General features: G+C 44.0%; 5 gene segments (V, D, J or C); 2 read left to right on the forward strand and 3 right to left on the reverse strand.

The window, feature by feature from the left end:
* Positions 1–4,660: 4,660 nt before the first annotated feature.
* LOC139379598 (immunoglobulin kappa variable 4-1-like) lies at positions 4,661–5,171 on the reverse strand. The segment is given in 2 exon segments: positions 4,661–4,995; positions 5,123–5,171. Coding segments are annotated over 2 exon segments (384 nt in total).
* Positions 5,172–10,479: 5,308 nt separating this feature from the next.
* Positions 10,480–36,855, reverse strand: LOC139379599 (immunoglobulin kappa variable 4-1-like). The segment is given in 4 exon segments: positions 10,480–10,814; positions 10,942–11,025; positions 36,529–36,669; positions 36,807–36,855. Coding segments are annotated over 4 exon segments (609 nt in total).
* A 3,830-nt stretch (positions 36,856–40,685) lies between these two features.
* LOC139378579 (Ig kappa chain V region 3547-like) lies at positions 40,686–48,595 on the reverse strand. The segment is given in 2 exon segments: positions 40,686–41,023; positions 48,523–48,595. Coding segments are annotated over 2 exon segments (411 nt in total).
* Positions 45,006–46,183, forward strand: LOC139378577 (Ig kappa-b4 chain C region-like). The segment is given in 2 exon segments: positions 45,006–45,037; positions 45,595–46,183. A coding segment is annotated over 1 exon segment (243 nt).
* Positions 48,596–49,300: 705 nt separating the features above from the next.
* Positions 49,301–50,969, forward strand: LOC139378575 (Ig kappa chain C region, B allele-like). The segment is given in 2 exon segments: positions 49,301–49,509; positions 50,467–50,969. Coding segments are annotated over 2 exon segments (402 nt in total).
* Positions 50,970–72,089: the final 21,120 nt, after the last annotated feature.

A 72,089-nucleotide genomic window follows, 5' to 3' on the forward strand; every position in this document is an offset into this window, starting at 1 on the left:
ACAGGACACTGGATAAGACAGGAGAAGTATTCCAGATATAAAAGACTGACCCCAACCCCCCGACACAAACTACTGCAGCATAAATACAGGAGGCTGAGACAGGAGGAGTCAGGCGACACTGTGGCCCCATCCGATGATACCCCCGGACAGGGCCAAACAGGAAGGATATAACGCCACCCACTTTGCCAAAGCACAGCGCCCACACCACTAGAGGGATGTCTTCAACCACCAACTTACCATCCTGAGACAAGGCCGAGTATAGCCCACAAATATCTCCGCCACGGCGGGGGGGTGCCAGCCCAGACAGGAGATCACGTCAGTGACTCAACCCACTCAAGTGACACACCCCTCCTAGGGACGGCATGGAAGAGCACCAGTAAGCCAGTGACTCAGCCCCCTGTAATAGGGTTAGAGGCAGAGAATCCCACTGGAGAGAAGGGAACCGGCCAGGCAGAAACAGTAAGGGCGGTTCGTTGCTCCAGAGCCTTTCCGTTCACCTTCAGACTCCTGGGCACTCAATCATATGACCTACTGAAGAGATGAGTCTTCAGTAAAGACTTAAAGGTTGAGACCGAGTCTGCGTCTCTCACATGGGTAGGCAGACCATTCCATAAAAATGGAGCTCTTTCGGAGAAAGCCCTGCCTCCATCTATTTGCTTAGAAATTCTAGGGACAATTAGGAGGCCTGTGTCTTGTGACCGTAGCGTACGTGTAGGTATGTACGGCAGGACCAAATCGGAAAGATAGGTAGGCGCAAGCCCATGTAATGCTTTGTAGGTTAGCAGTAAAACCTTGAAATCAGCCCTTGCCTTAACAGGAAGCCAGTGTAGAGAGGCTAGCACTGGAGTAATATCACATTTTTCCCACAACTCCAACTGATAACACAGCCACAAAGTAAAAATTCCATAGACAAATTAGCTTTTTGGTCTTAAATTTAAGGTGAGGTTTGTCAGAATAATGACTTTATTTCTGTGTTAAGTAGTGACGACCCAGTTTCACTCTCTGAAATACCATAGACTGGGACAGATGTGGAGAGAGAGGTTGGTTTTAACTTCTATAGTTGATTGGCTTTGATATTTTTTCTATGATAACTCCTACCCTAACTCATGGAATTGTTCTAAAATAGTAATAACATGGTCCAAAAAGCAATTTCATTCTCTATTTTAGGCCACCTGGGGCATCAGTGTAAAAATTGTGTGGCGCAATCATTGGATTAAGACAGATCGATTGGAATTAGGATGACGTTTTTCTAATGTCTGAGCCCCACATCTTGTTCCTGATTGACAGATCCGGCAGTCTGTAACCTGCTCATAACAATTAATAATTCTAAATGATCAGATTAATTTTTATCACACCATTTGAGGAATTTTAGTGGGCTGAAATGTTTGTAATGTTGATTTAAAATGTGATGATTTAATATTTTGACTTCCGTGGGGTTACTTATGTACGTACACCGAACAAAAATATAAATGCAACATGTAAAGTGTGGGTCCCATGATTCATGAGCTGAAATAAAAGATTCCAAAAGTGTCCATAATTATGCACAAAAGCTAATTTATCTTAAATTTTGTGCACAAATGTATTTACATCCCTTTTAGTGAGCATTTCTCATTTACCAAGATAATCCATCCACCTGACAGGTGTGGCATATCAAGAAGATAACTAAACAGCATGATTATTATACAGGTGCACCTTGTGCTGGGGAAAATAAAAGGCCACTCTAAAATGTGTAGTTTGTCACACAATACAATGCCACAGATGTATCAAGTTGTGAGGGAGCGTGCAACTGGCATGCTGACTGCAGGAATGTCCACCAGAGCTGTTGCCAGAGAATGTAATGTTCAACGTCGTTTCAGAGAATTTGGCAGTACATCCAACCAGCCTCACAACCGCAGACCACGTGTATGGCATTGTGTGGGCGAGCAGTTTGCTGATGTCAACTTTGGTAATGGAGTGCCCCATGGTGGCCGTGGGGTGATGGTATGGGCAGGCATAAGCTCTGGAATGGCCTGCATTCTCGCCAGACATGTCACGCATTGAGAATGTTTGGGATGCTCTGGATCAACATGTACAACAGCGTGTTCCAGTTCCCGTTTCATCTCCATCTCAACATTCAAAGACTAATTCATGGACACTTTTTCTGACGCTTGTGGCTGATTCGTGTGACATATTGTTGTATCTACCTTTTTGCTCTTTGTGCTGTTGTCTGTGCCTAACAATGTTTGTACCATGCTTGTGCTGCTACCATGTGTTGCTACTGTGTTGTTGTCATGTTGTGTTGCTACCATGCTGTTTTGTCATTTGTTAGTGCCATGCTGTATTGTCTTAGGTCTCTCTTTATGTAGTGTTGTGGTGTCTCTCCTGTCATGGTGTGTTTTGTCTTATATTTTTATTTTTAATTCCAGCCCCTGCAGGAGGCCTTTTGCTTCTTGGTAGCCCGTCATTTTAAATAAGAATTTGCTGTTAACTGACTTGCCTAGTTAAATAAAAATATCCAGCAAATTCGCACAGCATTTGAAGAGGATTGGGACAACATTCCACAGGCCACAATCAACAGCCTGATCAACTCTATGCGAAGGGGATGTCGCACTGCATGAGGCATCTTTTCTGCTACTCTCATGTTTTCAAACATGATTAAAAGGGCATCTGATCCAACAAATACTCTGCAATCATTTCTACAACTGAATGAGCCTGTTATAATGTAGCTCCAATACCAGTGAGAATAATTAGTGATATTAGATAATGAACCTCTAAGATCTGCTCTCAGAACTCACACTGCTAAACAACTACTTTCCATAACATATGTATTTATGTTTCATTCCCAATATGGCGACAGTGCTGCTCTATTCTGGGACAAGCAGAACCATCCTGCCCTGTCTATGTAAATCTCAGTTTCACTCACACAGCTACCAATCAAGCAGTTGAACAGTTTCGCTGAGTGAAAAACTCTGGACTGGGCCAGATGTGAGGGAGTGGACTGGTTTAACATCTATGGTGGATTCACCATGTAATTAATGACAGATTAAACAGATATTATACTTTATGATAACAGTGTGTAGTGTATGTCTCTACATAAATGTGTCATGTTTGAGCCCAGCATCATGTCTCATTCACAGATCTAACAGCTCATGAAAAGAGTTAATACATGCTAGATGATCACATCAATAACTGGTTGTGAAGTGCATGTAGGGAAATGGTTTGGGGGGCTGATACTTTTCCTCTTACTTCTGTACATCTTACTCTACTATGGACTGGTATTGTCTTCCAAAACTACAAATAACTTTTATATACACTTTCAGTTCATGTCCAATATAACAAGTTGTAACCATGATGATGATAATAATGACGATGATGATGATGACGACGTTGGAGAACACTGCTGGTTTGACAGTTCAGAGCGACTGTCTGTCCAACATGAACAGATTTCACTGTAGGAGTCTGAGTCACAGTGTACTGTCCACTGGATTCTGAAACAAAGAGAGAAAAAAAATTGTACATCACCAGGAATAAATAGCACATTCTCAACACAATTTCAGTTTACTCATTGCTTACTTTTTAGCATAAAAACATATGACTATCAATTTTTTTACCCTTCATGTAGAATACAAAAATCCAGATGAATATGGTGATAGAAGTCATGGTTGTTGTGGGTTCTGTTGTCTTGAAGGACAGGGGGCGGGGGTACTGTCACGAATCCCGCCGAAGATGGTGCCTCTTCCTGTTCGGGCGGCGCTCGGCGGTCGTCGTCGCCGGCCTACTAGCTGCCACCGATCCCCTTTTCTGTTTCATTTAGTGTTGTCTGATTAGTTGCACCTGGTTCTTGTTTAGGTTGTGGTTTTGGGCTATTTAAACCCGGTAGGCCCACCGCCTTTTGTGCGGGCTTGTTTTTTGTTAATTGGTGTGTGTGATTTCTGTGGACGTTATTTTTTCCCGAACCGTTTCGTCCTGTTGTTTTGGACTGGGTCTTTTAGTGCCCGAGTGTGTGGCGTTGACCGACACTGTTGCTTTGGGAATAAACTATCCACGTATCTACTACCCTGCTCTCTGCGCCTGACTCCTCCACCCACTACTTCTAGAAGTACTGACAAAGATGTCCTCATAGACAAACGTACCAGTGAGTCTGTGATCTCACATCCTGATAACTGATATAAAGGTACAGTGATGTGTTAGAGGGCTTGAGTTTGGTTACCAATCTAACACCATCATGGTAGAGTGACTAGTGTATGCAGGTAAGATCCTGGGGCATTCCAGAATATCACCATGGTCCAACAGAGGCTAGAAACTGGCTGCAACAAGGCATTTTCTAACTCTAAATGAAAATGTTTCTAAAGAAAAGGCCATCTTAAGTTTAGTGATCTGTTGAATGCACAAAATCATTTCTGGGATCATCTGTTTCAGAAGATACCATATTTGAACCCATTGAAGATAGATGGGTTCATTGTTCTCCATGAGATACTCAAGACAAATGTGTGAAAATGATATAATGATGCCACGAATGACTGAATATGATAAGTTATAAGAAAGATATTGTTGTTCAGCTCTACTACACACTGTCTTTGTACTGGATCATCTCCTCCCCTCAGCACCTGCAGAAGGTCCCAGCTGTATCAGTACAGTCACTGTACAGTCTGACTGAGGGAGGTTTTTGTACGGCTCTGTATCACTGTGTGAACACCCAGACACTGTTGGGGTAGTGACCACTCTGACAGTAGTAATCTCCTGCATCTTCAGCCTGGACTCCACTGATGGTCAGAGTGAAGTCACTCCCAGATCCACTGCCACTGAATCTAGATGGAGTCCCAGACTGAAGGGTTTTAGCCCAGTATATTAGGAGTTTAGGAGCTCCTCCAAGTTTCTGTTGATACCAGTGCAAATAGTGTCCATTGCTGTTACTGTATACAGCACTGCTGGTCTTACAGCTGAGACTGACTGAGTGACCCACTGAAACAGCTTTCACTGCAGGAGTCTGGGTCACTGTGACCTGGCCTCTGGACTCTGAAACAGATGGCATGTATGATTAGCATTACATTATTTGTTCATACAGCATATTCACTAAAACAGTAATAAGGTTATATAGCCTAATATTGCAATTTTCCAGAAAATGTTCTGTAAAATATATTACCTTGGAGACAGAGGGCAAATATCCAGATGAAGATGGTGATAAAAGTCATGGTTGTTGTGGGTTCTGTTGTGATGAAGGACAGCTCTCAGTCATGAAGTGTTAAACTCACAGGGATATAAACACTACCAGAGCACTGAAGCATGTGCTGGCTATGCAAAGTGTTCTATGTGGAAGTAGTCCAACATGTAAATAGTATTCTTGGACAGTCAGAATTATGTGATGTAGAAACATGATAGCTTTGTAATCACAGATTTTTTTTTTATGTCATAAGTGCTGAATGGGGACTAATACATGATTATTATTATAGACATCGACAAATGGAGCATATTGTTATTACTGTCATTCGACAAGATATAGCAGATTCTATGTCTCCCTCCATTGATCAGGGACAGGAACTGCAGTCTGTGTCTGGACTGTGTGATGCTGCTGACTGACTCTGATCTAAAGGGGAGATCTCCAGAGCTCTGACGTCTACAGACTCCTGTTTCACCTGCTGCTCTCTGGAACTACCACAGTGGTGTGAGGGAGGATGTCTGGGTAATGTTCAGGGGCTTTATTGTATCTGTTTGAATCATCTTGATTAAATTATAGCTATTCAAAACACAGGTCATCTTTAGGGGTTTGGATCAATGCACGTCATCTCTATTCAGATTGGTTGATAGTTTTCCTTGAGTTACTCAACAGAGTCAACATGTAGTTAATGGTCAGAAGAAACATTCAGTGATGAGTTATGATCTAAGGTCTTCTACAAATAGCTCTAGTTTGACTCTATTGTTGTTCAGCTCTACTACACACTGCGTCATTGTCAAATATGTGATCACTGTCTAATGAAGGCAGCACATTTCATCCACATTTTGATTAAAAGGGCACCTAACCTAAGATCTGATCTCAGAGATCACACTGATAAACAGTACATTTCCATAACTTATTTATTTCAAATGTTTATTTACTAATATGATTTTATTAAATCGTTTCTGCTATGGTTTTTAACCATGTGTGGTCTACACTGTAGCTTCCCTGGGTTTTCTCTACCTTCAACCCCTGGGGACAGAATGAACATCTGGTGCCAGTGCTGCTCTATTCTGGGACAAGCAGAACCACCCAACCCTGCCTATGCAAATCTCAGTTTCACTCCCACAACTCCAACTGATAACACAGCCATAAAGTCAAGTTCCACAGCCACAAAGTCAAAATTGCCTAGACAAATGAGCTCTTTGTTCTTAAATTTAAGGTTGGGTTAGGTGGGGTTTTTCAGAATTATGACTTTGTTGCTGTGTTAAGTAGTGACGACCCAGTTTCACTCTCTGAAATACCCTAGACTGGGACAGATGTGGAGAGAGGGGTTGGGCTGGTATAAACCTCTATGGTTGTTTGGCTTCTGATATTTTTTTATAAGATAACTACTACCCTAACTCATGGAATTGTTCTAAAATAGTAATAACATGGTCCAAAAAGCAATTTCATTCTCTATTTTAGGACACCTGGGGCATCAGTGTAAAAATTATGTGGCGCATTCATTGGATTAAGACAGAACGATTGCAATTAGGATGACTTTTTTCTAATGTCTGAGCCCCACATCTTGTTCCTGATTGACAGATCCGGCAGTCTGTAAACTGCTCATAACAATTAATCATTCAAATTTTTATCACACCATTTGAGGAATTTTAGTGGGCTGAAATGTTTGTAATGTTGATTTAAAATGTGATGATTTAATATTTTGACTTCCGTGGGGTTACTTATGTACGTACACTGAACAAAAATATAAATGCAACATGTAAAGTGTGGGTCCCATGTTTCATGAGCTGAAATAAAAGATCCCAGAAATTGTCCATAATTATGCACAACTAGCTAATATCTCTTAAATTTTGTGCACAAATGTATTTACATCCCTGTTAGTGAGCATTTCTCCTGTACCAAGATAATCCATCCACCTGACAGGTGTGGCATATCAAGAAGATAACTAAACAGCATGATTATTATACAGGTGCACCTTGTGCTGGGGAAAATAAAAGGCCACTCTAAAATGTGTAGTTTGTCACACAATACAATGCCACAGATGTATCAAGTTGTGAGGGAGCGTGCAACTGGCATGCTGACTGCAGGAATGTCCACCTGAGCTGTTGCCAGAGAATGTAATGTTCAACGTCGTTTCAGAGAATTTGGCAGTACATCCAACCAGCCTCACAATCCGCAGACCACGTGTATGGCATTGTGTGGGCGAGCAGTTTGCTGATGTCAACTTTGGTAATGGAGTGCCCCATGGTGGCCGTGGGGTGATGGTATGGGCAGGCATAAGCTCTGGAATGGCCTGCATTCTCGCCAGACATGTCACGCATTGAGAATGTTTGGGATGCTCTGGATCAACATGTACAACAGCGTGTTCCAGTTCCCGTTTCATCTCCATCTCTACATTCAAAGACTAAATCATGGACACTTTTTCTGACGCTTGTGGCTGATTCGTGTGACATATTGTTGTATCTACCTTTTTGCTCTTTGTGCTGTTGTCTGTGCCTAACAATGTTTGTACCATGCTTGTGCTGCTACCATGTTGTGCTGCTGCCATGTGTTGCTACAGTGTTGTCATGTTGTGTTGCTACCATGCTGTTTTGTCATTTGTTAGTGCCATGCTGTATTGTCTTAGGTCTCTCTTTATGTAGTGTTGTGGTGTCTCTCCTGTCATGGTGTGTTTTGTCTTATATTTTTCTTTTTAATTCCAGCCCCTGCAGGAGGCCTTTTGCTTCTTGGTAGCCTGTCATTTTAAATAAGAATTTGCTGTTAACTGACTTGCCGGGTTAAATAAAAATATCCAGCAACTTCGCACAGCATTTGAAGAGGATTGGGACAACATTCCACAGGCCACAATCAACAGCCTGATCAACTCTATGCGAAGGGGTTGTCACACTGCATGAGGCATCTTTTCTGCTACTCTCATGTTTTCAAACATGATTAAAAGGGCATCTGATCCAACAAATACTCTGCAATCATTTCTACAACTGAATGAGCCTGTTATAATGTAGCTCCAATACCAGTGAGAATAATTAGTGATATTAGATAATAAACCTCTAAGATCTGCTCTCAGAACTCACACTGCTAAACAACTACTTTCCATAACATATGTATTTATGTTTCATTCACAATATGTTAACAGTGCTGCTCTATTCTGGGACAAGCAGAACCATCCTGCCCTGTCTATGTAAATCTCAGTTTCACTCACACAGCTACCAATCAAGCAGTTGAACAGTTTCGCTGAGTGAAAAACTCTGGACTGGGCCAGATGTGAGGGCGTGGACTGGTTTAACATCTATGGTGGATTCACCATGTAATTAATGACAGATTAAACAGATATTATACTTTATGATAACAGTGTGTAGTGTATGTCTCTACATAAATGTGTCATGTTTGAGCCCAGCATCATGTCTCATTCACAGATCTAACAGCTCATGAAAAGAGTTAATACATGCTAGATGATCACATCAATAACTGGTTGTGAAGTGCATGTAGGGAATTGGTTTGGGGGGCTGATACTTTTCCTCTTACTTCTGTACATCTTACTCTACTATGGACTGGTATTGTCTTCCAAAACTACAAATAACTTTTACTGTATATACACTTTCAGTTCATGTCCAAAATAACAAGTTACAACCATGATGATGATAATAATGACGATGATGATGATGATGATGATGATGATGACGACGTTGGAGAACGTGTGTTCTGAATGATACTTTCTAACCATTTTCAAAGTTGACCTCCTCTACTGATCAGTGTTTCATGTCACTGTCTCTTCCCCCTCAGCACCTGCAGAAGGTCCCAGCTGTATCAGTACAGTCACTGTGCAGTCTGAATGAGGGAGGTGTTTGTACGACTCTGTATCACTGTGTGAACAATCCACTACTGTGGTAATTCTGACAGTAGTAATCTCCTGCATCTTCAGCCTGGACTCCACTGATGGTCAGAGTGAAGTCACTCCCAGATCCACTACCACTGAGTCCAGATGGGGTCTATGAAGTTTAGGAGCTCTTCCAGGTTTCTGTTGGTACCAGGCTAGGCAGGGATAAGAGCCATACACATCACTGCTGGTTTGACAGTTCAGAGCGACTGTCTGTCCAACATGAACAAATTTCACTGTAGGAGTCTGAGTCACAGTGTACTGTCCACTGGATTCTGAAACAAAGAGAGAGAAAAGAATGTACATCACCAGGAATAAATAGCACATTCTCAACAAAATTTCAGTTTACTCATTGCTTACTTTTTAGCATAAAAACATATGACTTTCAATGTTTTTACCCTTCATGTAGAATACAAAAATCCAGATGAATATGGTGATAGAAGTCATGGTTGTTGTGGGTTCTGTTGTCTTGAAGGACAGGGGGCGGGGGTACTGTCACGAATCCCGCCGAAGATGGTGCCTCTTCCTGTTCGGGCGGCGCTCGGCGGTCGTCGTCGCCGGCCTACTAGCTGCCACCGATCCCCTTTTCTGTTTAATTTAGTGTTGTCTGATTAGTTGCACCTGTTTTGTGTTTGGGTTGTGGTTTTGGGCTATTTAAACCTGGTAGGCCCGCCGGCTTTTGTGCGGGCTTGTTTTTTGTTAATTGGTGTGTGTGATTTCTGTGGACGTTATTTTTTCCTGAACCGTTTCGTCCTGTTGTTTTGGACTGGGTCTTTTAGCACCCGAGTGTGTGGCGTTGACCGACACTGTTGCTTTGGGAATAAACTATCCAGGTATCTACTACCCTGCTCTCTGCGCCTGACTCCTCCACCCACTACTTCTAGAAGTACTGACAAAGATGTCCTCATAGACAAACGTACCAGTGAGTCCTTGATCTCACATCCTGATAACTGATATAAAGGTACAGTGATGTGTTAGAGGGCTTGAGTTTGGTTACCAATCTAACACCATCATGGTAGAGTGACTAGTGTATGCAGGTAAGATCCTGGGGCATTCCAGAATATCACCATGGTCCAACAGAGGCTAGAAACTGGCTGCAACAAGGCATTTTCTAACTCTAAATGAAAATGTTCCTAAAGAAAAGGCCATCTTAAGTTTAGTGATCTGTTGAATGCACAAAATCATTTCTGGTATCATCTGTTTCAGAAGATACCAGATTTGAACCCATTGAAGATAGATGGGTTCATTGTTTTCCATGAGATACTAAAGACAAATGTGTGAAAATGATATAATGATGCCACGAATGACTGAATATGATAAGTTATAAGAAAGATATTGTTGTTCAGCTCTACTACACACTGTCTTTGTATTGGATCATCTCCTCCCCTCAGCACCTGCAGAAGGTCCCAGCTGTATCAGTACAGTCACTGTGCAGTCTGACTGAGGGAGGTTTTTGTACGGCTCTGTATCACTGTGTGAACACCCAGACACTGTTGGGGTAGTGAAAACTCTGACAGTAGTAATCTCCTGTATCTTCAGCCTGGACTCCACTGATGGTCAGAGTGAAGTCACTCCCTGATCCACTGCCACTGAATCTAGATGGAGTCCCAGACTGAAGGGTTTTAGCCCAGTATATTAGGAGTTTAGGAGCTCCTTCAGGTTTCTGTTGATACCAGTGCAAATAGTGTCCATTGCCGTCACTGTATACAGCACTGCTGGTCTTACAGCTGAGACTGACTGAGTGACCCACTGAAACAGCGTTCACTGCAGGAGTCTGGGTCACTGTGACCTGGCCTCTGGACTCTGAAACAGATGGCATTTATAATTAGCATTACATTATTTGTTCATATAGCATATTCACTAAAACAGTAATAAAGTTATATAGCCTAATATTGCAATTTTCCAGAAAATGTTCTGTCAAATATATTACCTTGGAGACAGAGGGCAAATATCCAGATGAAGATGGTGATAAAAGTCATGGTTGTTGTGGGTTCTGTTGTCATGAAGGACAGATCTCAGTCATGAAGTGTTAAACTCACAGGGATATAAACACTACCAGAGCACTGAAGCATGTGCTGGCTATGCAAAGTGTTCTATATGGAAATAGTCCAACATGTAAATAGTCTTCTTGGACAGTCAGAATGATGTGATGTAGAAACATGATAGCTTTGTAATCACAGAATTGTTTTTATGTCATAAGTGCTGAATGGGGACTAATACATGATTATTATTATAGACATCGACAAATGGAGCATATTGTTATTACTGTCATTCGACAAGATATAGCAGATTCTATGTCTCCCTCCATTGATCAGGGACAGGAACTTCAGTCTGTGTCTGGACTGTGTGATGCTGCTGACTGACTCTGATCTAAAGGGGAGATCTCCAGAGCTCTGACGTCTACAGACTCCTGTTTCACCTGCTGCTCTCTGGAACTACCACAGTGGTGTGAGGGAGGATGTCTGGGTAATGTTCAGGGGCTTTATTGTATCTGTTTGAATCATCTTGATTAAATTATAGCTATTCAAAACACAGGTCATCTTTAGGGGTTTGGATCAATGCACATCATCTCTATTCAGATTGGTTGATAGTTTTCCTTGAGTTACTCAACAGAGTCAACATGTAGTTAATGGTCAGAAGAAACATTCAGTGATGAGTTATGATCTAAGGTCTTCTACAAATAGCTCTAGTTTGACTCTATTGTTGTTCAGCTCTACTACACACTGCGTCATTGTCAAATATGTGATCACTGTCTAATGAAGGCAGCACATTTCATACACATTTTGATTAAAAGGGCACCTAACCTAAGATCTGCTCTCAGAGATCACACTGCTAAACAGTACATTTCCATAACTTATTTATTTCAAATGTTGATTTACTAATATGAATTTATTAAATCGTTTCTGCTTTGGTTTTTAACCATGTGTGGTCTACACTGTAGCTTCCCTGGGTTTTCTCTACCTTCAACCCCCTGGGGACAGAATGAACATCTGGTGCCAGTGCTGCTCTATTCTGGGACAAGCAGAACCACCCAACCCTGCCTATGCAAATCTCAGTTTCACTCCCACAACTCCAACTGATAACACAGCCATAAAGTCAAGTTCCACAGCCACAAAGTCAAAATTGCCTAGACAAATTAGCTTTTTGTTCTTAAATTTAAGGTTGGGTTAGGTGGGGTTTTTCAGAATTATGACTTTGTTGCTGTGTTAAGTAGTGACGACCCAGTTTCACTCTCTGAAATACCCTAGACTGGGACAGATGTGGAGAGAGGGGTTGGGCTGGTATAAACCTCTATGGTTGTTTGGCTTCTGATATTTTTGTATATGATAACTCCTACCCTAACTCATGGAATTGTTCTAAAATAGTAATAACATGGTCCAAAAAGCAATTTCATTCTCTATTTTAGGACACCTGGGGCATCAGTGTAAAAATTGTGTGGCGCAATCATTGGATTAAGACAGATCGATTGGAATTAGGATGACGTTTTTCTAATGTCTGAGCCCCACATCTTGTTCCTGATTGACAGATCCGGCAGTCTGTAACCTGCTCATAACAATTAATAATTCTAAATGATCAGATTAATTTTTATCACACCATTTGAGGAATTTTAGTGGGCTGAAATGTTTGTAATGTTGATTTAAAATGTGATGATTTAATATTTTGACTTCCGTGGGGTTACTTATGTACGTACACTGAAGAAAAATATAAATGCAACATGTAAAGTGTGGGTCCCATGTTTCATGAGCTGAAATAAAAGATCCCAGAAATTGTCCATAATTATGCACAAATAGCTAATTTCTCTTAAATTTTGTGCACAAATGTATTTACATCCCTGTTAGTGAGCATTTCTCCTGTACCAAGATAATCCATCCACCTGACAGGTGTGGCATATCAAGAAGATAACTAAACAGCATGATTATTATACAGGTGCACCTTGTGCTGGGGAAAATAAAAGGCCACTCTAAAATGTGTAGTTTGTCACACAATACAATGCCACAGATGTATCAAGTTGTGAGGGAGCGTGCAACTGGCATGCTGACTGCAGGAATGTCCACCTGAGCTGTTGCCAGAGAATGTAATGTTCAACGTCGTTTCAGAGAATTTGGCAGTACGTCCAACCAGCCTCACAATCCGCAGACCACGTGTGGGCGAGCAGTTTGCTGATGTCAACTTTGGTAATGGAGTGCCCCATGGTGGCCGTGGGGTGATGGTATGGGCAGGCATAAGCTCTGGAATGGCCTGCATTCTCGCCAGACATGTCACGCATTGGGATGCGTTTGGCATGCTCTGGATCGACATGTACAACAGCGTGTTCCAGTTCCCGTTTTATCTCCATCTCTACATTCAAAGACTAAATCATGGACACTTTTTCTGAAACTTGTGGCTGATTCGTGTGACATATTGTTGTATCTACCCTTTTGCTCTTTGTGCTGTTGTCTGTGCCTAACAATGTTTGTACCATGCTTGTGCTGCTACCATGTTGTGCTGCTGCCATGTGTTGCTACAGTGTTGTTATGTTGTGTTGCTACCATGCTGTTTTGTCATTTGTTGGTGTCGTGCTGTGTTGTCTTAGGTCTCTCTTTATGTAGTGTTGTGGTGTCTCTCCTGTCATGGTGTGTTTTGTCTTATATTTTTCTTTTTAATTCCAGCCCCTGCAGGATGCCTTTTGCTTCTTGGTAGCCCGTCATTTTAAATAAGAATTTGCTGTTAAGACTTGCCTAGTTAAATTAAAAAATATCCAGCAAATTCGCACAGCATTTGAAGAGGATTGGGACAACATTCCACAGGCCACAATCAACAGCCTGATCAACTCTATGCGAAGAGGATGTCGCACTGCATGAGGCATCTTTTCTGCTACTCTCATGTTTTCAAACATAATTGAAAGGGCATCTGATCCAACAAATACTCTGCAATCATTTCTACAACTGAATGAGCCTGTTATAATGTAGCTCCAATACCAGTGAGAATAATTAGTGATATTAGATAATGAACCTCTAAGATCTGCTCTCAGAACTCACACTGCTAAACAACTACTTTCCAAAACATATGTATTTATGTTTCATTCCCAATATGGTAACAGTGTTGCTCTATTCTGGGACAAGCAGAACCATCCTGCCCTGTCTATGTAAATCTCAGTTTCACTCACACAGCTACCAATCAAGCAGTTGAACAGTTTCGCTGAGTGAAAAACTCTGGACTGGGCCAGATGTGAGGGAGTGGACTGGTTTAACATCTATGGTGGATTCACCATGTAATTAATGACAGATTAAACAGATATTATACTTTATGATAACAGTGTGTAGTGTATGTCTCTACATAAATGTGTCATGTTTGAGCCCAGCATCATGTCTCATTCACAGATGTATCAGCTCATGAAAAGGGTTAATACATGCTAGATGATCACATCAATAACTGGTTGTGAAGTGCATGTAGGGAAATGGTTTGGGGGGCTGATACTTTTGCTCTTACTTCTGTACATCTTACTCTACTATGGACTGGTATTGTCTTCCAAAACTACAAATAACTTTTATATACATTTTCAGTTCATGACCAATATAACAAGTTGTAACCATGATGATGATAATAATGACGATGATGATGATGGCGACGTTGGAGAACACTGCTGGTTTGACAGTTCAGAGCGACTGTCTGTCCAACATGAACACATTTCACTGTAGGAGTCTGAGTCACAGTATACTGTCCACTGGATTCTGAAACAAAGAGAGAGAAAAAATGTACATCACCAGGAATAAATAGCACATTCTCAACAAAATTTCAGTTTACTCATTGCTTACTTTTTAGCATAAAAACATATGACTATCAATTTTTTTACCCTTCATGTAGAATACAAAAATCCAGATGAATATGGTGATAGAAGTCATGGTTGTTGTGGGTTCTGTTGTTGTCACGAATCCCGTTTCCTGAGTCTGTTTTTGCCTATGTTCTGTCCTGGAGAGTTTTTCCGGCGTCCTGGAACGCACCCTGTCTGGTTGCCGGGCAATGTAGCCAGTTGGGGTTTCTGATTACCCGCACCTGTATCCCTTGAAGGACAGGGGGCGGGGGTACTCATCATCATCCCGCCGAAGATGGGCCTCTTCCTGTTCCGGCGCTCGCGGTCGTCGTCGCCGGCCTACTGTGCCACCGATCCCCTTTTCTGTTTCATTTAGTGTTGTCTGATTAGTTGCACCTGGTTCTTGTTAACGTTGTGGTTTTGGACTATTTAAACCCGGTATGCCGCCGCCTTTTGTGCGGGCTCCCCATTTGTTAATTGGTGCCACCTGGTGATTTCTGTCACCTTTTTCCTACTCTCCTTGGACGTCTGCTTTTTTCGAACCGTTTCGTCCTGTCTTGTACTGCACCATCTGGTCCCCTCATCACCGGCGCTCAGAAGGTCCCAGCTGTATCAGTACTGTCACTGTGCAGTCTGACTGTTTCATTTAGTGTTGTCTGATTAGTTGCACCTGTTTCTTGTTTAGGTTGTGGTTTTGGGCTGTTTAAACCCGGTAGGCACGCCGCCTTTGATGCAGGCTTTTTTTTTGTTAATTAGTGTGTGATTTCTGTGGACGTTATTTTTTTCCCGAACCGTTTCGTCCTGTTGTTTTGGACTGGGTCTTTTAGCGCCCGAGTGTGTGGCGTTGACCGACACTGTTGCTTTGGGAATAAACTATCCACGTATCTACTACCCTGCTCTCTGCGCCTGACTCCTCCACCCACTACTTCTAGAAGTACTGACAAAGATGTCCTCATAGACAAACGTACCAGTGAGTCTGTGATCTCACATCCTGATAACTGATATAAAGGTACAGTGATGTGTTAGAGGGCTTGAGTTTGGTTACCAATCTAACACCATGGTAGAGTGACTAGTGTATGCAGGTAAGATCCTGGGGCATTCCAGAATATCACCATGGTCCAACAGAGGCTAGAAACTGGCTGCAACAAGGCATTTTCTAACTCTAAATGAAAATGTTTCTAAAGAAAAGGCCATCTTAAGTTTAGTGTTCTGTTGAATGCACAAAATCATTTCTGGTATCATCTGTTTCAGAAGATACCATATTTGAACCCATTGAAGATAGATGGGTTCATTGTTCTCCATGAGATACTCAAGACAAATGTGTGAAAATGATATAATGATGCCACGAATGACTGAATATGATAAGTTATAAGAAAGATATTGTTGTTCAGCTCTACTACACACTGTCTTTGTACTGGATCATCTCCTCCCCTCAGCACCTGCAGTAGGTCCCAGCTGTATCAGTACAGTCACTGTGCAGTCTGACTGAGGGAGGTTTTTGTACGGCTCTGTATCACTGTGTGAACACTGGACCACTGTGTAAACTCTGACAGTAGTAATCTCCTGCATCTTCAGCCTGGACTCCACTGATGGTCAGAGTGAAGTCACTCCCAGATCCACTGCCACTGAATCTAGATGGAGTCCCAGACTGAAGGGTTTTAGCATAGTAAATCAGGAGTTTAGGAGCTCCTCCAGGTTTCTGTTGATACCAGTGCAAATAGTGTCCATTGCTGTCACTGTATACAGCACTGCTGGTCTTACAGCTGAGACTGACTGAGTGACCCACTGAAACAGCTTTCACTGCAGGAGTCTGGGTCACTGTGACCTGCCCTCTGGACTCTGAAACAGATGGCATGTATAATTAGCATTACATTATTTGTTCATATAGCATATTCACTAAAACAGTAATAAGGTTATATAGCCTAATATTGCAATTTTCCAGAAAATGTTCTGTAAAATATATTACCTTGGAGACAGAGGGCAAATATCCAGATGAAGATGGTGATAAAAGTCATGGTTGTTGTGGGTTCTGTTGTCATGAAGGACAGCTCTCAGTCATGAAGTGTTAAACTCACAGGGATATAAACACTACTAGAGCACTGAAGCATGTGCTGGCTATGCAAAGTGTTCTATATGGAAGTAGTCCAACATGTAAATAGTCTTCATGGACAGTCAGAATGATGTGATGTAGAAACATGATAGCTTTGTAATCACAGAATTGTTTTTATGTCATAAGTGCTGAATGGGGACTAATACATGATTATTATTATAGACATCGACAAATGGAGCATATTGTTATTACTGTCATTCGACAAGATATAGCATATTCTATGTCTCCCTCCATTGATCAGGGACAGGAACTGCAGTCTGTGTCTGGACTGTGTGATGCTGCTGACTGACTCTGATCTAAAGGGGAGATCTCCAGAGCTCTGACGTCTACAGACTCCTGTTTCACCTGCTGCTCTCTGGAACTACCACAGTGGTGTGAGGGAGGATGTCTGGGTAATGTTCAGGGGCTTTATTGTATCTGTTTGAATCATCTTGATTAAATTATAGCTATTCAAAACACAGGTCATCTTTAGGGGTTTGGATCAATGCACATCATCTCTATTCAGATTGGTTGATAGTTTTCCTTGAGTTACTCAACAGAGTCAACATGTAGTTAATGGTCAGAAGAAACATTCAGTGATGAGTTATGATCTAAGGTCTTCTACAAATAGCTCTAGTTTGACTCTATTGTTGTTCAGCTCTACTACACACTGCGTCATTGTCAAATATATGATCACTGTCTAATGAAGGCAGCACATTTCATACACATTTTGATTAAAAGGGCACCTAACCTAAGATCTGATCTCAGAGATCACACTGCTAAACAGTACATTTCCATAACTTATTTATTTCAAATGTTTATTTACTAATATGATTTTATTAAATCGTTTCTGCTATGGTTTTTAACCATGTGTGGTCTACACTGTAGCTTCCCTGGGTTTTCTCTACCTTCAACCCCCTGGGGACAGAATGAACATCTGGTGCCAGTGCTGCTCTATTCTGGGACAAGCAGAACCACCCAACCCTGCCTATGCAAATCTCAGTTTCACTCCCACAACTCCAACTGATAGCACAGCCATAAAGTCAAGTTCCACAGCCACAAAGTCAAAATTGCCTAGACAAATGAGCTTTTTGTTCTTAAATTTAAGGTTGGGTTAGGTGGGGTTTTTCAGAATTATGACTTTGTTGCTGTGTTAAGTAGTGACGACCCAGTTTCACTCTCTGAAATACCCTAGACTGGGACAGATGTGGAGAGAGGGGTTGGGCTGGTATAAACCTTTATGGTTGTTTGGCTTCTGATATTTTTTATATGATAACTACTACCCTAACTCATGGAATTGTTCTAAAATAGTAATAACATGGTCCAAAAAGCAATTTCATTCTCTATTTTAGGACACCTGGGGCATCAGTGTAAAAATTGTGTGGCGCATTCATTGGATTAAGACAGAACGATTGCAATTAGGATGACTTTTTTCTAATGTCTGAGCCCCACATCTTGTTCCTGATTGACAGATCCGGCAGTCTGTAAACTGCTCATAACAATTAATAATTCTAAATGATCAGATTAATTTTTATCACACCATTTGAGGAATTTTAGTGGACTGAAATGTTTGTAATGTTGATTTAAAATGTGCTGATTTAATATTTTGACTTCCGTGGGTTTACTTATGTACGTACACTGAACAAAAATATAAATGCAACATGTAAAGTGTGGGTCCCATGTTTCATGAGCTGAAATAAAAGATCCCAGAAATTGTCCATAAATATGCACAACTAGCTAATTTCTCTTAAATTTTGTGCACAAATGTATTTACATTCCTGTTAGTGAGCATTTCTCCTGTACCAAGATAATCCATCCACCTGACAGGTGTGGCATATCAAGAAGATAACTAAACAGCATGATTATTATACAGGTGCACCTTGTGCTGGGGAAAATAAAAGGCCACTCTAAAATGTGTAGTTTGTCACACAATACAATGCCACAGATGTATCAAGTTGTGAGGGAGCGTGCAACTGGCATGCTGACTGCAGGAATGTCCACCAGAGCTGTTGCCAGAGAATGTAATGTTCAACGTTGTTTCAGAGAATTTGGCAGTACGTCCAACCAGCCTCACAACCGCAGACCACGTGTATGGCATTGTGTGGGCGAGCAGTTTGCTGATGTCAACTTTGGTAATGGAGTGCCCCATGGTGGCCGTGGGGTGATGGTATGGGCAGGCATAAGCTCTGGAATGGCCTGCATTCTCGCCAGACATGTCACGCATTGGGATGCGTTTGGCATGCTCTGGATCGACATGTACAACAGCGTGTTCCAGTTCCCGTTTTATCTCCATCTCTACATTTAAAGACTAAATCATGGACACTTTTTCTGAAACTTGTGGCTGATTCGTGTGACATATTGTTGTATCTACCTTTTTGCTCTTTGTGCTGTTGTCTGCTCATGAAAAGAGTTAATACATGCTAGATGATCACCTCATTAACTGGTTGTGAAGTGCATGTAGGGAAATGGTTTGGGGGGCTGATACGTTTCCTCTTTCTTCTGTACATCTTACTCTACTATGGACTGGTATTGTCTTCCAAAACTACAAATAACTTTTATATACACTTTCAGTTCATGACCAATATAACAAGTTGTAACCATGATGATGATAATAATGAAACTATCCACGTATCTACTACCTTGCTCTCTGCGCCTGACTCCTCCACCCACTACTTCTAGAAGTACTGACAAAGATGTCCTCATAGACAAACGTACCAGTGAGTCTGTGATCTCACATCCTGATAACTGATATAAAGGTACAGTGATGTGTTAGAGGGCTTGAGTTTGGTTACCAATCTAACACCATCATGGTAGAGTGACTAGTGTATGCAGGTAAGATCCTGGGGCTTTCCAGAATATCACCATGGTCCAACAGAGGCTAGAAACTGGCTGCAACAAGGCATTTTCTAACTCTAAATGAAAATGTTCCTAAAGAAAAGGCCATCTTAAGTTTAGTGATCTGTTGAATGCACAAAATCATTTCTGGTATCATCTGTTTCAGAAGATACCAGATTTGAACCCATTGAAGATAGATGGGTTGTCACGAGTCCGACCGAGGGTGGCTTCCCTTCTCGGTCGGGTGGCGCTCGGCGGTCGTCGTCACCGGCCTATTAGCTGCCACTGATTGTCTTTTCTCCCCCTCCTTGTATGTTTATTGGTAGCACCTGTTTATGAATGATTAGTTGGGCTTTATTAGACAGCCGGCCCGCCTGTTTGTTGTGCGGGATTAATTATTGTGACCTTCGGTTCGGTAGTAGAGGAACGTGTTTGTTCCTGGTCGTGTATTTCAGTTGTACATTTTTCGTCCCCCGTGTTTAGGGGCCGTTATTGTTGTGAGCACCCTGTGGTGTGTTTGTGCATTAAAGAGCACAGCATTGCACTCTCTGTTTCCTGCGTCTGACTCCACACCCACGACACCCGGAGCATTACAGAATCCCGCACCACAAACTGAATGGAGTCAGCAGGAGCAGCAGCCAACCCTCTCCCATCGATGGAGGAACGGGTTCTCCACCACACCACCGTCCTCCATCGGATCGGATCGGCGATGGATCAAGTGATGGAGAGAATGGACTGATGGGAGAGGAGCGGTCTCCTCTCTCCACCTTCGGCACCCCCGGCTCCGGACTCCCCATCTCCCGACTCCAGCACCCTCCGTCTGACGCTCCCGAGGGCTTATGATGGAGCGGCGGCGGGTTGCCAGGGGTTTTTACTCCAGCTGGAGCTATACCTGGCCACCGTCAGACCCACTCCCTCGGGAGCGAAGAGGGTGAGTGTCCTCATCTCCTGTCTCACGGGTCGTGCTCTGGAGTGGGCGAACGCAGTCTGGAATGGCCCAGACTCAGCGCGGGAGAACTACCCAGAGTTTTCCCGCCGCTTCCGTGCCGTGTTTGATCACCCTCCAGAAGGCCGAGCGGTGGGAGAACGACTATTTCATCTCAGGCAGGAGAGGAGGAGCGCCCAGGATTACGCGCTGGAGTTCCGGACCTTGGCAGCAGGATCTGGGTGGAACGACAGGGCCCTTATTGACCACTACAGGTGTAGTCTCCGGGAGGACCTCCGCAGGGAGTTAGTGTGTCGGGACACCGCTCTTTACCTGGATGAGCTGATTGACATGTCCATTCGACTGGATAATCTGCTGGCTGCCCGCGGGCGTTCGGAGACGGTCCTGTGCGTTCCACCACCCAGCCCCTCCGCTCCCATTCCGATGGAGTTGGGAGGGGCTGTGCCGAGGGGTACCGGAGGAGGAGGCCTTCCCTGCACCAACTGTGGTCGGAGAGGACACACGGCCGATCTGTGCTGGGGGGGTCCGTCTGGGAGTAGAGATGGCAGGCGGAACGCTTCTCGATCACCCCAGGTGAGTCAGCATCAAACTCACCCAGAAACCCTGTTGTCCACTTGTTTGTCTTAACCTTTTCCCTTCACTTTTTTCCCTCTTCCCAGCATAGGGCGCTAGTCGATTCAGGCGCAGCTGGGAACTTTATGGATCGCAGACTCGCCCTTAAGTTAGGGGTTCCGCTGGTGCCGATAGATTCTCCTTTTCCCGTGCACTCCCTAGATAGCCGGCCATTAGGGTCAGGGATGGTCAGGGAGACCACGGTTCCACTGGACATGGTGACGCAGGGGAATCATAGGGAGCGTATCAGTCTTTATATTATTGATTCGCCTGCGTTTCCAGTGGTGCTAGGGATTCCCTGGCTGGCCCGGCACAATCCTAAAATTTCGTGGAGACAGGGGGTTCTCCAGGGGTGGTCAGAGGAGTGTTCTGGAAGGTGTTTGGGATTTTCCATCGGTGCCACATCGGTGGAGAGTCCAGACCAGGGTTCCACGGTGTGCATTCCCCCCGAGTATGCCGATTTGGCAATCGCTTTCAGTAAAGTGAAAGCGACTAAATTACCACCTTATCGACCGGGAAGGGATTGTACGATAGATCTCCAGGTAAACGCTGCGCTTCCCAAGAGTCACGTGTACCCGTTGTCCCAGGAGGAGACGTTGGCGATGGAGACATATGTCACAGAGTCGCTGGGACAGGGGTACATTCGGCCCTCCATCTCACCCGTCTCCTCAAGTTTCTTTTTTGTGAGGAAAAAGGAGGGAGGTTTGCGTCCGTGTATTGATTATAGAGGTCTAAACGCCATCACAGTGGGGTATAGTTACCTCTCTTCGCTACGGCGGTGGAATCATTTCACGGAGCGCAGTTCTTCACAAAACTGGATCTCAGGAGCGCGTATAGTCTGGTGCGTATTCGGAAGGGAGACGAGTGGAAAACCGCATTTAGTACCACATCAGGCTACTATGAGTACCTCGTCATGCCGTATGGGTTAAAGAATGCTCCAGCCGTCTTCCAATCCTTTGGGAGTGGTTGTTTATATCGATGACATTCTGATCTACTCGGCCACTCACACCAAGCATGTATCTCTGGTACGCAAGGTGCTTGGTAGATTGCTGGAGCATGACCTATACGTCAAGGCTGAGAAATGCGTGTTCTCTAAACGAGCCGTCTCCTTTCTGGGTTATCAGCCCTGCGGAGCGTAACTATGATGTGGGGGACCCGGGAGTTGCTAGCGGTGGTTAGAGCTCTGAAGGTGTGGAGACACTGGCTTGAGGGGGCTAAGCACCCCTTTCTCATCTGGACCAACCACCAGAATCTGGAGTATATTCGGGCAGCTAGGAGACTTAACCCACGTCAGGCAAGGTGGGCCATATTCTTCACCCGGTTCCGGTTTACATTGTCTTATAGACCGGGCTCCCAAAACGCACTGTCCCGCCTTTACGACACGGAGGATGGGTCCACCGAACCTACTCCCATCCTTCCCACCTCAAAGCTGGTAGCACCAGTGGTATGGGAGGTGGACTCGGACATCGAGCGGGCGTTACGGGCGGAACCCGCGCCTCCTCAGTGTCCGGCGGGGCGAAAGTACGTGCCGCTTGGTGATCGGGACCAACTGATTTGGTGGGCTCACGTCCTACCCTCCTCGGGTCACCCTGGGGTGACGAGGACAGTGGGGAGCCTTCGGGGGAGGTATTGGTGGCCTACTTTGGCTAAGGACGTTAAGGTTTATGTCTCCTCCTGGTCGGTGTGCGCCCAGAGTAAGGCTCCTAGGCACCTTCCTAGAGGGAAGTTACAACCCCTCCCCGTTCCACAACGGCCATGGTCACATCTATCCGTAGATTTCCTGACCGATCTTCCGCCATCTCAGGGGAACACCACAGTTCTAGTGATTGTGAATCGGTTCTCTAAGTCCTGCCGTCTCCTCCCGTTGCCTGGTATCCCTACAGCCCTACAGACTGCGGAGGCATTATTCACCCATGTCTTTCGGCACTACGGGGTGCCGGAGGACATCGTTTCTGATCGGGGCCCCCAATTCACGTCCCGGGTATGGAGGGCCTTCATGGAACGTTTGGGGGTCTCTGTCAGCCTGACCTCCGGTTATCACCCCGAGAGTAATGGGCAGGTGGAGAGAGTGAGCCAGGAGGTGGGTAGGTTTCTGCGGTCGTATTGCCAGGATCGGCCAGGGGAGAGCTCACTACTCCACTCCTCTACTAACGTGTCCCCTTTTCAGTGTGTGTTGGGGTACCAGCCGGTCCTGGCACCATGGCATCCGAGCCAGACCGAAGCTCCTGCGGTGGAGGAATGGGTACAGCGCTCCAAGGAGACCTGGAGGGCCGTCCAGGAATCTCTCCAACAAGCGAGTGGACGGCAGAAGACGAGTGCTGACCGCCACCACAGTGAGGCCCCCGTGTTTGTACCGGGGGACAGGGTCTGGCCCTCAACCCTGAAACCTACCCCTCCGCTTGCCCTGCCGGAAGCTGGGTCCGCAGTGTGTAGGGCCCTTTAAAGTCCTGAGGAGAATAAACGAGGTGTGTTATCGATTACAACTCCCTTCCTATTATCGTATTAACCCCTTGTTTCATGTGTCTCTCCTCAGGCCGGTGGTAGCTGGTTCCCTGCAGGACAGTGAGGTGCCGGAGGTCCCTCCCCCGCCCTCTGGACATCGAGGGGTCCCCGGCGTATACGATACGGGCCATTCTGGACTCTAAGACGCCGGGTGAGGGGCCTGCAGTACCTCGTGGACTGGGAGGGGTACGGGCTGGAGGAGAGGTGCTGGCTACCGGTGGGGGACGTCTTGGATCCATCCATGTTGAGGGATTTCCATCGCCTCCATCCGGATCGCCCTGCACCTCGTCCTCCGGGGCGACCTCGAGGCCGGTGTCGATGTGATTCACGAGGAGCATCCAGAAGCTGCACTTGATGAATTTATGAAATTGCTTCTTCCAATTATTGATAAACATGCACCTGTTAAGAAAGTGACTGATAGAACTGTTAAGGCTCCATGGACTGATGAGGAATTGAAAAACAGTATGGTTGAAAGAGATGGGGCAAAAGGAATGGCTAATAAGTCTGGCTGTACATATGACTGCAAATTGAGAAATTATGTGACTAAACTCAACAAAAAGACCAAGAAACTTTATTATGAAGCCAAGATCAATGATATAAAGAATGATGGAAAAAACTTTAGAGTACTGTAAATGAAATTATGGGCAGAAAGACAAATTCAACTCCATCTTTCATCAAATCAGATGGCTTATTTGTCACAAAACCAAAGTGGCAAAGTGGGCAAACTTAAGCAGGAAATGCCCACGACAAACAGTGAGCAATTCTATTAATGTATAAAAATATCAAAATATTGAAAGAAAAGCAAGTTTGAATTTTGTAAAGTTAGTGTGGGAGAGGTGGAAAAAATATTGTTAACAAACAATAATGACAAACCTCCTGGCATTGACAACGTAGATGGAAAGCTACTGAGGATGGTAGCTGACTCTGTAGCCACTCCTATCTGTCATATTTTTAATCTGAGCCTAGAGGAAAGTCTTTGTCCTCAGGCCTGGAGTGAAATCAAAGTAATTCCGCTACCCAGTAAAGCGGCCTTTACTGGTTCGAACAGCAGACCTATAAGCTTGCTGCCAGATCTTAGCAAACTGTTGGAAAAAATTGTGTTTGACCAAATACAATGCTATTTCTCTGTAAACAAATTAACAACAGACTTTCAGCATGCTTATAGAGAAGGGCACTCAGCATGTACTGCACTGACACAAATGACTGATGATTGGTTGAAATAAATTGATAATAAGACGATTGTGGGACCTGTACTGTTAGATTTCAGTGCAGCCTTTGATATTATTGACCATAACCTGTTGTTGAAAAAACTCAAGTGCTATGGCTTTTCAACCTACGCCATATCGTGGATTCAGAGCTATCTATCTAATAGAACTCAAAGGGTTTTCTTTAATGGAAGCGTCTCTAATGTCAAACATGTAAAGTGTGGTGTACCGCAGGGCAGCTCTCTAGGCCTTCTACTCTTTTCTATTTTTACCAATGACCTGCCAATGGCATTAAACAAAGCATGTGTGTCCATGTATGCTGATGATTCAACCATATACGCATCAGCAACCACAGCTAATGAAGTCACTGAAACCCTTAACAAAGAGTTGCAGTCTGTTTTGGAATGGATGTCGAGTATTAAACTGGTCCTGAACTTCTCTAAAACTAAGAGCATTGTATTTGGTTCAAATCATTCCTTAAGTGCTAGACCTCAGCTGAATCTGGTAATGAATGGTGTGGCTGTTGAACAAGTTGAGGAGACTAAATTACTTGGTGTTACCTTAGATTTTAAACTGTCATGGTCAAAACATATAGATTCAATGGTTGCAAAGATGGGGAGAGGTCTAGCCGTAACAAAGAGATGCTCTGCTTTTTTCTACACCACACTCCAAAAAGAAAGTTCTGCAGGCTCTAGTTTTGTCTAATCTTGATTACTGTCCAGTCGTGTGGTCCAGTGCTGCAAGGAAAGACGTAGTTAAGTGTAAGGGGCAGTATTTTGATGTTTGGATGAAAAACGTACCCAAATGAAACTGCTTATTTCTCAGGCCCAGAATATGCATATAATTGTCAGATTAGGATAGAAAACACTATAACGTTTCCAAAACTGTCATAATATTGTCTGTGAGTATAACAGAACTGATATTGCAGGCGAAAACCTGAGGAAAATCCAACAAGGAAGTGCTGTTTTTCCTGAAAGCTCTCTGTTCCATTGCAAGCCTTCCCTCCATTTAAAGGGATATCAACCAGATTCCTTTTCCTATGGCTTCCACATGGTGTCAACAGTCTTTAGACATAGTTTCAGGCTTTTATTTAGAAAAATTAGCGAGAAAGATCACATCGCGTCATTGGATGGCTGGGTGCCAGCAGCGTTTTGCATGCACCAACAGAGTGGAGCAGACATTTTCTCTCTCTCTCCTATTGAAGAAGCTACAGTCCGGTTGAAATATTGTCGATTATATATTGTAAAAACAACCCGAGGATTGATTCTAAAAAACATTTGACATGTTTCTACGAACTTTACGGATACTATTTGGAATTTTCGTCTGCCCCATCGTGACCGCTCGTGCCTGTGGATTTCTGAACATAACCAAACCAAATGGAGGTATTTTGGATATAAAAATAATCTTTATGGAACAAAAGGAACATTTATTGTGTAACTGGGAGTCTCGTGAGTGCAAACATCCAAAGATCATCAAAGGTAAGCGATTCATTTTATTGTGTTTCTGACTTTTGTGACCAATCTACTTTGCTGCTAGCTGTTTGTAATGTTTTGTCTGCTGAGAGAGATGTCCTTACATAAACGCTTGGTATGCTTTCGCCGAAAAGCTTTTTTGAAATCTGACACTCCAGGTGGATTAACAACAAGCTAAGCTGTGTTTTGCTATATTGCACTTGTGATTTCATGAAAATTTAATATTTTTAGTAATTTAATTTGAATTTGGCGCTCTGCAATTCAGCGGATGTTGACGAAAATGATCCCGCTAACGGGATGGGTGCGTCAATAAGTTTTAAGCTGCAGCTGGCCCAGAACAGAGCGGCACGTTTTGCTCTTAATTGTAATCAGAGGGCTAATATTGATACTATACCTGCCAGTCTCTCTTGGATAAGAGTTGAGGAGAGACTGACTGCATCACTTCTTCTTTGTCTTAGACAAAGTGATGCAGTCAGTCTCTCCTCAACTCTTAATGTTGAAAATACCAAATTGTTTGCACAGTCAAGTTACACACAGTTCTGAGACACACACTTACCCCACCAGACATGCCACCAGGGGTCTTTTCATAGTCCCCAAATACAGAACAAATTCAAGAAAACATTCAGTTTATATAGAGCCATTATTTCATGGAACTTCATTCCATCTCAGATTGCTAAAATAAAAAGCAAACCTGGTTTCAAACAGATAAAGCAACACCTCACGGCACAACGCCTCTTCCCTATTTGACCTAGATAGTTTGTATGTATACATTGATATGTAGGCTACGTGTGTCACGCCCTGACCATAGTTTACTTTGTATTTTCTATGTTTTGATTGGTCAGGGTGTGATCTGAGTGGGTATTCTATGTTTCATGTCTTGTTTGTCTATTTCTATGTTCAGCCTGATATGGTTCTCAGTCAGAGGCAGGTGTTCGTCATTGTCTCTGATTGGGAACCATATTTAGGTAGCCTGGGTTTCACTGTGTGGGTGTGGGTGATTGTTCCTGTCTATGTGTTTTCACCAGATAGGCTGTCTAGGTTTTCGTTACGTTTTGTTTTGTAGTATTGTATTGGAGATTCGTGTTTCGTATTATTAATAAACATGGATCGTAAACCACACGCTGCATTTTGGTCCGACTCTCCTTCGTATGAAGACGAAACGCGTTACAGAATCACCCACCACCAACGGACCAAGCAGCGTGTCAACAGGCAGGAGCAGCGCGAGGAGAAGCGCAATAAGGATTTCTGGACATGGGAGGAAATCCTCGACGGGAGAGGACCCTGGGCTAAACCAGGGGAGTGTAGCCGCACTAAGGTGCAGCGGGAGAAGAAACAACAGGAGCAGCCCAAAGAGGAGGTATGGACATGGGAGGACGAATTAGAAGGAAGAGGACCCTGGGCTCAGCCAGGAGAATATCGCCGCCCCAAAGAAGAACTGGAGGCGGCGAAAGCTGAGAGGCGCAGATACGAGGAGGCAGCACGACGTAGCGGATGGAAGCCTGAGAGGCAGCCCCAAAAATTTCTTGGGGGGGGGCTAACAGGGAGTATGGCTATGCCAGGTAGGAGACCTGAGCAGACTCCCTGTGCTTACCGGGGGGCTAGAGAGACCGGACAGGCACCGTGTTATGCAGTGGTGCGCACGGTGTCTCCAGTGCGGGTGCATAGATGAAGCCGGCTCTACGCAGCTGGTCCCCAGTGCGTCTCCTTGGGCCGGCTTACATGGCACCAGCCTTGCGCTCGGTGTCTCCGGTTCGCCTGCATAGCCCAGTGCGGGCTATTCCACCTCGCCGCACTGGCAGGGCGACCGTGAGCATTCAACCAGGTAAGGTTGGGCAGGCTCGGTGCTCAAGAGCTCCAGTGCGCCTGCACGGTCCGGTTTTTCCAGTACCACCTCCACACCCCAGCCCTCCGGTAGCAGCTCCCCGCACCAGGCTTCCTGTGCGTGTCCTTGGCCCAGTACCACCAGTGCCAGTACCACGCATCAAGCCTACAGTGCGCCTCGCCTGTCCAGCGCTGTCGGAGCCCTCCTCCTCTCCAGCGCTGTCGGAGTCTCCCGCCTGTTTAGCGCTGTCAGAGCTTTCCGCCTCTACAGCGCTGCCGGAGTCTCCCGCCTGTTCAGAACTGCCAGTTAGCATAGAGCTGCCAGTTAGCATAGAGCTGCCAGTTAGCATAGAGCTGCCAGTTAGCAAGGAGCTGCCAGTCTGCAAGGAGCTGCCAGTCTGCAAGGAGCTGCCAGTCTGCATGGAGCTGCCAGTCTGCATAGAGCTGCCAGTCTGCATGGAGCTGCCAGTCTGCAAGGAGCCGCCAGAGCTGCCTGTCTGCAGGATGCCGCCAAAGCTGCCAGTCTGCAAGGAGCCGCCAGAGCTGCCAGTCTGCAAGGAGCCGCCAGAGCTGCCAGTTAGCATGGAGCAGCCAGGGCCGCCAGTCAGCATGGAGCAGCCAGGGCCGCCAGTCAGCATGGAGCAGCCAGGGCCGCCAGTCAGCATGGAGCAGCCAGGGCCGCCAGTCAGCATGGAGCAGCCAGTCAGCAGGGAGCAGCCAGTCAGCATGGAGCAGCCAGAGCAGCCAGTCAGCATGGAGCAGCCAGAGCAGCCAGTCAGCATGGAGCAGCCAGAGCTGCCAGTCAGCATGGAGCAGCCAGTCAGCATGGAGCAGCCAGAGCTGCCAGTCAGCATGGAGCAGCCAGTCAGCATGGAGCAGACAGAGCTGCCAGTCGACCAGACTCTTCCAGATCGGCCAGTCGTCCAGACTCTTCCAGATCTGCCAGTCGTCCAGACTCTTCCAGATCTGCCAGTCGTCCAGACTCTTCCAGATCTGCCAGTCGACCAGACTCTTCCAGATCTGCCAGTCGACCAGACTCTTCCAGATCTGCCAGTCGACCAGACTCTTCCAGATCTGCCAGTCGTCCAGACTCTTCCAGATCTGCCAGTCGTCCAGACTCTCTCAGATCTGCCAGTCGTCCAGATTCTCACAGATCTGCCAGTCGACCAGATTCTCCCAGATCCGCCAGTCGACCAGATTCTCCCAGATCCGCCAGTCGACCAGATTCTCCCAGATCCGCCAGTCGACCAGATTCTCCCAGATCCGCCAGTCGACCAGATTCTCCCAGATCCGCCAGTCGACCAGATTCTCCCAGATCTGCTAGTCGACCAGGATCTGCTGAAACCGCCAGCCAGCCAGGTTCTGGTAGTTTCTACTACCTGCCTGGGCTTCCTCTCAGTGCTGAGCTTCTTCTCAGTGCTGAGCTTCCTCTCAGTGCTGAGCTACCTATCTGTCCCGAGTTACCTCTGTCCCGAGCTGTCCCTCTGTCCCATGTTATCATTGTGGTGGGTAACCTATTTAGGGACGTTTAGGAGGGGGATTAAAACTGTCATGGAGTGGGGTCCACGTCCAGCGCCAGAGCCGCCACCGCGGACAGATGCCCACCCAGACCCTCCCCTATAGGTTCAGGTTTTGCGGCCGGAGTCCGCACCTTAGGGGGGGGGTACTGTCACGCCCTGACCATAGTTTACTTTGTATTTTCTATGTTTTGATTGGTCAGGGTGTGATCTGAGTGGGTATTCTATGTTTCATGTCTTGTTTGTCTATTTCTATGTTCAGCCTGATATGGTTCTCAGTCAGAGGCAGGTGTTCGTCATTGTCTCTGATTGGGAACCATATTTAGGTAGCCTGGGTTTCACTGTGTGGGTGTGGGTGATTGTTCCTGTCTATGTGTTTTCACCAGATAGGCTGTTTAGGTTTAGTTACGTTCATTACGTTCTTTATTTTGTAGTATTTGTATTGATTCGTGTTTTACATTTGTTCATTAAAACATGGATCGCAATCTACACGCTGCATTTTGGTCCGATCCTTGTTCTACCTCTTCATCAGAAGAGGAGATAGAAGAAAGCCGTTACAACGTGTGCCTTTTTAAAAATGTATGTATTTCTGTCCTTGAGCTGTTCTTGTCTAATGATGTTCTGTATTATGTAATTCTGTATTATATTTCATGTTCTGTGTGGACCCCAGGAAGAATAGCTGCTGCTTTTGCAACAGCTAATGGGGATCCTCATCAAATACCAAAATACCAAATACCTGTTGTATTAAAATAGTACTTCAGTGCTATCAGTCCCTATTGTATTGTACTAGTACTTCAGTACTATCATGGTAATATGGTGTCGTGTCTTTGGCATCTTTATCAAATAACTCTCTGTAATTATTATTATGCAATTAAACTGATTAATCATGTAACTGTAGTTAATTAACTAGGAAGTCGGGGCACCAAGGAAAATATTCAGATTACAAAGTTATAATTTTCCTAATATAACTTTTCAGATATTTTCATATCTGATCAATAGTCTTCTGAATTAATGAATTATTTATTTTACCTCTTGTTAGTCTCATTGCAAACGTCATAAATTGTTGGTTATCCTCACTATGAGTCATCCATACATCCATTGTCTTAAATCATTTATTTATTAACTAACTAAACAATCACAATAGTGCACACACAAACCAACAAAGCAAATATGGTTACAAGAATGAAAGGGGAATGTGCCCTAGTGGGCTAAACCGGCTTGGCGGCTTGTTAGACAAAAGGGGAGTGGGGGGTCAGATGAGAAGTCACTACAGAGTGATAATTATAACAATTGAAATGCTAATCCTTTGCACATGAACGCTCACTCATTCGGGAACAATTGCAATCAATGTATATATTTACGCTCAGTGTATCGTCTTGATCGCTGTTGAAAAGTTTGTTTATTTTGTAGAATTGTTCGTCTCTCTCTCTCTGCCGTTGTAACGACGTTCGTCTGTAGGAGGAGAAGCGGACCAAAAAGCAGCGTGGTGGTTATTCATGTTCTTTAATGGAAAACTGAACGATACATGAAATAACTCAAATCTACAAAACAACAAACGGAACGTGAAAACCTATACAGCCTATCCTGTGACAACAAACACAGTGACAGGAACAGCTGGGGGAAAGCGGGGGAGAAAAGGTAACCTAATACGACCAGCAGAGGGAGACAGGGTGAAAGGAAAGGACAGAAAGACACAACATGACAATACATGACAGTACCCCCCCACTCACCGAGCGCCTCCTGGCGCACTCGAGGAGGAAACCTGGCGGCAACGGAGGAAATCCTCGATCAGCGCACGGTCCAGCACGTCCCGAGAGGGAACCCAACTCCTCTCCTCAGGACCGTACCCCTCCCAATCTACGAGGTACTGGTGACCACGGCCCCGAGGACGCATGTCCAAAATCCTGCGGACCCTGTAGATGGGTGCGCCCTCGACAAGGATGGGGGGGGGGGGGGGAGACGAGCGGGGGCGCGAAGAACGGGCTTGATACAGGAGACATGGAAGACCGGGTGGACGCGACGAAGGTATCGCGGAAGAAGAAGTCGAACTGCGACAGGATTAATGACCCGAGAAATACGGAACGGACCAATGAACCGCGGGGTCAACTTGCGAGAAGCCGTCTTAAGGGAAAGGTTCTGAGTGGAGAGCCAAACTCTCTGACCGCGACAATATCTAGGACTCTTAGTTCTACGCTTATTAGCAGCCCTCACAGTCTGCGTCCTATAACGGCAAAGTGCAGACCTGACCCTCTTCCAGGTGCGCTCGCAACGTTGGACAAAAGCCTGAGCGGAGGGGACGCTGGACTCGGCGAACTGAGATGAGAACAGCGGAGGCTGGTACCCGAGGCTACTCTGAAAAGGAGATAGCCCGGTCGCAGACGAAGGAAGCGAGTTGTGGGCGTATTCTGCCCAGGGGAGCTGTTCTGACCAAGACGCAGGGTTGCGAAAAGAAAGACTGCGTAAGATGCGACCAATAGTCTGATTGGCCCGTTCTGCTTGACCGTTAGACTGGGGGTGAAAGCCGGAAGAGAGACTGACGGAAGCCCCAATCAAACGGCAAAACTCCCTCCAAAATTGAGACGTGAATTGCGGACCTCTGTCCGAAACGACGTCTGACGGAAGGCCATGAATTCTGAAAACATTCTCGATGATGATTTGTGCCGTCTCTTTAGCAGAAGGAAGCTTAGCAAGGGGAATGAAATGAGCCGCCTTAGAGAACCTATCGACAACCGTAAGAATAACAGTCTTCCCCGCTGACGAAGGCAGTCCGGTGACAAAATCTAAGGCGATGTGAGACCACGGTCGAGAGGGAATGGGAAGCGGCCTGAGACGGCCGGCAGGAGGAGAGTTACCGGACTTAGTCTGCGCGCAGACCGAACAAGCAGCCACGAAACGACGCGTGTCATGCTCCCGGGTGGGCCACCAAAAACGCTGGCGAATGGAAGCAAGCGTACCCCGAACGCCAGGGTGGCCGGCTAACTTGGCAGAGTGAGCCCACTGAAGAACGGCCAGACGAGTAGGAACGGGAACGAAAAGAAGGTTCCTAGGACAAGCGCGCGGCGACGGAGTGTGAGTGAGCGCTTGCTTTACCTGCCTCTCAATTCCCCAGACAGTCAACCCGACAACACGCCCCTCAGGGAGAATCCCCTCGGGGTCAGTGGAGGCTACTGAAGAACTGAAGAGACGAGATAAAGCATCAGGCTTGGTGTTCTTAGAGCCCGGACGATAAGAAATCACGAACTCGAAACGAGCGAAAAACAGCGCCCAACGCGCCTGACGCGCATTAAGTCGTTTGGCAGAACGGATGTACTCAAGGTTCCTATGGTCAGTCCAAACGACAAAAGGAACGGTCGCCCCCTCCAACCACTGTCGCCATTCGCCTAGGGCTAACCGGATGGCGAGCAGTTCGCGGTTTCCCACATCATAGTTACGTTCCGACGGCGACAGGCGATGAGAAAAATACGCGCATGGGTGGACCTTGTCGTCAGAGAGGGAGCGCTGAGAAAGAATGGCTCCCACGCCCACCTCTGACGCGTCAACCTCGACAACGAACTGTCTAGAGACGTCAGGTGTAACAAGGATAGGAGCGGATGTAAAACGATTCTTGAGGAGATCAAAAGCTCCCTGGGCGGAAACGGACCACTTAAAGCACGTCTTGACAGAAGTAAGGGCTGTGAGAGGAGCTGCCACCTGACCGAAATTACGGATGAAACGACGATAGAAGTTCGCGAAGCCGAGAAAGCGCTGCAGCTCGATGCGTGACTTAGGGGCGGGCCAATCAATGACAGCTTGGACCTTAGCGGGATCCATCTTAATGCCTTCAGCGGAAATAACAGAACCGAGAAATGTGACGGAGGAGGCATGAAAAGTGCACTTCTCAGCCTTCACAAAAAGACAATTCTCTAAAAGGCGCTGGAGGACACGTCGAACGTGCTGAACATGAATCTGGAGTGACGGTGAAAAAATCAGGATATCGTCAAGGTAAACGAAAACAAAGATGTTCAGCATGTCTCTCAGGACATCATTGACTAATGCCTGAAAGACAGCTGGAGCGTTAGCGAGGCCGAAAGGAAGAACCCGGTATTCAAAGTGCCCTAACGGAGTGTTAAACGCCGTCTTCCACTCGTCCCCCTCCCTGATGCGCACGAGATGGTAAGCGTTACGAAGGTCCAACTTAGTGAAAAACCTGGCTCCCTGCAGGATCTCGAAGGCTGAAGACATAAGAGGAAGCGGATAACGATTCTTCACTGTTATGTCATTCAGCCCTCGATAATCTATGCAGGGGCGCAGAGACCCGTCCTTCTTCTTGACAAAAAAAAAACCCCGCTCCGGCGGGAGAGGAGGAGGGGACTATGGTACCGGCGTCAAGAGCTACAGACAAATAATCCTCGAGAGCCTTACGTTCGGGAGCCGACAGAGAGTATAGTCTACCCCGGGGGGGAGTGGTTCCCGGAAGGAGATCAATACTACAATCATACGACCGGTGTGGAGGAAGAGAGGTGGCCCTGGACCGACTGAACACCGTGCGCAGATCGTGATATTCCTCCGGCACCCCTGTCAAATCACCAGGCTCCTCCTGTGAAGAAGAGACAGAGGAAACAGGAGGGATAGCAGACATTAAACATTTCACATGACAAGAGACGTTCCAGGAGAGGATAGAATTACTAGACCAATTAATGGAAGGATTATGACAAACTAGCCAGGGATGGCCCAAAACAACAGGTGTAAAAGGTGAACGAAAAATTAAAAAAGAAATGGTTTCGCTATGATTACCAGAAACAGTGAGGGTTAAAGGTAGCGTCTCACGCTGAATCCTGGGGAGAGGACTACCATCCAGGGCGAACAAGGCCGTGGACTCCCTTAACTGTCTGAGAGGAATGTCATGTTCCCGAGCCCAGGTCTCGTCCATAAAACAGCCCTCCGCCCCAGAGTCTATTAAGGCACTGCAGGAAGCTGACGAACCGGTCCAGCGTAGATGGACCGACAAGGTAGTGCAGGATCTTGAAGGAGAGACAGGAGTAGTAGCGCTCACCAGTAGCCCTCCGCTTACTGATGAGCTCTGGCTTTTACTGGACATGAAGTGACAAAATGACCAGCAGAACCGCAATAGAGACAGAGGCGGTGGGTGATTCTGTAACGACGTTCGTCTGTAGGAGGAGAAGCGGACCAAAAAGCAGCGTGGTGGTTATTCATGTTCTTTAATGGAAAACTGAACGATACATGAAATAACTCAAATCTACAAAACAACAAACGGAACGTGAAAACCTATACAGCCTATCCTGTGACAACAAACACAGTGACAGGAACAGCTGGGGGAAAGCGGGGGAGAAAAGGTAACCTAATACGACCAGCAGAGGGAGACAGGGTGAAAGGAAAGGACAGAAAGACACAACATGACAATACATGACAGCCGTGGTCAGAATGGATACTTCAGAGTAACATTCAGCAATGTTGTTATAGGATAGATGTTTCGGCAGTTGTCGGTCTTCCCGTTCAATGATACCGAATTCCTAGCTGCGGACTAATAATTAATATCAAAGACTTGTTCTTACTCTGTCGGTATCGATAGTCTAAGAGTTTAACCACGTGGGATGGTTAAAAGATTCAGCAGTCTGGTCTCAAACCTTGGCCCTCTTGTTATCGAGGTAAACTGGTCTGCAACCTTTGTCCTCTCGTAATGGAGAGAAACATGATCTGTTGAGAAATTCTCAAGGTGGGGTTTTATTCGGAATTGCAGAAAAGGGCCTGTCCCAGGATGCCCGACCCTAACTGGGCTCATGGGCGGTCCTCTGATTTAGTTGAACTCAAAAGGGAATTAGAGTTTCCTTCATTAAAAAGTCCAAAATCACATTACACAATTTTACAAACAGTATCATCCTCACTCATTCATCTTATACAACAATTAGATGTAAAACCTCATATCTAAGGCTATTATATAAACAGCGTTATGGTAATGTGGCCGCACCATCTCCCATGAGCCCCACAAAATTGCACCAAACGGAACAGTTTGTAGCTGGATTCTTCACTGATCTTTTATACCTTCTCCGGAACATAAATGTTGTTCTGTGAGGTGGAACAAATTCACTGTGAAGTCTGACTTAGGGAGATTTTTGTACAGCACTGTCTCACTGTGTGAACACTGTGTGAACACTGGATCACTGTGTAAACTCTGATAGTAGTAATCTCCTGCATCTTCAGCCTGGGCTCCACTGATAGTCAGAGTGAAGTTCCACTGCCAATGAATCTAGATGGAGTCCCAGATTGTGTTTTAGCATAGTAAATAAGGAGTTTATAAGTTCCTCCAGGTTTCTGTTGATACCAGGTAAGACGGGCATCAGAGTAACCTACTTGATTGTCCCGCCCTGACCTTAGATATCTCTGTTTTCTATATATTTTGGTTAGGTCAGGGTGTGACTAGGGTGGTTACTTTGTATGTCTAGAGTTTTTTGTATGTCTAGGGTTTTTGTATGTCTAGGGGTTTTGTATGTCTATGTTGGTCTGATATGGTTCCCAATCAGAGACAGCTGTTTATCGTTGTCTCTGATTGGGGATCATATTTAGGCTGGCCTTTACCCCACTTTCTGGTGTGGGATCGTATCTACAGTTAGGTGCCTGTGTGCCCACTAGTAGCGGCACGTTTCGTTCGTTCGTTCGTTCGTTCGGTTGTTTGTTTGTTTGTTGTTTTGGTGAGTTTCAGTTCATTAAAAATATGTGGAACTCTATTCACGCTGCGCCTTGGTCTTCTTCATACGATGAACGTGACATTGATACACATTTCTGCTGGTTTTACAGTTCAGAGAGACTGTCTGTCCTTGGAAAACAGTTTTTGCTGCAGGAGTCTGAGTCAAAGTGAACTGTCCTCTCGATTCTGAAACATAGAAAAACATTTTTTATATGAAATTAATATTACATATTGTAATCAATTGTTCTGAATAAAATATTAACATTAAAATACTTTTGTGTAGATGTAATCATTTTCAAACAATAAACTCTGAAAATGGCAACCTTGAAAGCAAAAAGCAAACTTCCAGATGAAGATGGTGATAAAAGTCATGGTTGTATTGGGTTCTGTTCTCAGTCATGAAGTGTTAAACTCACAGGGCTGTAAACACTCATAGAGCCGTAGGACAGATGCATTTTGCAAATGAATATTTGCTCCCATCATTGGAATGCATTTTATCCTGCATGTGCTATCTTTAATAACTCAGATCACTAATGTCTGGCAAATTGTATGGCTCACTGTCGTATGTGTATTCTGATGATGATCAGATATAATGAACTGTCTGTTCACTCATGCTTGGTCTCTGATGTAAGTTCCTCTAATCAGTTAGTGAACACTTCTCTAAACTAAAGCTGGTAGGATTCCTCTGGTTGTGTTGTCTGTCCTCTGTGACTTTACCACCACTGTTACATCTGAGATCAACATGTTTAATAAAGGAATATACAACATGGATCACTATCACTACTGCTGCTGCTGTTGTCTTTCATATGGACAATATGGAGGAATACTAGCAACACTGATCTGATGCTGGACTGTACCTCCAGACTAGGTGAACACCTGATACACAGAACGAAAAAAGGTATATACAAGGGATACACATATCTAATCTAATTGGGCTTTTTAAATGATGAGTGATTAGCCTATACTTTAGATTGGCTGTATGAATAAACATACTGCACCCAGTAGGAAATGTACAATAAACAGTAGGTTTCTGCTCATTGTTAATTAAGGAAATCAAAAAATACAAAACACTGAGTAGGTGAAATCATCTTTGACAAGTATCCATAACATAGTAGAGTTAATGATTTGAACCACAGTGTAAGGGTTTTCCTCCTCTTCGTCTGAAAAGGAGGTGTAGCAAGGATCGGACCAAGATGCGGCGTGGTAAGTGTCCATGGTTGTTTATTTAAAAACATAAACTGAACACTCAATGAATACAAAACAATAAACGTGAACAAAACCGAAACAGTACAGTGTGGCGAACAGACACGGAAACAATCACCCACAAAACAACAGTGAAACCCAGGCTACCTAAGTATGATTCTCAATCAGAGACAACTAACGACACCTGCCTCTGATTGAGAACCATACTAGGCCGAACACAGAAAACCAACCTAGAAACACAAAACATAGAATGCCCACCAAACTCACGTCTTGACCAACGAAAACAAACAAATAACACAAGAACTAGGGTCAGAACGTGACACACAGTCTAAAGAACTTCAGCTTGACCAATGGTCAGGAGGTTTTTTTACCAGCAGTGATAGGGATTGTATCACCGTGGGACACTTTTGGTAGAGGCACCAGACTTGATGTTGGAAGTAAGTAACAAGATCTCTTGATTTTTCTTTCGAATAAAGAAATATGTATTTAACTTTCTTAAACGCTGTCTCTATAAAAATACTGTTATTTTAGATACTTTACTTTCTAAAAATGTTTTTTTTTCTATTGCCGCTGACTGATCCTGCTTTCAAACAACATTTTATTAAATCAAGGTCACCAAGACAAAGACCCTCATACAATTTAGACATACAAATAAACCTACAATTTAAGGTTTATTTGTATGTGTGACTTGTATGATTGCAAACTTTATAACCCTTGAAGTGTGGTTTACTGTAGTCATTGTTGCATTGTGAAAGAATCTCAGTTATGTTTGTGTTCAACCTCTTCGATTCTGCAAATACTGTAGATTTTCAGAGTGTTCTGATCAGACACATTCCTAAAATACCTGTATGACATACTAGTAACGCTAAAGTTAACCACTTAGTAGATGTTATGTTTTGTGTTTTCTTTACAACCTTTCACCAATCTAACTTGTCCATTCATATTTAGAGTGCATTTCTAAATACATTTATTTTGATGTGTACTGCTTTCATAAATCTTTTAGCCATAGTTGATGAAGTTGACATGTTCTTTGTTCCAGGTAACAGTGTCCCCACCCTCACCATCCTCCCCCCTCTAGTGAGGAGCTGTCCAGTACAACAACAGCCACACTGATGTGTCTGGCCAACAAGGGCTTCCCCTCAGACTGGGGGGAGGATTTCCTAGCCACCGTTCTAGGGAGTTTTTCCTAGCCACCATGCTTCTACACCTGCATTGCTTTCTGTTAGGGGTTTTAGGCTGGGTTTCTGTACAGCACTTTGAGATATCAGCTGATGTACGAAGGGCTATATAAATACATTTGATTTGATTTGAACCGTGAGCTGAAAAGTGGATGGGACAAGCAAGGAGCAGGAGGCCAGTCCCGGGGTCCTGGAGAAGGATGGTCTGTACAGCTGCAGCAGCACCCTGACTCTCACTGCCCAGGAGTGGACCAAGACAGTGTCAGTGATCTGTGAGGCCCAACAGGGCTCCCAGCCTACAGTCACCAAGACCCTGAAGATTGCTGACTGTTCTGGATAGGAGCCCTCAGTCACACACTCCTGTGGAGAAAGGATGCTCGTTCCTCTGCTTTGACTCTGTTCTGAGATCAGATGTTTTCTGTCTTATTGATCACTGGCATGTAGACTGACAGAGGGCTTTGCTTGAGTCAATGTGTCAATCATCTCTGTAGACTTAGTTTGTATCAGTGTTAGATTTGATGTATTCTTCTTTATTACTACTAGATATTGTAGGGATGTTTGCTTTGATGCTTTGATGAATAAGTGAAAAAAAGATTTGCCTTTGGAGCAAATATTTGTGTTGTCTATTTTAGTAATTAGACTGCAGTCTTGAATGTTGAATGATATATAAATATATTAATAAAGCCTGGTTCACAGTTTCATTGCAGACTATCAGACCTAAACCTCATTGCTTAGTTATTTATGTTCTCACTTTAAAACCATATTGTCCTCAACCAGTAGTCCATACTAACACAAGATACTACAATGTTAACAGATTAACAGGAGAGGTCTAGATACTACAATGTTAACAGATTAACAGGAGAGGTCTAGATGCTACAATGTTAACAGATTAACAGGAGAGGTCTAGATACTACAATGTTAACAGATTAACAGGAGAGGTCTAGATACTACAATGTTAACAGATTAACAGGAGAGGTCTAGATACTACAATGTTAACAGATTAACAGGAGAGGTCTATTCATGTTTTTGGAATGTTTTCGACCTGCTTGATTTATAGATTTATAAAGACAGTAATTTGATGCACACAATAATACAAGTATCACAGCTTCAACATAGTCATTGAGTCTTCTCTACTTCCAACCCCTTGAGGACAGAGTGAACATCTGGTGACTGTGCTGCTCTATTCTGGGACAAGCAGAACCACTCAGCCCTGTCCATGCCATTGCAGTTGAGCAGTTTCATTGCCTGAAATACCTTGGACTGAGTGAGATGTGAGGTAATGGACTGGTTTTAACCTCGATGGAGGATTAATAACAGATCAAATTGATATGAATGTAGATATATCTTATGCCTGAACCCAGCATCATGTCTCATTCACAGATCTAACAGTCAGTAACCTGCTCATCAAAATAGTTAATATAATGCTAGATGATCACATCAATATTTGGTTGTGAGGTGTATATAGGGATTTAATGTAATGGGGCTGATGCTGATGTAACATCACCTCACTTGAATATGGACTGGTATTGTATATGATTCATAGCATCAAAAAAAAGTTTATAGGTGCACTTTCAGGCTGTGGCAAATATAATGAGTCACAACCATGACATTATGATGATGCTGATGATGGTGATGATGATGACGATGATGGAGAACATGTGTTTTGAATGATGCTTTCTAACCATATTCAAAGTTTACCTCCTCTACTGATCAATCTTCCATGTCACTGTCTCTTCCCCCTCAGCACCTGCAGTAGGTCCCAGCTGTATCAGTACAGTCACTGTGCAGTCTGACTGAGGGAGGTTTTTGAATGGCTCTGTATCACTGTGTGAACACCCAGACACTGTTGGGGTAGTGTAAACTCTGACAGTAGTAATCTCCTGCATCTTCAGCCTGGACTCCACTGATGGTCAGAGTGAAGTCACTCCCAGATCCACTGCCACTGAATCTAGATGGAGTCCCAGACTGAAGGGTTTTAGCATAGTAAATAGGGAGTTTAGGAGCTCCTCTGGGTTTCTGGTGGTACCAGGCTAGGATGGGATTGGAGCCTCCTGCACCATTCACATTACTGCTGGTTTTGCAGTTCAGAGAGACTGTCTGTCCTGGGAGAACATTTTCCACTGCAGGAGTCTGAGTCACAGTGACACGTCCTCTGGATTCTGGAAAATAGAATAGAAACATTTCTATGAATGAAATATTACATATATTAATGAACAGTTCTTAATAGAAATAGTATTAATGATCGCATTTCTGTTGTGTAGATGTAATCATTTTTCAACAACAAAATTCAGAAAACGTTAAGCAGATGTCCAGATGAAGATGGTGATACAAGTCATTGTTGATGTGGGTTCTGTTGTCATGAAGGACAGATCTCAGTCATGAAGTGTTAAACTCACAGGGCTGTAAACACTCCCAGAGCGCTGAGCATGTGCTGCAAATGCAAAGTGTCCTCTCTGCAAATATGCCTCCTGGAGTATGCCTCATTTGGTAATATATGGGATATACATTGAGTGTACAAGACATTAGGAATGCCTTCCTAATATTGAGTTCCACCCCCTTTTGCCCTCAGAACAGCCTCAACATGTCGGGTCATGTACTCCATAAGGTGTCAAAAGCGTTCCTTCCACAGGGAAACCATTCTTGATATTCACGGGAAAGTGTTGAATGTGAAAAACCCAGCATCATTGCAGTTCTTAACACACAAACCGGTGCGCCTGGCACCTACTATCATACCCCATTAAAAGGTACTTCAATATTTTGTCTTGCCCATTCACTCTCTGAATGGCACACATATACAATTCATGTCTTAATTGTCTTAATTGTCTCAAGGCTTAATAATCCTTCTATAACCTATGTCCCCCCCTTCATCTACCCCGATTTAAGTGGATTTAACAAGTGACATCAATACTGGATCATAGCATTCACCTGGATTGACCTGGTCAGTCTGTCATGGAAGGTTCCTAATGTTTTGTCCACTCAGTGTATATCATCCACTGAGTGACTGTTTTCAGTTTAAGATGTTGGTTGGTCAAATAATAAAGGGAACAAACCTATGATACTCTCTAGACTGTAGTCCTCAACACTATCACTGGTCTAGTCCTCAACACTATCACTGGTCTAGTCCACAACACTATCACTGGTGTAGTCCTCAACACCATCACTGGTCTATTCCTCAACACCATCACTGGTGTAGTCCTCAACACCATCACTGGTCTATTCCTCAACACCATCACTGGTCTAGTCCTCAACACTATCACTGGTCTAGTCCTCAACACTATCACTGGTCTAGTCCTCAACACTATCACTGGTCTAGTCCACAACACTATCACTGGTGTAGTCCTCAACACCATCACTGGTCTATTCCTCAACACCATCACTGGTCTAGTCCTCAACACCATCACTGGTCTAGTCCACAACACTATCACTGGTGTAGTCCTCAACACCATCACTGGTCTATTCCTCAACACCATCACTGGTCTAGTCCTCAACACCATCACTGGTCTAGTCCTCAACACTATCACTGGTCTAGTCCTCAACACTATCACTGGTCTATTCCTCAACACCATCACTGGTCTAGTCCTCAACACTATCACTGGTGTAGTCCTCTATCACTGGTGTAGTCCTCAACACTATCACTGGTGTAGTCCTCAACACTATCACTGGTGTAGTCCTCAACACTATCACTGGTCTAGTCCTCAACACCATCACTTGTCTAGTCCTCAACACTATCACTGGTGTAGTCCTCAACACTATCACTGGTGTAGTCCTCAACACTATCACTGGTCTAGTCCTCAACACTATCACTGTGTCTAGTCCTCAACACTATCACTGTGTCTAGTCCGCAACATTATTACTGGTCTAGTCCTGAACACTATCACTGTATCTAGTCCTGAACACTATCACTGTGTCTAGTCCTCAACATTATCACTGGTCTAGTCCTCAACGCTATCACTGGTACAGTCCCTAACACTATCACTGGTCTAGTCCCTAACACTATCACTGGTCTAGTCCTCAACACTATCACTGGTCAAGTCCTCCCCCTCAGCACCTGCAGCTAAGACTGTCTGAGAGTGGTCTGAGTGGGGAGGCGAAAACTGAAAACTATCTGCTATTGGCAGAGAGATTTGGAACTCTCTTTGTTACTGGTGTATTAACCCATTTGCCACATGGTAACGTCCCCATGGAAAGCCGAAACTCCCTCCAATGCAAACCTGCTAATTAGAAGTACTGTATGTACAGTACATCACATTTTCAACCAGGAACTATCAGGAAATAACACTGATCCATTTTTTTCACACTTTTACAATGTTAGTTTAATCAGCTGTTTTTCAATATGATATAAAACACAGGAAAAAACAGAATTTTGACTGCACAGGGCCTTAAATGGATTACTGCTGGTTTTACAGCAGTGGAGAATAACTACAGTATACGACCTGAAAGGACAGCTTTCCCTGCAGGAGTCTGAGTCACAGTGATCTGCCCTCTGGATACTGAGAAAAGAATAACACATTGTCAAGATCAGATTCCATTTAAGTTCAGTTTTCTGAAATATCATATGCTTTAGAATTTAACAGCAACTTTACCTTGAACTCAAACGGCAAGCATCAAGATGAAGGAATCTACTCAATCTGTATCGCGGGAGTTCAGCATTACAGCGTGATTGACTTTTAAAAGCACTGTTCTTGCATTAGCGGAGACTGCTTTCACCGTAAAAGCTGCATGTGGGGCTGCAGGTAGCCTAGTGGTTAATAGGTTGCTGGTTCAAGTCCCTGACTTGACTTGGTGAAAAATCTGTCAATGTGCCCTTGAGCAAGGCACTTCACTCTAATTGCTCCTGTAAGTCCCTCTGGATAAGAGCCTCTGCTAAGTGAAGGAAATGTAATATGTTGGATCAATTGAAAATTATCTTCACATTTCTATCGTGTAATCTGTAGTGCTTCAGCGATACAAATTGAACAGAGCCTGAAAATGATGATAAAAGTCATGGTTGTTGTGGGTTCTGTTGTCATGACGGACAGCTCTCAGTCATGACGTGTTAAACCCAAATGTTTATACACTCTAGCGGGCATATGCATATTCATGTTTTAAATCTATTTCAGTTTCCAAGTAGGCTCCTATCATTAAAAACTGTATTTTATCCTGCACATGTTAGCTTTTATAACAACAAACATCATGCGTTTTACTCTAATATATTGTATATGACAACTTTTCTATTCCATCCGTATCGCTGAAGTTCACAGCTAAAGCCCGATTAAAATGTAAAGGCTTCAGCAATACAGATTGAATACAGCCCGAACTGTCAGTTCACTCATGCTTGGACTCTTACATAAGTTCCTCAAATCAGTTTGTGAACCCTTCTCAAAACTAAAGCTGATCAGATTCCTCTGGTAGTGGTGTCTCTTCTCTGTGACTTTACAACCGGAGATATATCTGAGATAAACAGGGAATATACACAACATGAATCAATATTACTGCTGTTACTTTTTCTCCTGGACAAAATGGAGGAACACAAATGCTGGATTTAATGTTGAACACTGACTGTTCTGTTCCTAAGAGGAAATCTGATACACAGAAGAAAGACTAATGACAAATATCTAGATTTGAGATACAATTTATATTTTTTATGAATTGTATAAACAGCCCATGTGAAGTGTTTATTTTACCTCGAAAGATGTTAAATGGTATTTGTGTTTAGTGTGATTCTTTCTGTATGAGGGATTTTCACTGTTACAGCTGAAGCATCACAGCACAGAGAGGTTTTTGTACCAGCAGTAATAGGGGTTGTATCACTGTGGTGGACTTTTGGTAGCGGCACCAGACTAGATGTTGGAAGTAAGTAAACACCACAATTAACCACTTTTTTCACTTTTTGATATCACTGTAATTTCTCTGTCAACTGTATGACTTTATGTTGAGCAATTTTTTGGTTTGTTTTACACCTTTATATTTTATAATAATATTGTAGTGTTTTTCATTTAATCCAAAAACTATTTCAAATTTAGAATATAACATTATATTTGACCAGTATTCATATGAGTTCATGAATTAAACCACAGTCTGAAATATGTAAGCATTCAGCTTTCCCAATGAGTGTTAGGTTTCTGTATGAGCAGTAATAGGGGTTGTATCACTGTGGCACACTTTTGGTAGCGGCACCAGACTAGATGTTGGAAGTAAGTTTCTTGATGTTTGTCTGATTCCATTGTTTTTCTTAAACTCTTTATTCTCTATTAAAACATTTCGATTTGAGATATTTTACTTTCCAAAAATATTGTTATATATTGATTTTGACTGAGTCTTCTTTCAACAGCTGATTTAATCAAAATGTTCAATTGTAGGCATTTATTATTTTATTTGTATGATTGCAGACTATATAACTTTTATTCTGTTTCGATAACTATAATATTTGTTTTTGTAGTCATCAGCACATTGTGATTGATTGGTAATGTGAACATAAAAGGTCTCTGTTATGTTCATATCCAACCTCTTTGATTCTGCAAAATACTACAAATATGAGTATTCTGATCAGATACGTTCCTAAAAAAATATCTGTATGACAAAGTAATGCTAAAGTTAAACACGTCATACTTGTATACTTTATACTTGTAATCTACTTTATATCTTTTAACTGTTTGTGTTTTCTTCACGTCATTTAGCAATCTAACTTCCATATTAAGTCATTTCCAAAGTACTGTGTTTTGATATAGATGATGTGCTGTGTTTCTTTCAGGTAACAGTTCCCCCACCCTCACCGTCCTGCCCCCCTCTAGTGAGGAGCTGTCCAGTACAACAACAGCCACACTGATGTGTCTGGCCAACAAGGGCTTCCCCTCAGACTGGACCATAAGATGGAAAGTGGATGGCAACAGCAAGAATCAGGAGGCCAGTTCTAGGGTCCAGGAAAAGGACGGTCTGTATAGCTGGAGCAGCACCCTGACCCTCACTTACCAGGAGTGGACCAAGGCAGGAGAGGTGACCTGTGAAGCCCAGCAGATATCCCAGACTCCGGTCACCAAGACCCTGAAGAGGGCTGACTGTTCTGGGTAGAACCCCTCAGTCACACACCCCTGTGGAGAGAGGATGTTGGTTCCTCGGCTTTGACTTTCTTTGTTCTAAGATCAGTTGTTCTCTGATTTAGTGATCACTCTCGTGTAGACTAACAGGGGGCTTGGCTTGAGTTTCTGTGTCAATCCATTCTGTAGAATGAGATTTTGTTCGTTTTAGATTTGATGTGATCTGCGTTTATTCACTATCATGTTTGCTTTGATGCTTTGATCATGTAATAATGGATTAAAATAAAGTTTTCTTTTTGGAATGCATATTTGTGTTGTTTCTATTAATGAACATGATAATATCTATATTTGTAATATTGTGGAAAATAAATGTAATCAGCTAGGCTGGTTAATGGTGTATTTGAAAACTGTCAGGCCTAAACCTTATCCTTGCGTAACATCATCATTGACCAGTAATTAATATCATCACAATATAATATGTTATGGTCTGTGCTTTGAAGCTAAAAACACTACTTCAAGATATAGAGTAGAGTAGAGAGAGTCTTCTCTACCTCCAACACCCTGTGAACAGAGTGAACATCTGGTGACAGTGCTGCTCTATTCTGGGACAAGCAGAACCACTGAGCCCTGTCTATGTAAATCTGTTTCACTCCCACTGCTACCAGTCTAGTTTCAGTTTCACTGCCTGAACTGGGCCAGATGTGAGTGGGTGGACTAGTTTTACATTCTTACAATGAATAAACTACCATGTAATAGATTACATATAAAATGGGTATTACTAAAGACAGACATTGACAGTTACTGACATCAAATTCTAATTCAGAATTGGTTACGGATGTCTGTGCATTGTCTGAGCTCAACATCTTTTTCCTGAAAGCAGAGGGAAAGTGTTAAACTCACAGGGCTATAAACCCTCCGAGAGCACTGAAGCATGTGCTGCCAATGCAAAGGGTTCTCTCTATGCAAACAGACTTTCATGGTCCCCCAGGGAAATTGTAGTTGAATAGAGCTGTGTGAGCAGCAGAACTTTGAAAGTGTTGAGAGCTGATTGTCCAGCCAATCATGGCCTTGATTGATAAACATGCCTCTGCTGGAATCAATTAAAGACTGGGAAGGTGCTGGAAGATTTAATCAGGTTGTAGCAGGAACAAGGTGTTGTTTTAAGGGTTTACAATCATCTTCTCAACATACATGGTTGAATTGTTAATCAAAACCTAGGAGAACCAAGGCACTCTTAATATAGTTAAAATGCCTTTATTATGATAGCATGTTCAATAAAACAAAATATTTTAAACTCTGATGTGTTTCGACATGGCCGTCAGGACATGGTGGTTGAATAGTCCTCAACACTATTCAACCACCCCCGAGACTGGGTTTTTTTAATTCTGAAATGATGTGAGACACTTATTCCACACAGATGGAGTCCATTCAAAATATTTTGTGACAATTTGAGGCAGTGTTTGCATATGAACTAATTAAGGTTTGCCATAACAAAGCGTAGGAAGACTTATGCAATCTAGAGACGCATGGTTGTTATTGCTTCAGGAACGCTTTAACGTGACGGTGCATGAGTTGACATGTTATCATCATTACTGGTATACACTCAGTTTACTCTTTCCATGACAAAGACTGACCAGGTGAACGCTACGATCCCTTATTCATATGACTTGTTAAATCCACTTCAATCAGTGTAGATGAAGGGGAAGAGACAGGTTAAAGAAGGATTTTTAAACCTTGAGACAGGGATTGTGTGGTAACACTTCACTTGACACCTAGCATCATAATGCTATGACACGGTCATAACCATGTCATATTACCTAACAGCTGACATATCTTGTTATAACCTGTCATAATGGGGTCATAACACATATATTTTGACCTATTGTGACATATATATTGCTTTATTTTATGGCTGGTTATGACACCTACATAAGAGTGACAAAACCCACACAACCTACCACACAAGGCAAAACATTCCATTACACCCTAGCCTACTTATCAACAGTATGTTTATGTTATGTAACATTTCCTGAAATGTACCTTATCAAGTACGGTAGTATGGGTATTTGGACACGGCCACTGTCTCTTCCCACTCAGCACCTGGAGTCAAACCCAACTAGCGCAGTCACTGTGAAATCTGAGGGAGGTTTTTGTATGGCTCTATATCACTGTGTGAACACCCAGACACTGTTGGGGTAGTGTAAACTCTGACAGTAGTAATCTCCTGTATCTTCAGCCTGGACTCCACTGATGGTCAGAGTGAAGTCACTCCCAGATCCACTGCCACTGAATCTAGATGGTATCCCAGAGTTACGGGTACTAATGAAATATGTAAGGAGTTTAGGAGATTCTCCGAGTTTCTGTTGATACCAGGCCAACCTCTGTCCATGTGTATCACTGTATACTGCACTGCTGGTCTTACAGCTGAGACTGACTGAGTGACCCACTGAAACAGCGTTCACTGCAGGAGTCTGGGTCACTGTGACCTGGCCTCTGGACTCTGAAAAATAAATGTAATTAACATTCAATCGTGCATTAATTTGCTCATTGCTTCACAAAAGAATGACTTTACAATAACATAATGGTATTTACTTTAATAAGGTTAAGTAACTACAGTCAGGGTAAATGTATGTAAAATATATTACCTTGAAAGCAGAGAGCAAATATCCAGATGAAGATGGTGATAAAAGTCATGGTTGTTTTGGGTTCTGTTGTCATGAAGGACAGCTCTCAGTCATGAAGTGTTAAACTCACAGGGTTATAAATACTCCCAGAGCACTGAAGCAAGTGCTGCCAATGCAAACTGTCATATGTAAATAGTCTTACTGCTAGTACCTACATTCATAACTGTTAGCTATATAACTACATACAGATTATGCAGATACAGAATATTTTATTGTGTTATAAATAACTTATACTGTAAATCAGTGATCTAAGAGGAACATGTAATTATCTAAGTGTGTCAGTGGATTATACTCATAACCCAGGATTATCAGTCCCTAATACGTTATTCCAGTACTTCAGTACTATCAGTCCCTATTGTATTATATTAGTAGTTCAGTACTCTCTGTCCCTATTGTGTTATATTTGTACTTCAGTACTATCAGTCCCTATTGTATTATATTTGTACTTCAGTACTATCAGTCCCTATTGTATTATATTAGTAGTTCAGTACTATCAGTCCCTATTGTATTATATTTGTACTTCAGTACTATCAGTCCCTATTGTATTATACTCGTACTTCAGTACTATCAGTCCCTATTCTGCCCTGCAAAGGCAAAACTCAGTAACAACAAAACTCGTCAAAGATCTTTGATCTGTTGTAATGGCCAAGTATATTACCTGATTAACGTGGTATTTAGTTTCCTGACACAATAACAATAATAAAACAGTTGACAGAAATTGCTATCTGTCTATACAGAAAAATACTTTTAAGTCAGATTTTGAAGATTTGCCATTGTTGGGTATTATTGTATTATACTAGCACTTCAGTATTCAGGGTGGGACTGAGAGTGCTCTGTGTGTTAAGGTGCCTGCCCACTCTTGTGTGATGGAGGTTTTTGTATGGCGACTTAACCATTATGAATCGTTGTGGTGGACTTTTGGAAGCGGAACAAAACTAGTGCTGAAAAGTAAGTACATTTTTGTCTTCTCTCATTAAAACAAAATGTAATCATACTATGAACAACATTATGAGATGTTATCATCTTCTCCAGAATAAATACTTTAAGGCTATAGAGATTTCTGGGGACAGATAGGTAGATTGGTAAATGGCAGTGTCACCAAAGTGAGAGAATTGTTCACGTACCACCAAGTTTATATTCTAAGGTGATTTAAAAAGAGGACATTTTGATACACAGTATTGCACGTCAGCTCATTGTTCTGTCAATTTGTAGCAACTACTTTTTCTATATTATAAGCAACACTTTGTATTTTATTCATCGTAGATGTTACCACTGACATGGTTTAAAGGGGAACCTCCTCTATAGTTTTAAAAAGTACTTTGCGGTCATTTTGGCTTGTGTCTCAGGGTAGATTTGACAACATTTACATGTAGATTTACAATTTTAATAGTATATACGATTATTAAATCTGAATATGTAATATCTGTTTACTGCATGTCTTTGTAGACTATGGGACGGTTTGTCAAACACATTGAGCTTAGTCCTGGACTAAAAAGCAAGCTCAATGGATAATCTTCATTGAAAGTGTTTTTTAGTCTAGGACAAGGCTTCATCTGTGTCCAGGAAACCCCCTCTTAGTATTTTGTTGCTCTTGGTGGGCTATACTGTAGAGCATGAATGTAACATACATGTTACATGTTAATCTGATGGATTGCTTTGTCTAAAAATATTTTCAGAGTTTATTTTTGCCTTTATCTTTATAGATTAAGTGTTTTGTTATCCTTAGTACTGTAGCTAGTTGTTTATCCTGTGTGTACTGCCTCTCCTCTCCTCTCCTCTCCTCTCCTCTCCTCTCCTCTCCTCTCCTCTCCTCTCCTCTCCTCTCCTCTCCTCTCCTAATATATTCCATGATACAGTAGTAGCAGTAGTATCTGACCCTCCTCTCTCCTCTGTCCTCTCTTCCAGCTGGTCCCTCTATCAGACCCACAGTGTCTCTGCTCCCCCCGTCCTCTGAGCAGCTCTTCGGGGGCTCGGCCACACTGGCCTGCCTGCTGAGTGGCTACTCCCCCCAGGGGGCGATGGTGAGCTGGGAGGTGGATGGGGAGGAGGTGAAGGATGGGGTCCTGACCTCCACAGAAGAAGAGAAGGGCGGCCACTACAGCCGCAGCAGCACCCTGACCCTGAGCAAGGCACGCTGGGAAGAGGGAGAGGTGTACACCTGCAGGGTCGCCCATGAAGACACCAGTGATTCGGCCGCCTTCCGGAAAAGTCACTGTAGTGTCTAGGGACCGGAGAAGCCATTGTAGGAGGCTAGAGAGTCCACACATATTTGTGTTTTAGAGCTGAATGTTACAGTATAGTAGTGAATCAATTCAGGAGTGATGTGTGCCAAAATGAAGTATTTTGTGATTAAGTTGTAAATGTCATCTTGCTTCTGAGTTCAAATAAAGCTTGTTTTAATTGAAATATAACCACAAGAGTTACTTTAATGTTCATTCCGGTGATCACTATCTCATGAACAGGAAGCAAATTTGATACTAATTTATATAAAAGGGCATCTGATTCAACAAATACTCTGCAATCATTTCTACAAATGAACGATCCTGTTAGACTGCAGCACCAATAGCAGTGAGAATAATTAGTGATATTTGATAATAAACCTCTAAGATCTGCTCTCAGAACTGTCACGAACCTGCTCAGAGCCCATAACAAAAAGGGAGACAACGTAGAAATAAGGAATAACAAAAATAAATGTATTAACTAAAGTAAACTATTTACAATGAACAATGGTGTGTGCAGTCAGTAATCAGTAGTGTAAGTGAGTGGTTGCCTGCATAGATGGTGATAATGAGGGGTGTTGAAAGGTGCCATAGCAAACAAACAAACACAACGTCCACAAAAAGGCCACAACCAAATCCAACAGTGTGTCTGCATGGAGAGAGTCTCCTCAATGAATGGGGAAAAGGTGTATTTATCCCGGGACACACCCGGGCCCAGGTGTGTCCCATTTTGCTGACGACCCTCCCAGCTCCGCCCACCGACATCCTATTAAGGTAAACAAGAGCAAAGAATTCGACAGACAGAGTGGGAAGGTCGTCATAGAGCTCACACTGCTGAACAGTTACTTTCCATAACATACAGAGTGCATTCGGAAAGTATTCAGACTGCTTCCCTTTTTCCACATTTTGTTACGTTAGAGACAGGATTGTGTCGAGGCACAGATCTGGGGAAGGATACTAAAACATTTCTGCAGCATTGAAGGTCCCCAAGAACACAGTGGCCTCCATTATTCTTAAATGGAAGAAGTTTGGAACCACCAAGACTCTTCCTAGAGCTCCCTGCCCAGCCAAATTGAGCAATCGGGGGAGAAGGGCCTTGGTCAGGGAGGTGACCAAGAACCCGATGGTTACTCTGATAGAGCTCCAGAGTTCCTCTGTGGAGATGGGCGAACCTTACAGAAGGACAACCATCTCTGCAGCACTCCACCAATCAGGACTTTATTGTAGAGTGACCAGACGGAAGCCACTCCTCAGTAAAAGGCACAACAGCACACTTGGAGTTTGCCAAAAGGCACCTAAAGGACTCTCAGACCATGAGCAACAAGATTCTCTGGTCTGATGATGCCAAGACTGAACTCTTTGGCCTGATTGCCATATGTCACGTCTGGAGGAAACCTGGCACCATCCCTACGGTGAAGCATGGTGGTGGCAGCATCATGATGTGGGGATGGTTTTCAGAGGCAGGGACTGGGAAACTAGTCAGGATCAAGGGAAAGATGAACGGAGCAAAGATCCATAAATATCCTTGTTGAAAACCTTTGCCAGAGCATACAGGACCTCAGACTGAGTTTCACCTTTCAACAGGACAACGACCCTAAGCACACAGCTAAGACAATGCAGGAGTGGCTTCGGGACAAGTCTCTGAATGTCCTTGAGTGGCCCAGCCAGAGCTTGAACCCGATCGAACATCTCTGGAGAGACCTGAAAATAGCTGTGCAGTGATGCTCCCCATCCAACCTGACAGAGCTTGAGAGGATCTGCAGAGAACAATGGGAGAAATTCTCCAAATACAGGTGTGCCAAGCTTGTAGCGTCATACCTAAGAAGACTCGGAGCTGTAATCGCTGCCAAAGGTGCTTCAACAAAGTACAGAGTAAAGGGTTTGAATACTTACCGAATGCAATGTATCTATAATGTTTCATTCCTAACGTGATTTTATTATATTAGATGTTTTAGCAATTGTTTTCAATAATGTGTGGTCTACACTTTTCCATTATTTCCCCCCTGGTCTTCTCTACCTCCAACCCCCTGGGAACAGAGTGAACATCTGGTGACAGTGCTGCTCTATTCTGGGACAAGCAGAACCACCCAGCCCTGTCTATGCAAATCTGTTTCACTCTTACAGCTACCAGTCTAGCAGTTGACCTGTTTTACTGCCTAAAAGACCATGGACTGGGCCAGATGGGAGGGAGTGGACTGGTTTGAACCTTCATGGTGGATTCAGGGAGGGTACAGTAACAGATATTTCAACATGTAATCTATGACAGATAAAATGGATATTATACATTATGTAGATATATCTAATGCCTGAACCCAGCACCATGTCTTACCCACAGATCTAACCTTCAGTAACCTCCTCCAAAATAGTTAATATAATGCTAGATGATCACATCAATATCTGGTTGTGAGGTCTGGTTGTGAGGTGTATATGGGGATTGTATCTAGGGGGTGATGCTGATGCTGATGTACCATCACCTTCTTTTTCTTTACTTCTGTGCACCACTCAGGCTCCCGAGTGGCGCAGTGGCCTAAGACACTGCATCTCAATGCAAGAGGTGTCATTGCAGTACATGGTTGAAATCCAGGCTGCATCTCATCTGGCCATGATTGGTAGTCCCATCAGGCGGTGCACAATTGGCCCAAATTGCCCAGGTTTAGCTGGGGTGATCTGAATGATCTGAATGATGCTTTCTAAACATATTCAAAGTTGACTTCACTACACCAGTGGTCCATGTCACTGTCTCTTCTATGACAGAACCTCAGGTTGTTTTGATGGGTTATGATCATGTTATTTCATCTCAATAAATATGGTTGAATCTTTGCTAGAAACTCACTGGGGGACCTTGCAGAGACTGGGATATTTATTCTGAAATAATGTGAGACATTCTTTTACATGGAGTCCATTCAACTTATTGCCTGAAATGTTAATTAAAGGTTTGTTTGCCATTGCAGAAGGGAAGGAATCTGTATGTAGTCTGGACTTATGGGTGTTTTCAGTTCAGAAATGCTTATAAGTTCTGTGTCTTTGTACTGGATCATCTCCTCCCCTCATCACCTGCAGAAGGTCCCAGCTGTATCAGTACAGTCACTGTGCAGTCTGACTGAGGGAGGTTTTTGTACGGCTCTGTATCACTGTGTGAACAATCCACTAATGTGGTAATTCTGACAGTAGTAATCTCCTGCATCTTCAGCCTGGACTGCACTGATGGTCAGAGTGAAGTCACTACGAGGTCAATCTAGATGAAGTCCCAGACTGAAGTGTAAATAAGGAGTTTATGAGCTCCTCCAGATTTCTGTTGGTACCAGGCTAGATAGTTCTACACATTACTGCTGGTTGTACAGTTCAGAGAGACTGTCTGTCCTGGGAGAACAGTTTCCACTGCAGGAATCTGGTGTCCCAGCGACCTGTCCTCTGGATTCTGAAACAGAAATATTTAAGATCTCAGAGAACATTTGGTCATGTTGTCTATTAAGGTGGTACTGAGAGTGCTCTGTGTGTGAATGTGCTCACTCTCATCAAATCAAATGTATTTATATAGCCCTTCGTACATGAGCTGATATCTCAAAGTACTGTTCAGAAACCCAGCCTAAAACCCCAAACAGCAAGCAATGCAGGTGTAGAAGCAAGGTGGCTAGGAAAAAATCCCTAGAAAGGCCAGAACCTAGGAAGAAACCTAGAGAGGAACCAGGCTATGAGGGGTGGCCAGTCCTCTTCTGGCTGTGCCAGGTGGAGATTATAACAGAGCAAGACCAAGATGTTCAAATGTTCATAAATGACCAGCATGGTCAAATAATAATAATCACAGTAGTTGTCGAGGGTGCAGCAAGTCAGCACCTCAGGAGTAAATGTCAGTTGGCTTTTCATAGCCGATCATTAAGAGTATCTGTACCACTCCTGCTGTCTCTAGAGAGTTGAAAACAGGTCTGGGACAGGTAGCATGTCCGGTGAACAGGTCAGGATTCCATAGCCGCAGGCAGAACAGTTGAAATTGGAGCAGCAGTACGGCCAGGTGGACTGGGGACAGCAAGGAGTCATTATGCCAGGTTGTCCTGAGGCATGGTCCTAGGGCTCAGGTCCTCCGAGAAAGAGAAAGAAAGAGAGAAAGAGAGAATTAGAGAGAGCATAATTAAATTCACACAGGACAGGAGAAGTACTCCATATATAACAAACTGACCCTAGCCCCCCGATACATAAACTACTTATTTGAAGGACTTCACCAGCGTGAATCACTGCGGTGGACTTTTGGAAGCGGCACAAAACTGGTGCTGTAAAGTAAGTCCATTTTTGTATTCTCTCATTAAAATAAAATGTAACCATGCAATTGAACAACGTTATGAGATGTTATCTTCTCCACAGGAAAGACTTTCAGGCCGTTTCTTTTTAATAATGTCTGTGGACACATTGGTAGAGGGCAGAGTCACCGAAGTGAGAGAATTGTCCACATACCATCAACCTTATGTAGCAATAATAAAAAATGAACCTCTAAGATCTGCTCTCAGAACTCACACTGCTAAACAGTTGCTTTCCATAACATATACAGTTGAAATCGCAAGTTTACATACACTTATGTTGGAGTGATTAAAACTAGTTTTTCTATGATTTGCTATTTCTGTGTTTGGCCTGGTATGGTTCTCAATCAGAGGCAGCTGTCAATCGTTGTCCCTGATTGAGAACCATATTTAGGTAGCCTGTTTTCTATTGTGTTTCATGGGTGATTATTTTCCGTGTTAGTACCACACGGGACTGTTTCGTTTGTTTCATTTTGTATTTTGTAGTGTTCAGTTTGACTTATTAAAAGGGACACTTACCACGCTGCAAATTGGTCCGATCTCTCTTACTCCTCATCAGAAGAAGAGGACGAGCGTTACAATGACATAAGTAATTTTTCCAACAATTGTTAACAGACAGATTATTTCACTTATAACTTACTATATCACAATTCCAGTGGATCAGAAGTGTACATACACTAAGTTGACTATGCCTTTAAACAGCTTGGAAAATTACAGTAAATGATGTCATGGCTTTAGAAGCTTCTGGTAGGCTAATTGATATAATTTGTGTCAATAGGAGATGTACCTGTGGATGTATTTCAAGGGCTACCTTCAAACTCAGTGCCTCTTTGCTTGACATCATGGGAAAAGGGCACAGCATGGAGGCGTCGCTGTGTTCTTTGCAAAATGAAGTCCCCCATCACCTGCACCACATGCTTGGTGACCCTCTGCTTTACAGCAGAAAGAGACTGCTATGGCACCTGGCATCAGCAGCACAATATTGTGTAGAGGACTGAGGGTCTTCCAAATATTGAAAGTGTTATTTTGTAAATGTATATTTTTTTTCTTCATGTTTTTTCTCCATTTGGGGGGGGGGGGGGGTATTAGAAAACCATTTTGGTATTTTGTATATAGTTATTCCATTCAAAATGTATAACTTCACCAATTTGGCCACTTGGGTACATTTGGGCTACTTGTGTGGGACACCTGGGTGACTGTCATGTAGCACACTCATTTTGGAAGTTATCATTCTGAAACTTGCACAAGTACTATTGCCCTCTTATGTTTTTCACTGAAAATGTCCCCATCATCCTATCTGAATGTTTGTTTATCTTGTTCATTTTAAAGATGATACAACAATAAAAAATCAAAAAACGTATGTTTTTTTCATTGTATTATCTAAACCAGATATATTGTGTTATATTCTCCTACATTCAATTCACATTTACACAAACTTCAGAGTGTTTTCTTTCAAATGGTACCAAGAATATGCATATCCTTGGTTCTGTGCCTGAACTACAGGCAGTTAGATTTGGGTATGTCTTCAGGCGGAAATTGAAAAAAGTAGGGGGGTAGCTCTAAGAGGTTTTAAGAGAAACCAGAAATACCCCAGTATCCCCTTCAGCACGATTTGTATCAGCTTCCACCAACACCATCATTCCAGCATGTTCAAGAGCAGTTACAGTCATTTTCTTACACATTTAAACAGTAACCAAAATCATCAAACCTCCTACATGTATAGGAGTAAACAATGAAAACAAAGTCAACATAACTTTTCCCATCACATTTCCAAATTTAGCATTAAACCAGTCACCAATTTGGTCAAAAACAGATTTTTCTGATTTTGAGAGTTTTACTAAGATCAGCAATCTTGTCAATTATTGCAGTCATATTCTCAGAGGAGTCAGGGAGGAGAATAACAAAATTTTCAGGATCAATATTATCTTGTACGTTAGTGTCCTCCTTCCTTCGCCAAAAGATAATCTAAAGCAAACTCATGTCGGCTGACAACTGCTTTCAGATTTTGGACATCTAATTGGCTAAATCCTTGGATTGTTAAATTCACATGGGCCTGTAAAGAATAGGTTAAACTGGTTCAATTGTTTACACACTTTCCTATGACAGCCACACCCCAGGAGGGTATGATTGACATACCAAAACTCTCACCCGGGTGTAGGACATGACCATAGGCTTCCTGATTGTCTGGGAGTCGTTTGGCACGCTGTAGTACCCCAGAGTTGGTTTTACCTGTCTCATTGAAAAGATCGGTGACCGGAATTCTTAACATGTATATTTCTGTTCTCCCCAAACAACAACACCCCCATCCAGGAGGTAAAGTGAGATACCCCTTATCACTGCATACCCACATCCACCCAAAAGGTGCTCCCATGCCTTCCTCTATCCTGGAAATGTTTAAAGCTGTCACCTGTTACTGTAAGTCTAACACACTAAAATCTCCTTTAGCATAGTTTCTCCTATCACTATAGTCTTCTCTTAGTTGACCCATATATTCATGACAAGCTCTAGTATCTCCCATATCTTCCCTCTACCACATTAGGTAAGTTTGCTCCCTTCTCGTGACCACCCCAACATACATGTGTCCCATAATCCCCAAATGTTCAACAGTCTTTCTAGCCAAGCACTTTATCATACATAAAAGCAACAGCAAAACACAGTAGTCCTACCAGGAGTGGAACAATCATGGCAGACATGAACATCATTACCTTACCCATCACGTTTCCAAATACACCATTACACCAGTGTCTTTTAGCTCTGCCATTCGATCTGAAATTAATTTGCAAAGAGCTGTTCAGCAACTCAGAAGCAAGTAATGTTGCTACTGTCAGTTCAGTTTTCCCCAGATAATAACACCCTTTCCATCCCATGGGGAGGAACATGTAGCCATTACACCCACAGGTCCAGAGATGATCCGGAGTTGTCCCCATGCCTTTGCCTATGTTTGACATATTTACCCTAGTTATCAATTGTTGCCCATCCAGTACATCAAAACTACTGGTATCTGTTTTTAGTCCTGTGTAAGACATTTAGGGGCTTTACACTACAAGTCAAATACTCTCCCCATTGTACTTCTGAAGGGTCCTATGCATTTAATCAGCTGGGAATTTTTACCTTGTTGTACGCTAGGAACCTACCTTGGCCATTTAGTCTCAATGTGCCCACCCTCGTTAAATTATTTAGCTGCATCTGAACTATTACCTACTGTCTTATTGGATAATCCACATTCCCATGTTGCTTCCTTCCCCCTAGTGACCGAACATCAGAGTAGTATAATTGCTGTTTCTTTGTCGAACCCTGGTATTGTTCCTTTGCATAAAATGGAGTAACTAACATCCAAAATCATTCTTTCCAATTGGTACTACATGGATTTCCCACAGAGAGGCTGTGGAGGTGAGTTTATGGAAAATCATTACCTGTATGCCAGATGTGTTCCCCCTCCCCTGTCATCTTATGTATGTCACTGTTTTCACCCATTTATTATTCTCCACATCCCCATCCACAAAGGGAACGAGTAAGATTTGGAGAGCAATAAATACCCTGCATGTGTTTTTCCATAGTTGCGATTTTCTTGTTTCACAACCATAGTTTCCTAGACATCTGATGACTCTTCAGGTTCTGTGGCTGAACCCTCTGTTGGTTCTTCTGACCTTTGGTCTCGGCCTTCTGCTCCTTTCCGTTGGCTCGGACCTTCTTCCTCCTTCAGATGTTCTCGGGGCCCTGCTCTCCCTCCCTCCAGTCGCTCATCCATGGCTTCCTCTCTGGGAGACGCTTGCAGTGGGAGAGATGATGATGCTAGCCGGACCTCTCCTCTACCCTCAGGGCTTTTGGTGTTACCATGGTTACCTGGAACAGACCCATCCATCGTGGTTGGTTCCATTTTCGTTTGTGGACCCTGAGTTTCACCCATTCTCCAGCGTTTATGGGTAGCTCGTCAGGGTCTTCACCTGGGATTGGTTCTGTTGCTTTCCTAGCGTGAGAGGGGAGAAAACTTACAACAGAAGTTAGTTCCTTCATGTACTCAAGATGGTCACACTAAATCTCAGTTATCTGTCGGTCAGACATAGGTCTCACTCCTGGGATGTTCATTGGTCGTCTTGTTAACATTTCACAAGGTGTACACCCAGTACCTTTGTTAAGGCTGCTGCACATTTTCATACGGACAAGAGCATAGTTTGACAAGGGAGCCTTTCAGGGTCAAGATTAGCCCTCAGTAACTCTTGTTACTCTGCGGTTGATAGATGGACACAAACTTCTGGTCAACACCCATCATTTTGGCCATTTTGGTAACCACATCTCCTATGAGATGGGTCCCATTGTCTGCAGACAAACCTCAGGCACTCCGAACCTGAGTACAAACTCCCTAACTAGCAATTTTGCAACTGTTTGCGCATCACAGTTGGTGGTGGGATGGTTCCACCCACCTGGTAAACCTGTCAATTATCAACAGGCAGTATCTCTTTCTTTCTTTTCGCTCTACCATGTCTATGAAATCCATAGCTAGGTAGACAAAAGATCCTTTTGGAGTGGGGAACTTCCCTGGTTGCAGTGGATTTCCCTTGTCTATATTATATAACAAACATGTCGCACAACCATAAATTAACTGTTTTGCGTGCTAATTCAATTTTGGGTCAAATTTTCAAACATTCTCCTCCTCCATTCTCCTCTCATATCCCCCTTTGACGAATGGCTCACTTCATGAGCCAATCGGCAAATTTGAAAGATCATTGGTTGATGGTAAACAGGGCATGCCAGAAAAAAGATGTAGCCATAAGCCAGACCTAGGACAGAGAGCACACCCTCTCTCCCTCCACACCTGGTGATTGAGAATATCAGCCTGCTGCTGTTTCTTAAGATCAGTAGTTTCAAATGACACAAACAACTAAAAAAATCAAATGCGTGTGCTTGACAACGGGAAACAGACAATTTGGCCGCCTCATCAATTCTAGCATTATCACACCAATCCGTGTATGCCTCAAACTTAACAATAGCCAATGTGTTATATTTTCGCATAGCTTCAATCAACTGTTCAACATAAGGTCTGTTTTTAATAGGTGTGCCTGTGGTATTAGTAAACTCTCTTGCTTTCCAAACCTTACTAGCATATGCTGAATCTGAGTAGAAAGTAAGGGCCTTCCCTTCCCCCAATTCACAAGCTGTTTTCAGAGCTAATAAAATCTGCCTGTTGCGCTGATAAATGGTCTGGTAGGGGCCATATAACCTCAATATATCCTTCCACATCTACTACAGCTAATCATACATGTTTCTACCCTGTGCTTTGATCTATATAAGCAAAACTATCAATGAACAGCACCATGTCAGAGTCAAGCAGAGGTTCATCAAACAGGTCTTTGTCAGTACACATTCCCGGGCTGTCCAGATGTCCCTGTTGTTGTTACTGATGATTTGCTCAGGGATGCTCCAACAACTTGTCCAGGTTTGCATGCCCCAACTTCCCACAGGTCCAGCATTGAGTGTTTGTCCAGTAACGAGGGGATCTGGTGGGCCCATATCCTCTTCCAGTCCATGGCTGTGGGTCTGTGGTTGTGGTGAGCCTGTAGAAACAACTTGAGCAGATGTCTTGCGTCTTCCAGTCTGTTCCTTTTTGTAGACTGAGTTGGGGTGGCGAGGAAAAACTCCCTCCAGGAATTGTGCCTCCTTTTTCTTCCAGCACCATAATTCCCATCACAGTTTCTGATACAAGGGCACTCGTCAACCCCTTCTTTTTGTGCATTTTTCTCGTCTGAATTATCTCCTTGACTAAATCCAACCTTGTCCTGTTGAATGATCCAGCCATTCGATATCTATTTTCTCCTGCCATCTCTGTCCAGACATGCCATTTCTCAAAAGTGAATGTAAATTCTACAGCAGAATACTTCTCTTGCATATATTCAACAGGCGTGATAGACTTCCTTGCTCCTATCTCCTCATTCTGGTTTGACTGTGCCCTGGTGCGCCGGCTTTTTAAAATTGAGATAGTCTGCGTGTAATATGTTTTCCAATTTCTATAGGGTTATTCTAAAGTGGGTGTAATGTGTAGGAATATGCCTAAATAAATTATTTTCTATCTCCTTTCAGTGTGTGTTAAATAACAGTGGGTGACACTGTAATCCTAATGCTGCTCTCACTTAATTCAGGCTATAGTGAATGGTTCTACTTATACCAAATATATTTCACACACGGGCCTCACAGAGACAACCGCATGGCAGACTTCAATTCCTAATGTTATATCTTAACCTTTCTAGCACAGCGGAACCCCTCAACAACATTCCGCTGAAAAGGCAGTGCGCAAAATTCTAAAATATATTTTTGTAATATGTCATTTTCACACATTAACAAGTCTAATACAGCAAATGAAAGATAAACATCTTGTTAATCTACCCATCGTGTCCGATTTCAAAAATGCTTTACAGCAAAAGCACAACATATGTTAGGTCAGAGTCAAGTCACAAAAACACATTGACATTTTCCAGCCAAAGATACGAGTCACAAAAATCAGAAATATAGATCAAATGAATCACTAACCTTTGATGATCTTCATCAGATGACACTCATATGACATCACATTACACAATACATGTACAGTGCCTTGCGAAAGTATTCGGCCCCCTTGAACTTTGCGACCTTTTGCCACATTTCAGGCTTCAAACACAAAGATATAAAACTGTATTTTTTTTGTGAAGAATCAACAACAAGAGGGACACAATCATGAAGTGGAACGACATTTATTGGATATTTCAAACTTTTTTAACAAATCAAAAACTGAAAAATTGGGCGTGCAAAATTATTCAGCCCCCTTAAGTTAATACTTTGTAGCGCCACCTTTTGCTGCGATTACAGCTGTAAGTCGCTTGGGGTATGTCTCTATCAGTTTTGCACATCGAGAGACTGACATTTTTTCCCATTCCTCCTTGCAAAACAGCTCGAGCTCAGTGAGGTTGGATGGAGAGCATTTATGAACAGCAGTTTTCAGTTCTTTCCACAGATTCTCGATTGGATTCAGGTCTGGACTTTGACTTGGCCATTCTAACACCTGGATATGTTTGTTTTTGAACCATTCCATTGTAGATTTTGCTTTATGTTTTGGATCATTGTCTTGTTGGAAGACAAATCTCCGTCCCAGTCTCAGGTCTTTTGCAGACTCCATCAGGTTTTCTTCCAGAATGGTCCTGTATTTGGCTCCATCTATCTTCCCATCAATTTTAACCATCTTCCCTGTCCCTGCTGAAGAAAAGCAGGCCCAAACCATGATGCTGCGACCACCATGTTTGACAGTGGGGATGGTGTGTTCAGCTGTGTTGCTTTTACGCCAAACATGACGTTTTGCATTGTTGCCAAAAAGTTCAATTTTGGTTTCATCTGACCAGAGCACCTTCTTCCACATGTTTGGTGTGTCTCCCAGGTGGCTTGTGGCACACTTTAAACAACACTTTTTATGGATATCTTTAAGAAATGGCTTTCTTCTTGCCACTCTTCCATAAAGGCCAGATTTGTGCAATATACGACTGATTGTTGTCCTATGGACAGAGTCTCCCACCTCAGCTGTAGATCTCTGCAGTTCATCCAGGGCCTCTTCATCATGGGCCTCTTGGCTGCATCTCTGATCAGTATTCTCCTTGTATGAGCTGAAAGTTTAGAGGGACGGCCAGGTCTTGGTAGATTTGCAGTGGTCTGATACTCCTTCCATTTCAATATTATCGCTTGCATAGTGCTCCTTGGGATGTTTAAATCTTGGGAAATATTTTTGTATCCAAATCCGGCTTTAAACTTCTTCACAACAGTATCTCGGACCTGCCTGGTGTGTTCCTTGTTCTTCATGATGCGCTCTGTGCTTTTAATGGACCTCTGAGACTATCACAGTGCAAGTGCATTTATACGGAGACTTGATTACACACAGGTGGATTGTATTTATCATCATTAGTCATTTAGGTCAACATTGGATCATTCAGAGATCCTCACTGAACTTCTGGAGAGAGTTTGCTGCACTGAAAGTAAAGGGGCTGAATAATTTTGCACGCCCAATTTTTCAGTTTTTGATTTGTTAAAAAAGTTTGAAATTTCCAATAAATGTCATTCCACTTCATGATTGTGTCCCACTTGTTGTTGATTCTTCACAAAAAATACAGTTTTATATCTTTATGTTTGAAGCCTGAAATGTGGTAAAAGGTCACAAAGTTCAAGGGGGCCGAATACTTACGCAAGGCACTGTATGTTTGGTTCGATAATGTGCATATTTATATCCAAAAATCTCAGTTTTCATTGGCGTGTTACGTGCAGTAATGTTTTGATTCCAAAACATCTGGTGATTTTGCAGAAATAGTCAGAATAAACATTAATAAAAGATGCAACTGTTTTTCACATAATTAAAGATAGACTTATCCTCTATGCAACCGCTGTGTCAGATTTTAAAAAAACTTTACTGAAAAAGCATAATCTGAGAACGGCGCTCAGAACCCAATCCAGCCAAATAAAATTCTGCCATTTTGGAGTCAACATAAGTTAGAAAAAAAACACGAATAAATATTCACTTACCTTTGATGATCTTCATCAGAAGGCACTCCCAGGAATCCCAGTTCAACAATAAATGACTGATTTGTTCCATAAAGTTCCATAAAGCCCATCATTTAGCCACTTGTTGTTAGCGTGTTCAGCCCAGTAATACATCTTCATGAGGCGCGAGCACTTCCCCCAGACAAAAACTTGAAAAGTTCCGTTACAGTCCGTAGAAACAAGTCAAATGATGTATGCAATCAATCTTTAGGATGTTTTTAACATAAATCATCAATAAGGTTCCAACCGGAGAATTTCATTGTCTGAAGAAAAGCATTGGAACAAGAGCAAACTCTGTCGGGAGCGCGCGTCATGAGACCGAGGCTCTCTGCCAGACCACTCACTCAAAGAGGTCTCATGAGCCCCTCCTTTATAGTAGAATCCTCAAACCAGTTTCTAAAGACGGTGACATCTAGTGGAAGCCCCAGGAATTGCAACCTCATCCATATCTGACTGTGATTTCAATAGGCACTGTTTTGAAAATCGATTTCTCACTTCCTGTTTGGATTTCTTCTCAGGATTTTGCCTGCCATATGAGTTCTGTTATACTCACAGACATCATTCAAACAGTTTTAGAAACGTCAGAGTGTTTTCTATCCAATACTAATACTAATATGCATATATTAGCATCTGGGATAGAGTAGGAGGCAGTTCAGTCTGGGCACGCTATTCATCCAAAGTGAAAATGCTGCCCCCTATCCCAAAAAGGTTAAAGGTGTGGAGCAACAGTAATATGTTATACACCAGTGCCCCCTGGTGGTGATAAAATCACAAAATAACTTTTTATGAAAATGTCTCCAATACTGGCCTATGGTAGGAAAGTGTCACTAACAAATACTTTCAACCTTTAATTCAAATCATTTCTGTCCTACTCCTAACTTTTTATTTCGTCATTGGGCCATTACCCAATAAACCCCACCACAATCCACAGACAAACAAACAATGAAACATACAATGCACTTTTCATAAACAACTCAATTCATTCACTTGGTAAATTTCACACAAAATTACCACTATTCATAACCAACTCAACTCATTCACTGGGTACCTCTACAAAATAATATAAATAACTAGTATCTTGGTAACTACCTTTTAACAAATAAAATTAGGTGATTAATGCTGAATCACCTCTGCAAAACTATCTAGTATTTAACTCATAACCGGCCACCCCTCCGTAGATAGGGCATGCCTCAGATAGCCGCGTCAAACCACCTGTGCACAATAAATAACTAGTAAACGGGTACCTCTAACAAATCAAATTAAAACCGGGCAATTGTCGCTCTGAAGTGCCCCTAACAAATATAATTAAAACCATCAAGCTTTCATTTCATTCATCCTATATTGACATCATGCATTTCACCAATAGTCCGTTACGTAATTTCTCCAAACTAAAATTAGACATATCATCATGTCATATTCAAAGTGTATGCCTATATTTTAGATTGTGTGAGGTGCCACTTACTTGAGGGAAACCACACCAGTGAATGCCAATTATTTACAGACTTAGATTAAATGAGTGTCTGCTTACCTTTTTTAATATAGAGCTCTGGCACCATGGTGTGGAATCTCTGCCAACCGGGATGACACTCACTCCTGGCAAGCTCGCCAAATGTTGGGGTTTGTTTCCTAGAAAATTTGTGGGCAGTGCTGAAACAGCGTGTGCGAGCAAGGAGGCCTACAAAATTGACTAAGTTACACCAGCTCTTTCAGGAGGAATGGGCCAAAATTCACCCAACTTATTGTGAGAAGCTTGTGGAAGACTACCCAAAACGTTTGACGCAAGTTAAACAATTTAAAGGCAATGCTACTGTTGTGGTTAGTTTCCTTGTTCATCATTGGCTCATTGGTGAAATTAACATTATGACAATATATTTAATTAAATCATTCAAAAACCTTTATTAATGCTATTACAGACAGAAGTTGACAACTGGAACATAAAGCATGTTTCCGAGTAAGTTCTGCATCAAAGAAATGGTCCCAAGTTATTTTATTAAACCCAAAGTCCAGCCCGAGTGATGTCACTGCCTACATCATTATCTTTTACTCATGAGACCAAAACCATGCCTACTCAACACTAAAACTCTTGTTTATATAGCTATCTAAAAGCTTAGCAGTAAATGTCCAAGTTGATGTATAGTGGAACGTCTAACTAATCTCTTCTCTTACACTCCCCTGCAGAGTTCTGTCTTCACAGTCACACATTTCTCAGAGAGGTCTCTTTATAAGAGGCAAAGAGACCAGAAAACAGTGGTGGAACAATTCTAAACATCTATAATGAATATGTATTGTTAATCTGTAGTCTAGAACCCTATAAATGTAAGGAGGGTGGGGTCTTATAACCCCTCCCCTTATATTAATACAACATAAGCATAATCAATTATTATAATACATCAAACATTTGGTAAGCCCCTATCATGACCCCTAGATGAACCTCCTTCACTACCAAATACTAATGGGCTGTAAGTAAACTTCTTGTCACGTTCTGACCTCTATTTCTGTTGTTTTGTATTTATGTAGTATGGTCAGGGCGTGAGTTGGGTGGGCAGTCTATGTTTGTTTTTCTATGTTTTGGGCATTTCTATGTTTTCGGCCTAGTATGGTTCTCAATCAGAGGCAGGTGTCATTAGTTGTCTCTGATTGAGAATCATACTTAGGTAGCCTGGGTTTCACTGTGTGTGTGTGGGTGATTGTTCCTGTCACTGTGTTTGTTGTCACAGGATAGGACTGTTTTGCGTTTTCACATTTCTTGTTTTTGTTAGTTTGTTCATGTGTAGTGATTTATTAAAACATGAATAACCACGACGCTGCGCTTTGGTCCGCTTCTCTTCCTCCTACAGACGAACGCCCTTACAGAATCACCCACCCACCAAGGATCAAGCGGCGTGGTAAACAGAGGCTGCAGCAACAGCAGCAGCAGGAGAAGCGACTGGTGCAGCAGGAGCAACAGCAGCAGCAGCAAAGGCAGCAGCAGGAGGAGCAACAGCAGCAGCAGCAGAAGCAGCAGTGGGAGAGGCTGTACTACTTGGAGAGATGGACTTGGGAGGAGATTCTAGACGGGAAAGGACCCTGGGCAGAGCCAGGAGAATATTGCCGCCCCAAGGCCGAGCTGGAGGCAGCAAAAGCAGAGAGGCGGCATTATGAGGAACTAGCACGGCAGAGCGGATGGAAGCCCGAGAGTCACCCCCAAAAATTTCTTGGGGGGGGGGGCACAGGGGGAGTGTGGCAGAGTCAGGAGTCAGACCTGAGCCAACTCCCCTCGTTTATCGTGAGGAGCCAAGGAGGAGCTCAGAACCAGAGCTGGTGTTGGAGGTGAGCGAAGCAGAGACTGTGAAGGAGTTAATGGGGAAATTGGAGGAGAGTGATATGAGGGACTTGCTGGTTTGGTGCATGAGGCACGACATTCGCCCGACGGAGCGTGTCAGGGATTTAATGGCACCGGGGTCAGCTCTCCATACTCATCCTGAGGTGCGTGCGAGGGGTCTGGTGAAGACTGTGCCAGCCTCACGCACCAGGCCTCCTGTGCATCTCCCTAGCCTTGCACGTCCTGTGCCATCTCAGCACTACAGTGCTCCTAGCAGTGCTAACTGTGGCGGGCGTGGTGCTGGTCAGGCACCGTGTTATGCAGTTGTGCGCACGGTGTCCCCAGTACGCGTGCTTAGCCCGGTGCACTACATCCCAGCTCCCCACATCTGCCGGGCTAGGGTGAAGATCCAGCCAGGGCGGTTGGTGCCAGCCCTGCTCTCAAGATCTCCAGTACGCCTTCACGGCCCGGTCTATCCGTCACCACCTCCACGCACCAGCCCTCCGGTGGCAGCCCCCCGTACCAGGCTGTCTCTCCGGCCCATCCTTACAGGGGCTTCCTCCTCTCCAGCGCTGCCGGAGCCTCACACCTGTCCGGCGCCTCTGCCGGAGCCTCTCGCCTGTCCGGCGCCGCTGCCGGAGCCTCCCGCCTGTCCGGCGCCTCTGCCGGAGCCTCCCGCCTGTCCGGCGCCTCTGCCGGAGCCTCCCGCCTGTCCGGCGCCTCTGCCGGAGCCTCCCGCCTGTCCGGCGCCTCTGCCGGAGCCTCCCGCCTGTCCGGCGCCGCTGCCGGAGCCTCCCGCCTGTCCGGCGCCGCTGCCGGAGCCTCCCGCCTGTCCGGCGCCGCTGCCGGAGCCTCCCGCCTGTCCGGCGCCGCTGCCGGAGCCTCCCGCCTGTCCGGCGCCTCTGCCGGAGCCTCCCGCCTGTCCGGCGCCTCTGCCGGAGCCTCCCGCCTGTCCGGCGCCTCTGCCGGAGCCTCCCGCCTGTCCGGCGCCTCTGCCGGAGCCTCCCGCCTGTCCGGCGCCGCTGCCGGAGTCTCCCGCCTCTCCGGCGCTACCAGGGCCTTCCTCTTCTCCAGCACTGCCGGAGCCTCCCGCCTGTCCGGCGCCATCGGAGCCTCCCGCCTGCCCAGCGCCATCTGAGCTTCCCGTCTGCCCAGCGCCATCTGAGCTTCCCGTCTGCCCAGCGCCATCTGAGCTTCCCGTCTGCCCAGCGCCATCTGAGCTTCCCGTCTGCCCAGCGCCATCTGAGCTTCCCGTCTGCCCAGCGCCGCCAGCGCCGCCCGTCTGCCCAACGCCGCCAGCGCCGCCCGTCTGCCCAGCGCCGCCAGTGCCGCCCGTCTGCCCAGCGCCGCCAGTGCCGCCCGTCTGCCCAGCGCCGCCAGTGCCGCCCGTCTGCCCAGCGCCGCCAGTGCCGCCCGTCTGCCCAACGCCGCCAGTGCCGCCCGTCTGCCAGGAGCCGCCAGTGCCGCCCGTCTGCCAGGAGCCGCCAGTGCCGCCCGTCAGCCAGGGGCCGCCAGTGCCGCCCGTCAGCCAGGGGCCGCCAGGGGCCGCCAGTGTCGCCAGTCAGCCAGGGGCCGCCAGTGTCGCCAGTCAGCCAGGGGCCGCCAGTGCCGCCAGTCAGCCAGGGGCCGCCAGTGCCGCCAGTCAGCCAGGGGCCGCCAGTGCCGCCAGTCAGCCAGGGGCCGCCAGTGCCGCCAGTCAGCCAGGGGCCGCCAGTGCCGCCAGTCAGCCAGGGGCCGCCAGTGCCGCCAGTCAGCCAGGGGCCGCCAGTGCCGCCAGTCAGCCAGGGGCCGCCTGTGCCGCCAGTCAGCCAGGGGCCGCCTGAGCAGCCGCCCCTCTGTCCAGAGCAGCTGTCGCCCCTCTGTCCCAAGCTGCTGCCGCCCCTCTGTCCCGAGCAGCCGCTCCTCTGTCCCGAGCAGCCGCCCCTCTGTCCCGAGCAGCCGCCCCTCTGTCCCGAGCAGCCGTCCCTCTGTCCCGAGCAGCTACTTCACCTATGTCCCAAGCAGCCCCTCTGTCCAGTGGGGTCATTGAGAGAGGTGGCCATGGTGAGTAAGCCACGGAGGCGGACAATAAGGCGGACTAAGACAATGGTGAAGTGGGGTCCGCGTCCCGCGCCAGAGCCGCCACCGCGGACAGACGCCCACCCAGACCCTCCCCTATAGGTCAAGGTTTTGCGGCCGGAGTCCGCACCTTTGGGGGGGGTACTGTCACGTTCTGACCTCTATTTCTGTTGTTTTGTATTTATGTAGTATGGTCAGGGCGTGAGTTGGGTGGGCAGTCTATGTTTGTTTTTCTATGTTTTGGGCATTTCTATGTTTTCGGCCTAGTATGGTTCTCAATCAGAGGCAGGTGTCATTAGTTGTCTCTGATTGAGAATCATACTTAGGTAGCCTGGGTTTCACTGTGTGTGTGTGGGTGATTGTTCCTGTCACTGTTTGTTGTCACAGGATAGGACTGTTTTGCGTTTTCACATTTCTTGTTTTTGTTAGTTTGTTCATGTGTAGTGATTTATTAAAACATGAATAACCACCACGCTGCGCTTTGGTCCGCTTCTCTTCCTCCTACAGACGAACGCCCTTACACTTCTGACCCACCGGGAATGTGATGAAAGAAATAAAAGCTGAAATAAATCATTATCTCTACTATTATTCTGACATTTGACATTCTTAAAATAGTGGTGATCCTAACTGACATAAGACAGGGAATTTTTACTAGGATTAAATGTCAGGAATTGTGAAAAACTGTATTTAAATGTATTTGGCTAAGGTGTCTGTAAACTTCCGACATCAACTGTATATTTGTAATGTTTAATTCCTAATATGATTTTATTAAATTAGATATTTTTCCAATGGTTTTCAACAATGTGTGGTCTACGCTTTTCCCATTACATTTTCCCTGGTCTTCTCTACCTCCAACCCCCTGGGGACAGAGTGAACATCTGGTGACAGTTCTGCTTTATTCTGGGACAAGCAGAACCAACCAGCCATGTCTATGTAAATCTGTTTCACTCCCACAGCTACCAGTCTACCAGTTGACCTGTTTTACTGCCTTAAATACCCTGGACTGGGCCAGATGTGAGGGAGTGGACTGGTTTTAACCTCTATGGTGGATTCAGGGAGGGACACATAACAGATATGCCACCATGTAATTAATGACAGCTAAAATGGAAATTACACTTTATGTAGATAGTATGTAGTGTATGTATCTACATCAATGTGTCATGTTTGAGCCCAGCATCATGTCTCATTCACAGATCTAACAGCTCATGAAAAGAGTTAATACATGCTAGATGATCACATCAATAACTGGTTGTGAAGTGCATGTAGGGAAATGGTTTGGGGGGCTGATACTTTTCCTCTTACTTCTGTACATCTTACTCTACTATGGACTGGTATTGTCTTCCAAAACTACAAATAACTTTTACTGTATATACACTTTCAGTTCATGTCCAATATAACAAGTTACAACCATGATGACGATGATGACGTTGGGAGAACGTGTGATTTGTATGATACTTTCTAACCATTTTCAAAGTTTACCCCCTCTACTGATCAGTCTTCCATGTCACTTCCCCCTCAGCACCTGCAGTAGGTCCCAGCTGTATCAGTACAGTCACTGAACAGTCTGACTGAGGGAGGTATTTGTACGGCTCTGTATCACTGTGTGAACACTGGACCACTGTGGAAACTCTGACAGTAGTAATCTCCTGCATCTTCAGTCTGGACTCCACTGATGGTCAGAGTGAAGTCACTCCCAGATCCACTGCCACTGAATCTAGATGGAGTCCCAGACTGAAGGGTTTTAGCAAAGTAAATAAGGAGTTTAGGAGCTCCTCCGGGTTTCTGTTGATACCAGTGCAAATAGTGTCCATTGCTGTTACTGTGTACAGCACTGCTGGTTTTACAGCTGAAAATGACTGAGTGACCCACTGAAACAGCTTTCACTGCAGGAGTCTGGGTCACTGTGACCTGGCCTCTTGACTCTGAAACAGAAATGCAATGTATATTTATAATTTAATTGTTCATTCATTTGTCCAGTAAAAAATAATTCCTTTATATTGTCAGGGTCATTTTCTGTAAATTATATTACCTTGGAGACAGAGGGCAAGTGTCCAGATGAAGATGGTGATAAAAGTCATGGTTGTTGTGGGTTCTGTTGTCATGAAGGACAGCTCTCAGTCATGAAGTGTTAAACTCACAAGGCTATAAACACTACCAGAGCACTGAAGCATGTGCTGGCTATGCAAAGTCTCCTCTCTATGCAAATGATGTTCCGAGGAACAGCTATCACCATCAATGAATGATGAGAACAGGATTTGTTTCAAAGGCTATCTCACCGTGGTATCTAAAAATAACATGAGTAAGCAAAAAGTAGGTGCCTGTGCTTCTAGAATTCAAGTGGCTTCTTACTGTGAGGCTCTGCTACAGACAATCTGTTGAGGATAAAATAGGATGTGGTCTCAATCTCTCCGCAGTGGTTAGAGCTGGTAACAACATAAACCTCAGTGTTTCAGTGAACCTAGATAGAGGTTAAAACACACTTAGAGAAAAAATATACCACAGAAACATACATGATATAGTAGCCAAACTCCACTCAAAGGAATTTAATCTAAATTGGTTCACTTGAAAAAAAGGCCTAAAAGCACAGAGTTTGCTAAAAACACAAATTTACATCAAATATACAAATACAGTGCCTTGCGAAAGTATTCGGCCCCCTTGAACTTTGCGACCTTTTGCCACATTTCAGGCTTCAAACATAAAGATATAAAACTGTATTTTTTTGTGAAGAATCAACAACAAGTGGGACACAATCATGAAGTGGAACGACATTTATTGGATATTTCAAACTTTTTTAACAAATCAAAAACTGAAAAATTGGGCGTGCAAAATTATTCAGCCCCCTTAAGTTAATACTTTGTAGCGCCACCTTTTGCTGCGATTACAGCTGTAAGTCGCTTGGGGTATGTCTCTATCAGTTTTGCACATCGAGAGACTGACATTTTTTCCCATTCCTCCTTGCAAAACAGCTCGAGCTCAGTGAGGTTGGATGGAGAGCATTTGTGAACAGCAGTTTTCAGTTCTTTCCACAGATTCTCGATTGGATTCAGGTCTGGACTTTGACTTGGCCATTCTAACACCTGGATATGTTTATTTTTGAACCATTCCATTGTAGAT

This window comes from Oncorhynchus clarkii, chromosome 21 (genome assembly GCF_045791955.1).
Source record: "Oncorhynchus clarkii lewisi isolate Uvic-CL-2024 chromosome 21, UVic_Ocla_1.0, whole genome shotgun sequence".
NCBI lineage: Eukaryota > Metazoa > Chordata > Actinopteri > Salmoniformes > Salmonidae > Oncorhynchus > Oncorhynchus clarkii.